Genomic DNA, 72,089 nt, shown 5'->3' with positions numbered 1-72,089 from the left:
TATGGAAAATATATTAATACTATTGTGTGCTCATGTGAGGTCTTATGTGTTCTTATTGGTGGATTAAAATAATAATTGTTATATGTGTGGCCTGTGTAGAGGTCTTATATGGTATTATTGGCTTTGTGTATATATTTGATGGTTTCTTCCAGGTAGAAATACCTATGTTGGAGTTTAAGTGGTATCATTGATGCATTACTTGCACATTTCACTCAATTGGTACATGGTCTATGTTAGATCATGGGAAAGGGATAAAATAGGATTTTCAAGAAGTTGGTCATATAAGGGCTTAAGGGTTGATTTCTCTCCATAAATCTTGGTATTTCAGGCATGTTACTCTTCTCTAATTCTTATTGTATAAAAATCATGTGTTTTAAATAAGTTATATGGATTTGAATGTGGGTTTTGATATGCTAAAGGGTTTTTGAATAATTGGTCCTTGAATTGTTTTCCCATGGTTTTCATGAGTTGTTCATGCTTTGAATTAAATGTTTTGAACTAATGGGGTGCATAGGTATGGGAAATGGAATGGGGGTAGAGGTATTCCCCCAAATTGATGTTTAAAACTTGGAATTAGTGCTGAATAATTGTGTTTCCTTAACCTACTTATGTAATTGGCCTTGAATTATGAAATTGCCACTTGGTTTGACTTACTCACTCATGATATTGTATTGTATAAATGATTAAACAATAAACATAGATTTTAAAGTCTATGTTGTCTATGTTTGATTTAATGAACAAAAAGGGTTGAGGCATTCCCCCAAGATAATGTGATTGTTATGGCATAGAGAGAAGTTTGCAAGTGTAAGGGTATAGTGATACCCATGGCATGCATTAATAGTTGATTCCTTGGTTAATAAATGGGTTATGTGAAATTAAGATTAATAGGGGTTATGTAGCTAAGCCGTGAAGGTGTGGGTCTTGGATGACTTATACTTAAAACTCTTATTTGCCGACATGAGGTTTGGTCTTGATGACTGTGTGCATAGTTCACACTATTGATATATATATATATATATGTATATTTGTATCTTGGATTCTTCCTTGATACCTCTGGTTCATAGGGCCCTTTAAGTAGGGGGAGCTGAACCCATATAGCCTGTGGATGCCTATTACTAATGGTAAGGATAAAGTTTTACTTCATGCAAAGTCTTATTCCCTTTCTTGACATGATATGCTTATATATATATATATATGATTATATGCATTATCTTTGAATGACTTTTGAATTGTGGATCCTGACATTACTTTATCCCCTATACCTAAGTTACATGCTAGTGCTCAACCCACTAACCATCTTCGAACGGTGTACCCCACACAATGCAGGCACCAAAAATACTTCTATTTTTCCTATATAGTGTTAGGTGGATCAACTCAGTTCTTCAGTTATCTACGATGAAGTGGTGAGCTTTCATTCTCTGGAAGACTTGATCATTCCATCAGTTTCCTTTCATAAACTAAAATTGAAGAGTTTACATTAACAATGTCATTGTCAAAGTTGGGGGCATGTCCCAAGTTGGTCATTTTTAGATTAGTAGAGGCTTTGTACATATTGCTGTGGATTAGGTATTGATGTGTGACATCTTTAAATGTCTTTGACCTTATTACCTTTTCTATCTTATTATAGGTTCAAATTTCAACCACTACTGGGTGTGTTATGTACTGTTTGGTATCCGGTCCTCGGTGGACTTGAGATTCCCATCATGGCTAGGCCCTAGTTTGAGTCATAACAAAGTTGGTATTAGAGCCTAGGTTTGGTGTCATTGGGTGTCTACAAAGCTGTGTCAGGTGGAGTCTCTTTTATGGATGTGTATTGCACCACACTTATGAGGGATACGCTACGAGGCATTTAGAAATATTTCCATGTTTTGTGATCTAATTTTGGGCTTTAGAGTCTAGAGTGTTGAAATATCATCTAATTTTTATTTGTTTGTTTTTTTCTGATCATGCCTCTCAGAATATCTAATGCTCATGGAAACTCCTTTATCCTACTTGAGAGGATAATGTGGATAGAACTCAACCTATTCATAGAGTTCTGACCCGATCTAGGGTTGCTGCTTCTGATTGCCCTTGTGAAGTTCCATCTATCCCCTCTGATCCTTCTCTCACTGGTGGCATCCCTACCCAGTCATCTCTAGGAGATATTACTAATGTTGAGTTTCACCTTTCTATTTACCTGTTGACCCAATTAGTGACCTCTCAGTCATGTCAGTCGATTCCCGTGGTGCTGCTATGCGTTCTTTTGAGGTTACTTGAGTTAGGCAATTTATGAGGCTCAATCCTCTGAGCTTTACTAGCTCTAAGGTTGAGGAAGATCCTCAGGGGTTCGTAGATAAAATGGAGAAGATTTTTTGTGTGGTACATGCTACTAATGTAGAGGGTGTAGAATTTTCCACATATCAACTGAAAGATGTGGCATATCAGTGTTATAAGGAGTGAGATTAGTCTAGGGGTGATGATGCTGAGTCATCCTTGTGGGATGATTTTTTGGGTGCCTTTCTCAATTTCTTCTTTTCTCAGGACTTGAGGGAGGCAGAGGTTGAGGAGTTCATGAATCTAAAAAAGGGTAGGATGACTGTGAAAGAGTATTCCCTAAAATTTCATCAGTTGTCCCGCTATGCCTCTGAGATAGTGTCTAGCATGATGGCTAAGATGAGAAAGTTTGCCTCGGGCTTATCTAGAGACTTAGTGTTAGAGTGCAAAGACGCCTTGCTAAATAGTAACATATATATTTTGAGGCTTATGGGTATATACAGTAGGTTAAAGATGGGAAGAATAAATAAATCGAGATAGGGGAGAGATAAAGTAAGAGATCTCGATATTTTGAGCAGAGTGGAGGTTAGTAGAATTATGGGAATAATGGCAGATAGTGGTCTTAGAAGAAGTAGGGGAATTTTGGTTCGTATTCCATAGCTAGTGCTCCCTATCCTAAGTCATTCAGTAATTGCTGTCTTTAGAGAAACAGTGGGTTTAAGAAATAAGGTGCCCAATCTCATTCTAGTGGGGCCAAGTCAACTCTATCATACCCCCTTGTAGATTTTATAGATAGTTACACCATGGATTTTATGATGAGAGGAGGAACAATTATTTCAGATGCAACCAACCTTGCCATATTCAAAGGAACTGCCCTCCGATGATGTTGCACTGGGGCTAATATAGTACTGATTGCTATTTCTTTAGCTCCTGCATCAAAGGGTGATACTTTTAGCTCCGACACTGGTTGAAATCATCTGTATTCTCTTGCCACCCATCAGGATTCGAAGATATCTCCTAATATTGTTACTAGTTCGATGAAACTTTTCTCTCGTGATGTATGTTGTCTGCTTGATCCCGGGTCTACCCTTTCTTATGTGACCCTTTATGTGGCTATTCATTTTGGCTTTCGTCTTAAGTGTATTCTTGATCCCTTTTCTGTGTCCACCCCGATGGGTGACTCTATTGTGGCTAAAAGAATCTATAAGGGGTTTTGTGCTAGGGAGATGGTAGTAGATCTGATTGAATTGGACATGTTAGATTTTAATGTGATTTTGGGGATGGATTGTTGCACTTATACAATACGTCTCTTAATTGTAGAACTCGAAAGGTCAATTTTCAATTTTTGAATGAATCGGTGATTGAGTGGGAAGGGAGTTCCCTAGTGCCTAAGGGAAGATTCATTTCATATCTCAGACCCAGAAGTTGATTTCCAAAGGGTTTCTTTATCATTTTGTTAGGGTTAAAGATTCTAACTCAGAGAGTCCTTCTTTGTAATCTGTCCTTATGGTTTGTGAGTTTCCTGAGGTGTTCCTGATGATCTTCTTAGAGTTCCTCCCGATAGGGAAATTGATTTTGGGATTAATCTTCTTTCAAACACTCGTCTTCTATCCTTCCTTGTAGAATGGATCTAGGTGAGTTTAAAGAATTTGTAGAATGGATCTAGGTGAGTTTAAAGAATTCAAGGAGTAGTTGGAAGATCTTCTTCATAAGGGTTTTATCTACCCTAGTATTTCTCTGTGGGGTGCTCTGGTGCTCTTTGTACGTAAGAAGGATGGATCCCTTAGGATGTATATAGATTACCACCAATTGAATAAGGAGACTATGAAGAATAAGTATACTCTTTCTAAGATTGATGACCTATTTGATCAGTTTTAGGAAGCTAAGTACTTTTATAAGATTGATCTTCGGTCAGGTTATCATCAGCTAATGATTAGGGAGGTAGATATCCCTAAGACTACTTTCCGTACTCGGTATGTCCATTATAAGTTCTTGGTCATGTCTTTTGGTTTGACTAATGCCCCGATGATATTTATGGATCGAATGAACCAGGTATTCTATTAGTTCTTGGATTTATTTTTGATAGTGTTTATTGATGGTATTTTGGTGTACTCAAAGAGTGAGACTGATTATGCCGATTACCTCCACATAGTATTACAAACTCTCAAGGATTAACGATTGTATGCTAAATTTTCTAAGTATGACTTTTGGTTGAATATTGTTACTTTTCTGGTTCATATTATTTCTAGTAAGGGGATTATGGTGGATCTACAAAGGGTTATGGTGGTTAAGAAATGGCCTAGACCCAAGACTCTAATCGATATTCAGAGTATTTTGGGTTTAATCGGGTACTATAGGAGGTTTGTGGAAAGTTTCTCCTTCATTACTGCCCCATGGACTAAGTTAACTCAGAAAAAGGTGAAGTTCTTATGGTCGGATGCTTGTGAGGGTAGTTTTGAGAAGCTAAAAGATAAGTTAACTTCTGCTCCAATTTTGACTCTGCCCGAGGGCACTAATAGCTTCATGGTTTATTTTGATGCTTCCCATATAGGACTGGGTTGTGTTATGATGAAGCAAGGTAAGGTGGTGGAGTATGCTTCTAGACAGTTAAAAGTTCATGAGAAGAATTATCTAACTCATGATTTGGAGTTGTTTGATGTGGTTTTCGCTCTAAAGATTTGGCATCACTATTTATATGGGGTTCATATTGACATTTTCTCAGGCCATAAGAGTTTACAATATGTGTTCCCGGAAGGAGTGGAATCTCAGGCAAAGAAGATGTCTTGATGTAACACCCCAAAAATTTTTCGAGTTGTTAAAGCCTTTTTAAGCTTGTCAAGAGAAGCTTAGCACTCAAAAATTTGGCTAAGTGTTGAAACTTTCTTTCTTCCATAAGCTTTCGAACTTCATTGAATTATTTTGCGACCTTTCCGACCTCCGATTTTAGACATTCTTATTGCGTTGCGATGGGGCAAGGTTATAGTGCATTACGGGTGAGTTTTAAAATCTTAAGATGAGCCTAAGGGCATGTTTGGTGTTCAATTCCAATAGCTAGAAGAGATATGTGGGCGCCACCTGGGTACCCCGCTGCTCTAAGCGAGCACCGTCTAGGTCTTAGCACCACTCTAGATGGGGCGACGCCCTTGGTACTCTGGTACTCTAGGAAGGACGCCACCCGGTGGATCGCGCTAGGCCAAATATTCAGCTTTCAGTCCATATCATTAAGGGTATTTTGATAATTCTCCAATCCCTTATCCTCTCTAACACAGGATTTAATCCTTAGGAAGCCAAACTAGAGTCACATTCATCAAAATTCTCCAAGAACATAGTTTAGGGTTTTTACAAAGGATTCAAGAGAAATCAAGATTCAGCCGTCAGTTTTAGAAACAAATTGAAGATTTGGGATCCCCAAATTGTAAGCATCAAGAATCATCCATTATTTTCTGGAATAGAGGTACTTGGGGTTTATCCTAAAAACTACATAGGCTTGAAATTATTAAATCATGATTTAAAGGTTTTGATGCATGTATATTATGGGGGTTTTAAAAACTATATTATTGATTATGCATTTTAAAAGTTTCAATGCTACTATTTCTTTGGCCTTGTGGTCTTTTCCCCCTAAATTAATTTACATATATATGTATATGTATGAATTTATGATTTAAGATTGTTGAGAGCATAAATTATGAACTCCCCCTCTTGTGTTGAATTAATGATTATGGTTTTGTGATTTGAAAGATGTTTTTGCAATAACTTGGCATTTGAACATGATTTGGAATTGTTGAGAGGGTGTTTCTTGATATCAGTATGTTCTTGTATGTATAAGAAATAATTGCATGTGTTTACATGAATTTGAGAAAAAGATTCACTGAATTGAGTTATTGAAATGCTGGTCTCAAAACTTGTGTTTTGAATACAGAAATTCATGATAGACTAATAATGGCTCAGAGATGTGACTTGCAAGTCAATGGTATGACGATACCATTTGTATTTATGCCATAAAATAGTATGTTTTCAGAGCATGTTTTCAGAGTATGTTTTTTCAGAGAAGGCATGTTTTGATAGAATTTTAAAAAGGAGGTTAAAGAGGGTTAGGTGGTTACCCGAAGAAGGCGTGAGTTCAAGCAACTCTTAGCCTGAAATTGTATTTACCGTTACGTGTAGATTATTATTGTACGATGGCGATGGCTGGATGGCTTAGTAGATTCAGAGACTCTGACCCTTGCAGCACACTTGGGTTGAGGGCTTGGCTGCTGAGTTAATTAAAGTTTCCATATAGCCGATGGAATTTTCAAAATTGTAGGGTACACTACCTAGCGCAGAAGTAATACAAAGAGTATCACAGATTTCAGATGATTTCACAAATTTTTTTAAAATTCCCATGCATTTTCTTACTATATGGTATGATTATGAACTGTTTTAAACTGCTCTCATATATGTTGATTATAAATGATTATTTTAGGATTTGCTTTGTGTACCAGTACATCTGTATTAACCCCCTCCCCCCTCCAACCTCTCAGGTTTTGAGGCACAATCTAGGGGTCCAAATAAGCAGTAGATAATTCTGAAAGCAAAAGAGATTGTGCAGTGGTGAGCCTTCTGTATTCCAGAAGACCTAATATCTTAGAGTTGTTTGTTATTCTATAGTTTTGGTATACTGGGGGCCTTGTCCCAGATTTCAGACAGTGTTGTTTTGAGATTTAGTAGAGATTTCACAGACTAAGTCAGATGCTATTTTTTAGATATTTTTGAATTACATTTGGTTTTATGATTAAATTCAGATTAACCATGTTTTTGTACTAGATCTCTATTTTCTGCATTTTATTTTATCATATGAATATTGTGCATGATTACTAGAGACAGAAGGGCGTACCATGCCTTCATGGTTCGGGATGCTCGTCACGAATAGGGCCTCGATTTGGGTCATGACAAACTTTGTATCAGAGCACAGTTAATGGTCTCAGGGTGTCCGTAAAATTGCGTTGGGTAGAGTCTTGTTTATGGGTGTGTAGCACACCACACTTATAAGCAGGAGGCTACAAGGCATTTAGGAATGTCTCTCTTTCTTTATGTTCTAGTTCGTGCAATAGAGTCAGAATGTCCCTCTTCCATACTCTAATTTGTGCTATGGCATCGTCCATATAAAAGTAAAATCAACCCAATTCTTTTCTTACTCTGATGTTCTCAGACATGTCTCATTATTGGGGCAATTCAAGTGCATAGGTTTAGAGTCTAAATTTTATGGTTCATTTTGATTGAACCATATAAGATTTTAAAATTTTGCAAAGACTTGAGAAGAGTCCGTTAGTGCTTCAGATTGTATTGGTTCTAGTGTGAACCTTGATCTTGACGAAATCATGCTTTTTAGCCTTCTGTATTGGTATATTCGATCCTTTTTAAAAATTTATGTTGAAGATCTCATGCTTAAGAGAGAATGATATGTAGTAGAGTGTTGGAACTGTATTTTCACCCGAATAGAAGTATAAGTTAAACTGTTGGTGTCATGACCTATTGGTAGCAATATTGGACCAAGAAGTTGGTGATGTAAAGCCATAAGGTTAGAATTTAGAGTGAGGATGATTTTATGTAGATAAATATTTTTGTTGAATAACTGATATTTGGGGATGATTTACCCCTTTATAGTGATAGACTAATGTGGTAGCTAATAGCATGTGTGGATTGTATGGTATTCTGTGGAAGAAATATTTAACTCATATCTTTATTTATACAGAGTAAGATGTATATTCTTAGACCATTTATTTTTGTGTGTCAAGTTTCTATCTCTTGTAATCTTGTCATCATTATGTTGTTGAAAACAATAAGTCTAGTAAAGCCGTGTAGGGCTCTTTCGATTCACTAGCATAGTTGCTTTGTCATTCATTTCGTTTTCTTGTTTTAACACAAAAAAATCAAAGTCTAGTCAAGTCGTGTGAGGCCTATTTTGATTTACTAGCAACTTGTTGTTCAACTTGTTGTTCTTGTGTTAGTTGAATATATGTATAGCCGAATCATTTTCCATGCATCGGTAATGAAGGGATATTTCCTTGTGTGTTATTTTAGTAGAAGAAAGAGAAAGAGTTATTAGTCAAGGTGAATTGTTGTTTGCTTAAAGTATGAAAATGACTAGATTAGCCAGTAGGATATAATTATAGACCCATGGTTGTTGTGGAAGTTGAAGGTACTCTAAATGTACGCTTGGATAAGTAAGTGTGATGTGAGAAGCCGTATAAGTAGATAAGATTGTATGGGCTTATAATATAAGATTAAGGTTGTTCAAGTCTATTATGTGACAATAACCCTTGACCTTCTTTTCATTGGTAATTGTAAACTAGTACTAATTATGAGAAGATGTGTAGTATATTTTTGAGGCATTTGGGTAGAGTGTCCTAATTTGATAGACTAGTATATTATGTTGCATTCTTAATTGGTGGTAGATGATTCATACTAGACTATAGGCTTGAATTTAAGTGTAGGATGTGGTTGTAAGAGTAGTGACTTAAGATTAATGATGAATGTTTATTGAGAATTGTGTGTAAGGTTGGATTGAAAATCATGTTAGAACTAGACATTAAGTTGGACAGTTGATGGCCATTAAGATAGTTGTGATGATTGCTTGGGTAATGATATCAATTTTATGGAAGTGATTTACTTGGCTTGAATAATGTATGCAAGAGATTAATTTTATTGGATTCGTAATAAAGTATGATGTTGTATGTATGATGTAGAAGTATGCCAAGGTGATATGAGGTTGCGGTATTTTTCTAAGGCTATTTCATATTGTGTGTGGCTAATGGTACCGTTGAGTTGCAAGGTGGAAAAAGACTAGTTAGATGGTATATGGTGTTCTAAATGGCCAAGTTAAGGATCTTTGATTGATAGTGTTGAGCCTTTTGATGTGATCTTGATTCTCATGGTAGAGGATTATAAGTTTGAAGTTGCTATATTGGTAGGCTATGAAAGATATAGAGTGGTTCATTAAAGGCTTGGTGATATCCATGTTAAGTATTAGAATCTAAGTTTGAGTCTTTGAAAGTTGCGCTATTAGAAATAAGAGTTGAAGCACTGGAGGGTGTGCATTTTAACTTTGGGGATACTCATGAAGATTCAAAGTTAGTAAGTGTTCAAGTATTATATGATGATTATTAGAGGCTATAGAAAGATAGAGTATATCTCAGAAGGTAGTATTAGTAGTGGGTTTTCCACTTCCAAGTATGGTCATTCCGTTTAAGTTCTACTAATTGCATGTATTGTTGTATTCCATACCCCAGAGTGCAGTAAGTGTGGTTCAGTTTAGAATCTAGTAAGGCGATGGCTTTAAGCTAAGGGGGAGATGATAGAACAAATAACCAAGTAAGGCTCTCAGATTCTAGTAGTGATGCAGTATGATATAGAACATCAGAAGGTGAGGGTGAATCTCAACCCATTCTTATCTCAGTAATTTTCAGTGATCCCAATACCTACTCATGCCTTGCATTTCAGTTCCATGATCATAGTTCATGTTCATGCTTGTGATAGAGAATCATGTACTCTTCCAGTTTTGAAATGAGGATTTTCAGTTCATTCAGTAGTCGGAATCACATTCCATATGTTATGAACTCTAAATTGAGGTCATGCAGCTCATGACTCATGTATTCACACTTTATAGTGTGCTCAGTTCCCATAACTCATGCTATATACCAAATAATTGGCGAGATTCAACTTAGAGATGGGTATACTCTCAACCCATATCACTTTGATGAATCCCTGATGTTGATTCGTTGTTCCTCAGGACTCAATTAAGTGTCAAGTTTCGTAATATATCCTCTTATACTTTAAGATCTTATGTTCTAACCTTTTTGTGAATCCTCCTTATGTAATAACAGTGGTGATGAGTGAATATTTATTATTGATAAAAGATCATTATATGCTTGTTTTAGATAAGGCCATAAGTGAGAATTAAGATTGGGGCCAAGTCTTTGATTCATATTATGGTTAGTTGGAATTTGTGTGTGTATATTCTTGGGGTAGCGCATGGGAGTTGTATTGATGGTGGTTTAAAGAATATATGAAGTACGTCCTGATTAGTGTTTACCTTGAATTTGATATGTGGTTATAGAGATAAGTTTGAATGATATGTTGGGATTTTAGTAAAGGACCACAATATACATTAGTGAATCCATAGAAAGAGTTCAGAGTTAAATCATTGAAGTGGTAAGGCATGTTATGCTTAAGGTGTGATCTCTAAACGGGGATATAGAAGATTGAATCATATGGTTTAGACTAGTATCGTGGTGTGGCATGTTGTATCTTATGATTTAGAATTAGGCTTGACCATAGTGAAGGATTTATGTTACTTTAGACATTAGTAGAAAGAGTTGTCAATGCCCATATGACATTTATAAGTTGAATCGAATGTATATGGTATTTGAAAAGGATAGTATAGTTAAGGGAGTATTCTAGAAGTGTGCTAATCTTGAAAGTAAGAAGTTGCATTGCCTAAGGCTGGGAAATTCTATCCTAGCTTATGAGTTAAATGTCTATACTCCATGTAACAGAGTAGTGCCAAGGTTATGATTCCTTAGTTATATGTCTTGTGTAAATTATACCTAAGATTGTTTGATCCCTAATTCTACTAGAACTTCTTTAGAAAGAGTGTAAAAGAGATACTCTAGTAGGGGGTAAGTGTTCAGTATTATTCAGTTTGTATAGCCAGCAATTCAATTTGACAGTCAGGCAGACAAGTACTGTGGTTTTCCACCTTTTCACCGAGTCCTGCTATCCGGACTCTCATGCGTTGGACCATACCCAAGAGATAATCTATTCCATTAATGCAAACTTGGCATGATAATTAATTATGCAGTGTGGGGACCTATTTGAGCATGAATTGAGATCATAGAGGTCCCCTAACTCAAGGACGAGTTGAAAGCTTTCCTGTCGTTCGAGTTTGAGTGAGTGTCAAAACTTGGGTCAACTTCAATTGATCATAACTCTTAGTATATAACGAATTAGAGGGACAAAGTGCCCAAGGAGGAGATACCCTATAACTCCCCAGTATGTTAATTCCTTAAATCCATACACGTTCATGCTCGGATTCTCATTACAAGCTTTGCATCAATTATCATTGCATAATCAGTCATACATTCAAGAGTTAGTTCAATTAGATACTCATGCATTAGATATGCATGCTCAGTAGTGGAAGTTCAGCTTATCAGTGCATTCAGTCATGCGTTCATGAGAACAACTTAGTCACAGATCTATGCATCAGATATGCATGTTCATTAAGAGAGTTTAGCTCATCAATAGTTTCAGTGGGTATTCTAACATCAGCTATGCATACTTAGTAGAAGAGTCAGTATATCAGTAGTTTCTGTTGTATAGATATGTTTCAGATGTTCTTATCCTTCAAGTGAGTCCAGCCGATCAGTACTCTCAGCCTAGTCAGCGACATTAGAGGACGAATGTTCCCAAGGGGGAGATAATGTAACACCCCAAAAATTTTCTAAGTTTTTAAAGTCTTTTTAAGCTTGTCAAGAGAAGCTTAGCACTCAAAAATTTGGCTAAGTGTTGAAACTTTCTTTATTCCATAAGCTTCCAAACTTCGGTGAATTATTTCGCAACCTTCCCGACCTCCAATTTTAGATTTTCTTGTTGCGTTGCAATGGGGCAAGGTCGTAGTGAATTACGGGTGAGTTTTGGAATTTTTGGACAAGCCTAAGGGCATGTTTGGTGTTCAATTCTAGTAGCTCGAGGCGATATGTGGGCGCCGCCTGGGGTACCCCGCCGCTCTAAGCAGCGCGCCGCCCAGGTCTTAGTACTGCTCTAGATGGGGCGATGCCCTAGGTACTCCGGTCCTCTAGGCAGGGCGCCACCTGGTGGATCGCACTAGGCCAAATATTCTGCTTCCAATCCATATCATTAAGGGTATTTGGGTATTTCTCCAATCCCTTATCCTCTCTAACATGGAATTTAATCCCTAGGAAGCCAAAATAGAGTCACATTCATCAAAATTCTCCAAGAACATAGTTTAGGGTTTTTACAAAGGATTCAAGAGAAATCAAGATTCAACTGTTAGTTTTAGAAACAAATTGAAGATTTGGGATCCCCAAATCGTAAGCTTCAAGAATCATCCATTATTTTCTGGAATAGAGGTACGGGGGGTTTATCCTAAAAACTACATGGGCTTGAAATTATTAAAGCATGATTTAAAGGTTTTGATGCATGTATTTTATGAGGGTTTTAAAAATTATATTATTGATTATGCATTTCGAAAGTTTAAATGCTACTATTACTTTGGCCTTGTAGTTTTTCCCCCCTAAATTAATTACATATATATGTATATGTATGAATTTGAGATTTAAGATTGTTGAGAGCATAAATTATGAACTCCCTCTCTTGTGTTGAATTAAAGATTATGGTTTTGTGATTTGAAAGATATTTTTGCAATATCTTGGCATTTGAACATGATTTAGAATTATTAAGAGTGTGTTTCTTGATATCAATATATTCTTGTGTGTATGAGAAAGAATTGCATGTGTTTACATGAGATTTGAGAAAAAGATTCACTGAATTGAGTTATTGAAATGCTGGTCTCAAAACTTGTGTTTTGAATACAAAGATTTATGATAGACTAATAATGGCTCAGAGATGTGACTTGCAAGTCAATGATATGACGATACCATATGTATTTATGCCATAACAGAGTATGTTTCAGAGCATGTTTTCAGAGTATGTTTTCAGAGCATGTTTTCGGAGTATGTTTTTCAGAGAATGCATATTTTGATAGAGTTTTAAAAAGGGGCTTAAAGAGCGTTAGGTGGTTACCCAAATAAGGCGCGAGTTTAAGCAAATCTTAGCCTGAAACTGTATTTGCTGATATGGGTAGATTATTATTGTACGTTGTCAATGATTGGGTGGCGTAGTAGATTCAGAGACTCCGACCCTTGCGGCACACTTAGCTTGGGTGCTTGGCTGTTGAGTTAATGGCAGTTTCCATATAGCCCATGAAATTTTCAGAATTGTAGGGTATACCACCTAGTGCAGAAGAAATACAAAGAGTGTCACAAATTTCAGATATTTTCACAAAGTCCTTTAAAATGCCCATGTGTTTTCTTACTATATGGTATGATTATGAACTGTTTTAAACTGCTCTCATATATGTTGATTATAAATGATTATTTTGGGATTTGCTCTGCGTGCCAGTATATCTGTATTGACCTCCTCCCCCCTCAAACCTCTTAGGTTCTGAGGCACAGTTTAAGCAGTAGATAATTTCGATAGCAGTAGAGATTATGCAGTGATGAGCCTTTTATATTTCAGAAGGCCTAATGTCTTACAGTTGTTTATTATTCTACAGTTTTGGTCTACTAAGGGCCTTGTCCCAGATTTCAGACAGTGTTGTTTTGAGATTTAGTAGAGATTTCGCAGACTGAGTGAGATGTTATTATTCAAATGTTTTTGAATTACAGTTTTTGGTATTATGATTAAATTCAGATTGACCATGTTTCCGTACTAGATCTCTATTTTTTGCATTTTCTTTTATCATATGAATATTGTGCATGATTACCAGATATAGAAGGGCGTGAGTTGAGGTACATTGTTCATCCTATTTTGACGAACATGTACCATAAATTGAAAGAAATTTATTGGTGGAATAACATGAAGAGATATGTGGCAAAATTTATGGTTTGTAAATAAGTGATGGTGGAACACTTGAGGCCTGGTAGATTATTTCAAGAAATCGAGTTGCTTGTGTGGAAATGGGAAATAATTAATATGGATTTCATTATCGGTCTTCCGCGGTATCACTATCAGTTTGATTTGATTTGGGTCATCATGGATAGGATGAATAAATACGCTTATTTCTTGCCAGTAAAGATTAATTATTTGGCTGAGGATTATGTAAGGTTGTTCATTCAGGAAATCATCAAGTCGCATGGTGCGCCCATTTTTATTATATCTAATCATGGTATATAGTTTGCATCTTACTTTTGGCATTTTTTCAGAGAGGTTTGGGAATTAAGGTGAGCCTTATCACTGCTTTCCACCCCCAAGTAGATGGACAGGCGGAGAGGACCATTCAGACATTGGAAGATATACTTTGGGTTTATGTGATCGACTTTGGTGCTAGTTGGGTTAATTATTTACCACTCATTATGTTTGTTTATACGAATAGTTATCACTCTAGTATTGGGATTGCTCTATTTGAGGCTTTGTATGGTATGAGATGGATTATCTTCCTATTGGTGGTTCGAGATTGGGGAGGTTGGGTTGTTCGGTCCTGATTTGGTTCATCAGGTTATAGAGAAGGTGAAGGTAATTCGAGATAGGCTTAAGACCGCCCAAAGTCTCCAAAAGTCCTATGCAGACGTAAGGTGAAGAGTGTTGGAATTTGAAGTTGGTGATTGGGTATTCTTGAAGGTGTCTCCCAAAAGGGAGTGATGCGGTTTGGAAAGAAAGGGAAGCTCAGTCCCCGTTATATGGGTCTGTATTTGATTTTTAAAAGTGTGGGTAATGCTTTTTATAAGTTAGAGTTACCTCTTTGTTTGGGTTCTGTTCACCCAGTTTTTACGTATCAATGTTAGGAAAGTACATATGTGATCCTTCCTTGGTGGTTCCATTGAAAAGTATTGGTGTTTTGGGCTCTTCGTCGTATGAGGAGGTACCGGTTAAGATCTTGGATCGGCAATTCCGTTGGTTGCGGACAAAGGAGATGGCTTTGGAGAAAGTTCTATGGAGAAACCAAAAGTTTGAGGAAGCTACTGGGAAGTCGAAGAGGATATGAAGTCCAAATACCCATTCTTGTTCCCCGTTCTAGATAATCATGCTTAAGGTATGTGTTAAACTTGACTTCCCTTGTTTTTTGTCTTTGTTAAAGGTAATTGTGGCTGTATTCCGTGTTAAATCGTGCTAAGGTATGCCTTGTTCCATCATCCGAGGACGAATGATCCTAAAGGGGGGAGGATGAAACACCCTTGATTTTTGGTCCTTGAAAAATTTCTGAGTTTTAAACTCATTGCCCAGGCTACGACTCTCTTTACGAGTTGCAACGTGTCAATGCGGGTCTTAGTGACCCAAATCGTAGCCTGTTTAGTATGTTGGCCTGGGGTTTCTGTTGTGACTACGAAGAGGGCTACGAGTCATAAAGACTCAAAATGAGTCATAGTGTCCTATCCATAGCCAAACTAGTGTAATGGCCAAAGTATTCTGTCTTGACTATGACTTGGACCTTATGAGTTGTAGGGTCTCTTAGCTAGTCATGGGGTGGGAGTCATAGGGTTACCAAAGAAGGGGTCCCCTCAGCTACTGTCTAGACTATGGCTCATGGTGACAAGCCGTAGTAAGTCCTTACGAGTCGTATAGTGACCGTAGTCACTGGCAATGATTTTTCAGTTTTTTAATTAAGGGAATTTTGGACATTTTCCCCTTCCCTCACTTAATACCCACGATCATAAAGCACCTGTGGGATGTTACTTTCAACACTTTGGCACTCAAATCACTCTCTCAAAGTCTTTAAATTCTCCAAGGTCAAGATAGTTAGGGTTTTCAAGAAGTTGATCATCTAAGGGATTAAAGGTTGATTTCTCTCCATAAATCTTAGTATTTCAGGCATGTTAATCTTCCCCAATTATTATTTTATTGAAAAGTATGTGTTTTAAACAAGTTTAGTTTTATGGATTTGAAGGTGGGTTTTGATATAGTTGAGGGTTTTGGAATGTTTGGTTGTTGAATTATTTTTTAAATGGTTTTCATGAGTTGTTCATGCTTTGAATTAAATGTTTTGAACTAATGGGTGCACGGGTGTGGGAATTGGAATGGGGGTCGAGGTATTCCCCCAAATAGATATTTTAAACTTGGAATTGGTTTTGAATAATTGTGTTCCCTCAACCCAATTGTATAATTGGTTTTGAATTGTTAAATTGTCATTTGGTTTGACTTATTCACTCATGATATTGCATTGTATAAATGGTTAAATAGTGAACATGGATTTTGAAGTCCGTGTTGGCTATGTTTGATTTAATGAACAAAGGGGGTCGACGCATTCCCCCAAGATAATGTGATTGTTATGGCATAGATATAAGCTTGCAAGTGTAAGGGTATGACGATACCTATGGCGTGGCTTAACAGTTGATTCCTTGGTTAATAAATGGGTTATGTGAACTTATTTTAAAGTGGGCTTAATAAGGAGTTATGTAGCTAAGTTGTGAAGGTATGGGTCTTGTATGACTTATACTGGAAACTCTTATGTTTCTGACATGGTATTTGGTCTTAATGACCGTGTGCACAGTTCACACTATTGATATATATTTGTATATTGGATTAACGTGGGGTTGAGGCATTCCCTGTTCTTCCTTGATACCTCCGGTTCGTGCGGCTAACACGTACTGGGGCTCTTTCAGTAGGGGGAGCTGAACCCATATAGCCCATGGGTGCCTATTTATGATGGTTGAGCTACATAGTCCAGGATAAAGTTTTACTTTATGCTAAGCCTTGTTCCCTTTCCCGGCATGACATGTTTATATATATATATGATTACGTGCATTGACTTTGAATGACTTTTGAATTGTGGATCCTGGCATTACTTTATCCCCTATCCCTGAGTTACATACTTATACTCAACCCACTTACCGTTTCCAAATGTTGTATCCCAACACGATATAGACACAAAAGATACTTCTATTTTTCCTGCACAACGTTAGGTGGATCGGCTCGATTTGTTGGTCATTTTCTATGAAGTGGTAAGCTTTCATTCTCCAAAAGATTTGATCATTCCATCGGTTTCCTTTTATTAATTAGAATTGAAAAGGTCACATTAACACTATCATTGTCAGAGTCGGGGGCATGTCCAGACGTTGGTTATTTTTGGATTAGTAGAGGCTTTGTGGATATTACTGTGGATTGGGTATCTATGTGTAACATCCTTAAATGTCTTCGAGCTTATTACCTTTTATATCTTGTTATATTTATGGATTTCAACCACTGGTGGGTGTGTTATGTATTGTTTGGTTAAGCAACGAGGGTGGTCTATGGTCCTCGGTGGACTTGAGATACCTATCACGGTCAGACCCTAGTTTAGGTCGTAACAGTTCAAACGGTCATTTGATACACTTGAGGTAGTGGTAGCTCTATGCCTCCCGAGTCGACCTCCTACTCCATCATATCTAGTTTTTGTCTTATTTTGTATTCGGAGATAGACCTGTATCCTTTTTATATTATCAGCTATATTTTTAGACTTTGAGTTGTATGTATATTGTTCCTACACTGTGACACCAGGTTTTGGGATAGTTTATCGCATCATTGTTATGCATGCTTCTGTTATTATTATATATATTCAATTTAATTTCACTCTAGGAGTCTTGCCATGGAATTTTTGGTGTTGTTTTCTTATTTTATATCAGTTCGAGTGATTAGCTTGTTTGTCAAGGCCTGCCGCGATAAGCGCCATCATGACCCTTAGTTTTTGGGTCGTGACAATTATGTTCTTCAGATTCTTTTTCCAACATCAAACGTGACCTTAGAGGAATAAAAAGAACTTTCTTAGTTTCTTTACTTTGCTATGCATGCCAGGTATTTAACTAATGTATTTGGATGAAAGTCCAACTATCAAAAGCTAAAAACTTAGACTGAGAGATATTTCATAAATAACTATTTTTTATACGATAATCTTAATATATTCAAACTTGTCCTATAAAGGTCCACGTTGGGAGGTTGGGAGAGGATATGAATGGATGATCCAATCATTTTTCCTTCCATTAGGAGCTCTTTCTCAGTAGAAAATGAAGTGTTTTATTATCCCTACTATTTTCTCTTTTGACAATAATGAAACCCATCTACCAAGGGGCTAAAATCATTCTAATTTTGTCACAAAATCTATCATAAATACGAAAGATAAATATTTAAATACAAGATAACAATTTCTCAAAATGATGAAATAGAAATACACATATAGTACCATAGGAGGATACCATGAAAATAAAAACAACATTAAAATATTACTTTACTATTACATAAGAGACAAACTAAGGACTTTGATAGTCCTCACAAACGTTTCAAGCTTAATTTCAATCTTTTCAATTAATTACTTCTATGTCATGATCTTATTTTTTAAATTCAAATTTACTTTTTATCTTTATAATTTACTTTTCGAAAGTCTTTTAGTGTGTCATCTTAAAGGATTTCTTATGACATATATTATGACAAAATAATTCACGTGCCCGATGACCTTTCGCTACATTGTATATACACCCCAATTTGCTCATGAAGAAGCAATATCTTGAAAGAGATTTTAAGCTATGATAATTTGATAGGCTTAAGACATGATTATATTTCATTCCTGTGAATGAGAATTTTTATTATTAAAACTATAGATCCATTTCCTGGGGTGAATGTGATCGGAATGACATCTTCGAAAGAAGTACAATAATTGAGAAGAAATATTATGAAATATAATCCAAAATAGTAAATTTGAAAATTTATTCATGTTATAGTAACTATGAAATTTACTAAATAAAAATCATATGTCATGGTAAACTTGAAATTTACTAGTACAAATAAGTTCATAAGTTGGCATGAATTATTTTGTCATTTTGAAGATGGGTGCATTGAGTATTACACAACATATATATTAAAGAATGGAAGACTCTTCAGAGAACATTATGAGTTCTCAAATAATCCTTCAAAAGGTGAAGGTAATTTTTGTCACTAATGGGCATGATATGAAAGTTCATCGGGCACGTGATTGTCATGCAACCTAATTTATTAGAAGTTTTATAAATCCATCATCAAAATAAAGAAATATAAAGTGATGGCGCACTTGACCTTTTAAAGGGATGTTGAGGTCTGTCATGTAAATATGATAAATTTCATGGCATGAGAATGAGAATCTAATAAAAATTTATGAAGCATGTACATATGATTATATTTCATTCCTTGAAGAGAATGAGACTAGTGATAAGCATTGTTGATGCTCAGACATTCTTGAAATGAATGTGTCAAAATATTATAAAAATTATGAACAAGGACATACTCATGCATGGTTGGATAAATATCACTTTTCACCTCGATGGAAGGTTTAAGAAAAATAAGAAAAAAGTTATTTTGACATAAATGATCATTGATTACGTGTAGTATTCCATAAATATTTTAATATGTTTATCATGAATTACCAAAGGATAAAAACAAGAAACAAGTCTTGCCTATACAATTTTTTAAGATTATGACCGTACTTATATTATTTTCTCCTTGAAGGAGATGTTCACCATATGAATGGCATGTGAAATATATGGTAGTACACAAAAAATTGAGAGCTCTAAAAAGATTTAAGTGTTACTATCTGGAGGAACAAAATTATTCATAATATTGTAATTTTAGTAAGACTCAAAAAAGCTTATTAAGTTTCAAAAACGTTGGCCAAAGATAAATTATATTAAGACTATAAATAATGAAAAGATGTTATATTTTCATATTACTACAATCAAAGCAAGTTATAAATATTTATGTAAAAGGTTACTCGAATTTTTTCTCCTATTTGTAATACACAAATATGAGCATGATGACAAAATCACATGCAATAATAAATTAAAAATTTACTGAAATAAATATCAGTTGACTTGATGGTTGACCATTACGGTTCAAATGTGATGAAAAATAATTGAGAATTCATGTGGCTATATATTGAAGAAAAGGTTCTTCATGAATTTTCTTGTGCTGCTTGTAGGGGTGAGCACGGTACAGTACGGTATTTTAAACTTCGATACAGTAACTTTGATTTTCGGTATCTAAATGAACAATACTATTACGATATCAAATTAGTTCGGTATGGTTCGGTATTTTTAAATTTAATTTTGGTATTTTATGGTATGGTAATTCGGTAACCATACTTTATTTGATTTCAACTTACATATATTCATATAAGAAAAACTACAACTTTAAACTTTAAAAACGTCTATCATATCATACTAACAACTATCTTTGTTAATCAATTATACAAAAAGAACATTTCAATCATGATTGAATAGTCCAAGATGCAAACTCTAAACAACATTACCTAAATTTTGAGCATAGTACTCCTAAATAATAAGCTTCCCAAAAAATTTATTTCTGAATAAAAATTACTTTTATGTTCAATTGGCTAATGGATGATATATAAATATATTTAATAATCTTAAATATAATATATGTGGGTTTTATATATTATTAAAAAATTTCGGTGCGATATACAGTATCTTGGTATTTATTGCATAAATACCAAATACCAAAATAATTTAAAACTCCTACCAAATACCATACCAAATATCATAACATCCATGCCGCGGTATAAAAATTTTTAATTTCGATATGATATTCGGTATATATTATATCATGTCCACCCCTAGTTGTTTGCTCTCATAATGAATTGATCATTGTACCAGCTAAGGTCGGGAATGTATTTTTTTAATTTTTAAAATATATAAAAAGGTGAATATGGGCCCGTTTGCCGGTCATGTAGATCGATTACTATTATATAATTTAATAGATGCATCTATGAAATAGTTACAAGTGCTTTTCTATTAACTTGCAACTTGATTTTTGCAAAGTTACTTGCTCGAATTGTTAAATTAAGAGCACAGTTCCAAACTATAAATTATGTTGATAATACTGATTGGTTTAGCAAAAATTGTATGTCTCCAATTATAGCTAAAGCATTGATTATGAAATAAATCTCTCAAAAAATTTGATATGAGATGTGTTATTTAAAATATAGCAACATTTGTATGCATCAAGCCAACAAGGCTCCCCTATCGCTATTGGTTCAGGGTCAGGAACCAAATAATTTCTATATGAAAATTTGAATATGTAGTATATGATTTAATTACCCCACCATAATGTACAAAGATGGATCTCAAAATAAGATTGAGGTAAATGTTAGATTTTCTAATATTAGGGAGAGAGATGATTGGCTACTAAAAATTATATATGAAATAATTATCTAGATCCTCATAAAAATATATATGTGAACTTGAAGTTCAAGAGATAATTCATTTGCAAAATTTTACATACTAATTATCAGATATGTTTGCTGAATTTATATGATAATTCAATTGTCAATGCTCCAATGAAAAGTTCATAAAAATAGAGTTTATAGCACGCCTGAAGTGTGATAGACCAATCGCTCCCAAAGGTAAAATTCCTTGAAGAAGAAAAGGAACAAATGATCAACATTGTCATGACAATGAGTAAAGTGCTTTGAAAGAGTACCGACATAACACTTCATAAAATCTTGGCAAACGTTTAGGTACCTGAATAGTAACGAATATGAAATAAATACTCATAAGTCATGTCTTGTTGGAACTGATATCAAATAACCCGATGATGATATCTTTGATATAATATAGCACTCAATATTATAAATACTATTGAGGATCTTGAATACAAATATGTCAAAGAGTGTGGACAGATAAACTATTGGTTAAACAAAAGTACGTAATTTAAGTAGTTTGTTTCACTTGAAAAGTGAATATTTGGACTTATAATCCAAAGACAAAAGGTTTAATGCTAGTGGGGTACAAATGAGTTATTATGCGAAAATTAAAATTCATAAGATATAAAGTATGACTTGTGCCTTGGGGCATAAAGGCTTCACAAATTTTCTGACATTATTGTAGTAGAAGTGTTCTCCTATGGTGGATGAAATTAGATTTGTTTCAGTTTGGCAATACTAAAAAGTTTGAATACGTATAATGAATTATTGTCATGTCTAGCTAGATGACAAATTTTATATGAAAATCCTTGAAGGATTTAAAAGGTTATAAAACAATTTCATTGAATACCCCGATGATTATAAGATTGCTTAACTTGGAAACAAATTATTTTTGATCTCATAAAAATGGGTAGTAAGTATTATATTTTAGTGTAGTAGACTTATGAATTACGGAGCATCATTTACAAGAGTAAAGTGATGTTTTAATCGGTGCGAGTTAATACGCATTTTACTTTTTTTCTTAGCTGAGGATTTGTCCCATAGGATTTTGCTGGAAAGTTTTTTAATGAGGCAGCTAACAATGTGTATTACTTGATGTGTACTCAGAGTATGAGAAAAATGAAATATTTGTCTATCAATGAACATATATTGAAAAGGTATTTATCTGATCCACATGAAATTTAATCTCATGCAAGCTATTTACCTACATATGGAGATACAACTACATATGGCATCCAACAAAGCAAACAATAGCTTTATTTCTTTAGATCTTTCAGAAACAATAGTCATTCATGAAGCAAGATGGGAGTATGCTTGGTTGAGAACAATAATTCAACATATTTAATAAATATGTGATTTTCTTTGAAAAGGTATATTCCAACTATAATGTGTGAATATAATATTACAAATATAGCTTAGTTGGAGGGAGGATACAATAAAGAAGATGGAACAATATGTATTTCACCAAAGTTCTTTGTTACTCATGATCTTGAGAGAAAGGTGAAACAAATGTTCAACAAATTTGATCAGCTAACAAATTGACGAATCTGGTCACTAAGGCATTGTCAATATCAATATTTGAGAAGTTAAGATAAAAGATGAAATGTGTTGTCTACGAATATCAAATAAAGTTTCGATTAGGAGAGTAAAATATCTATTGTACTCTTTTCCCTTAATCATGGTTAGTCTTAATTGGATTTTCTTGATAAGGTTTTTAATGAGGCAACTCTAAAGGCGTATTACAAGATGTGTGATCTCTTTTTTCTTCATTCTTTTCACTAAATTTTCTAAGTAAGATTTTAACGAGACACATTATCTATTAATGTATATCCAAAAGAGAGTGTTATATAATATGGATGTCATGTGATATATATATGTGTGTGAATGTCATTAATGAGAGATAATAGTTGGTAGCCAAATTGAACTTGAACATCAAACGTTACTTATTCAAATTAGATTTGAATACTGAGTTACTTGTTCAAATTGAATTTGAACACCAAAGTTAGTTTGTCAAATTGTCAACTCGATGTCAAGCTTAACAAGCTTAGGGAGCAAGTTTGGTGGTTTATATATAGCTACCCTTTTATATATTTTTATATATAATAGGTGTTTGGCCATGAAAACTAAAATTATTTGGAGTTGGAATTGGAATTGGAATTGAAATTGAAGTTGGAGTTGGAGTTATGTTTGGTCATGTCTTTTTGGAATTTTTTTTAGACTTTTGGAAAGACAATTTTAAATATAATTTTATACCCTTAATTTTTAAAACTATCAAAATCACCCAACTTAATTTACCTAAAAGATACAACCAAATGTGAGAGGATATAATAATCTTGTCTTTGTTGTTGGTGTTGCATAAAGAGTCGCAAGAATGGACAGATTAAGGTTTCGTTGTATCATGAGGAGATTTTGAGGAAGAAGAAAAAAATTAAAGTTGCCTGCAATTTTAAGGTCTTTTATTGATGGAAGTAGGAAGAAGTGGGTAATGTGGTACTTAGACATTTAACTTCGGTTGTTGGATGAAACTAATAGGGTGTTTTTGTAAAAATAAAAAACATGAGGTCATTTGTAACAATAAATAAAGTTGAAACTGAAGTTGGAAAAAAGTCAAAGCAAGTAAAATTTGCTTTCGCTTTTTAAAAAATAATTTGAAATTCTCATGATCAAACACTCCAATTTTCACTAAAGTGAAATAATTTTTCAAAAAAAAAATGAAAAATTCTTATGGCCAAACGTGTCAATAGATTCAAGTAGTAAACAAAAGTACTTCTAAAATTCTATAAAGTTACCTCCTCTTTTATTTAAGTTTGATGTTGATATTTTATCTTTATTTTATACTTCCTCCGTGTAAAAAAGAATGACTTACTTTCCTTTTTAGTTCGTTTAAAAAAGAATGACCCTTTTTTCTTTTTGACAATACTTTAATTTCAACTTTTCACATGACATGTTTAGGACCACAAGATTAAAGGGTATTTTGGTACATTTGATACAACTTTAATTTAAGGCCACAAAATTTAAAAGTCTTCTTTATTTTCTTAAACTTTGTGTCAAGTCAAAATAGGTCATTCTTTTTTAAACAGAGAGATTAACAATAAAGATGTAATTCTTATTGTAAGAGACAAAAGAAGAATAGAATTTTAACTAAAATGAAATAAAGGATAAATACAGCTAATTGCACTTCTAAAATTAAAATACTTCACTGTTAGATCAGCTTGCGATCATTCAAAAACTTATCTTTACAATATTTTGCACGGGTGTATCATGTTAATTAACAATGAGTTTATATAAAAGAACAAATTATTGTATATTATGTTATATTACATGTAACTTTTAAGAGTAATAAAAATAATTAGTAATTTGGTGCAGATAATAGTTTAAAGCTTTGAGAAACAATGTTTTGAGATTGATAAAGCAAACTATGTCCTCAAGTTCGAACTTCAAACTCAACATCAGGGCATATGCATGCTTGATCTTTCACAGAGTAAACCCAACCTGTTGGAGTTTGATTTTAAAATTCTAAATTTCTGACACTCAAAGTAATTGTGAATACATGTTTTGTAAGTGTGTATCACGTTAATCTATATCCATATTTATAATATTCTAAAAGTGAAAAGCCACTTAGTTAAAAGTTAGATTACTATATTGCCCTTCAAATATTGGTTGACTTAATTACTCCTTATCCTAAATCTAAACTCTTATATATTTTGCCTGAACTACAACCTCCTAAATTCTAATAACCACTACCCCTTAATCAAGTAAATGGTCCTAACAAAAGTCATCCCAGCATAACTCAATAATAAATTCCAATTAGCTCGTTATCTCATGTAAAAGCAATTAAGCATCAACAATAAATCTCAATTAACTCATCCCATGTAAAGATACATTAATCTATTTGCACTAATGACCAACCGTTTCTTTTTCCAGAGTAATGCTTATATTCCAACAAGCGTGGAAAGAAAATAAGTAATAGTGAGTAGTGATTTTATTATTATTATTCTTAAATTCTAATAATTGAAAAATTGTAGTTACAAAAATTAATGTCTCTGAACAGTTACAAGTATTATTGCTTCAGTTTTTATCCGTTTTTAAACCCATAATTTGTCATCATTCATCAAATGTCACTAACTCTAAAATGTAAATTACATTTTGTTCATTCATCCCCTAATCTCAAGCATATGTTTAAACCACACCATTGACTTGAATCAACTCCGTAAATATGTAACAACTAGAGAATGTGTTCACGCTTCGCGCAGTAAAAAAATATTCATTGATTATAAATTTATTTTTATTAATATAATTGAGAGAAAAGAGACACCAAATCTTTTCATACGCATTTAAATAAAAATGTATTCTCAATATGGGTGAAATCACAAAACATACGAAAATAAGCACGTGTATTTTATTTTATTTTATATGATTAGATAGTAAATCTAAAAGAAAATTTTATCTTATTTTCTTCTAATAAAATAAAATAGAAAAGTAGCAATAAAAAATAAATGTATATTTGAGTTTTAATTTTATTCTTCAAATTAATTTTTACACATCATTATTTTTTCTATTCACGTTCTTTAAATCTCCTTCTCAATCGTTAATCCTCTAATTAAAGAATTTTCAATTTTAGTGAAGTCAATATTTTCTCTCCAATCTCCGATTATCTTGTTTCCTTTTTCTCCATCTCTCTGCTATTGCTACTTCTTTTTGTTTTGCTACTTTTTCCATTTCCTTTTTCTATTTTATTTTCTTGTTCCTGTTCATATTAGTAGTCCAAAAAATTCAAAACATAGCTCTTCTTTATATGTCCATCGATCCCCATCTTGAAATTATTTATTTCTATATACTTCAGTATTTTCATCATTCATCTTATAAAATCATCTATTTTGGCACATGTAGAAAATTATTAAAATAAAATAATGCCCTTTAAAAAATGAAAAAAAAAAAGGAAGAACTTTCAACAATGTAATTGGTATGAAGTAAATTATGTCTAATCAAATATTTTAATGACACCAAATCTATATCTATACATCTGTCTAGCAAGATACAACACAAAAATATACTAAAAAGACTAAAAAAAAACTATTGAATTTTCAAAAGGCTCTACATCAAAGAAAAAGAGAAACGCTTGTATTTTACTGTTAATATATAAAAGAAAAATCTCATAATTCATAACGGTGCTCATCAAATAAAATGCAGAAATGTTATACTAATTGAAGCTTACATGTATGAAAAAAAAACATGGATGAAGAACCTGCGAAAAGATATGATAAACTAATATAAAAATTAAATATCCTAACCTGCAAAAAATATTCACATCGAAAAAATGTTAGTTGCGTGAATAAGAATATCTTATACTCCTAAAAAATAACACTTTTTGACTGTGGAGCATGTGTGTTTATAAAAAATACACACATTGAAATTAAAAGAGAGAACATAGTGACCTAGAAAGGAAAAAAAAAAGTGATTTGCACATGATTACCATCTTTTCTTAGAAGCATGAACCAAGAAGTTGGTTATCCGTTTGGGTTGAAAGACTCAATATATAAAGCAGAAAAGTATAATTGATAAAATAGAAATGAATGAAGAAATGTAAGTAAATCTGAAGATGGATGGTTACAAGTAACGGATATCAGTATAACTTTAAAGAGGTGCAATTATGTGTATAGTTAATAAGGTGACTCTTGATTTGTTGAGGTGTTTCAGTTGGAAGTAAACACGAATTTTAAGATTTTAGATTTAATGCTTGTTAATTGAATTAATTAGCATTGTCTAGTGTTATTATTATATAGAGAAATGGATGAAAAAATATCAAAAAAAATAGGAATGGGGGCTTTTGAGGCATGCCAAATCCTCTTATATAGAGAGAAAGAGAGAAAGAGAGATTACCAAAGGCTTTTATTTTAGTTTATTACGTCACTAGTGAATATATCCGCGCTTCGCGCGATCTTAAAAATAAAGTAATGAATTCTTAAAAGACTTTAATCGATTTCAAGAATTAGTAATTTGAATTAAATAAAAAGGCTACTGTGATTACAACAATGATAATGTATACTTAATCATTTTATAACAAACAATTTTTTTTTGGTAAAAGAAATATATGTTACTAATAAAGAAAAATTATGTATGATAAAGCTTGTGATTCCGTCTATATTAATAAAAATGTGTTGTCGTTACCATTAGAGAATTATTAAGTTTTTTTTTCTTAGTAAATTTTTATATAATTTTATCCAATAAAATCTTTGTTATACTTTTTAGTAATAATATAAATTAAAGAAAAATTTATTAATCTTAATTAGTCTTTACACGTGTGTAATATAATTCATATATAATCGAGGATATGAATAATACAACTTAGAAACTAAATGATGATTTATATTCGAATATACTTAGAATACAGACGCTGCATGATGTAATTCTCACAATATTTTCATTTATAGGAAATACTAATTCTCTTTGGAGAGAATACATTAAGCTAATTTTTTTCACAATAACCATCCTTATATGGTCAGTACTCAATTGGTCTATTGAGCAATTCCAAACCTGGAAAATCATGTGTAACATAAGAGGAGGTTAATAAAAAAATCATGTGGGTGAACGATGATAATTGAGGATTAAAGAAGAGAATCACGTGAGGAGATGTAATACCCCGCATTTTTGAACTAGAAATCAAACTATTGTTCCTACGTATGTAAGCTCTAATAGAAGTTATTCAAAGTGATAATAAGTGTCATGATCTTTATCTTCGTGTTTGAAGTGCTTTAGAGATAAAAAAATCTTCATAGGAATCACTTAGAGCGAAGTTGAGCTAAGAACCTTTGATTCGGCTAAGTCTTTGTATTCGATTTTACAAGGGGTATACTTTGAATATGTATAACTTTTGATACAAGTATAAGTTTACATCTTAAGACCCACCAAATTGTAGATAATTGAGTCATCTTTCCAATGATACTAATTTTACCTTAATCCGATATCCGAGCGAAAAGTTATAGCCATTTTTGTGAGAGACAGTGAGGGAACGTGATAATCCCACGCCATGGGGATTAAAGTTCCAGACTAGAGCGAGCATCACGGGCTCTAATCCCCCGGACTAAGGAAGCGCCTCTTGGTCCATTCCTATGTTGTTTTCAACTCCTTAAGGGTCAAGAGGCACTTTGGTCCTTCCCCTCAACCCCAAATGTCCAAAGGACAATTTATATCACCCAAAAGGGCAATATTTGCCCATCTTAGCATCGCAGGATCTACTCCCCCGGACTAAGGGAGCACCGCCTGGTCCATTCCCGTGCTGTTTTCAACTTTTTAAGTGTCACGGGGCACTTTGATCCTTTCTCCTCAACCCTAAACATCCAAAGAACGATTTATATCACCCAAAGGGCAATATTTGCCCATCTTCTTCAACATCAACTCACCAAAAACCCTTCCTTTCCCCAAGAATGAAATCCAAAATCCTTTTCTCCAAGAATTCAAGGAATTCAAGCTTTCTTCTCCAAATCAAAAATCTTAAGGTACGTAGGGCTATCTTAAAATCATTGGACATAAGTTTTATGGTTTTTATTAAGTTTAAAGATATAAAATCATGTTTACAAAGAGGGTTTTTGATATGGTTTTGAATAGTATGTATTATGAACTTATTTGATGAAAATGAACGTTTGTATTGAACCTCTTTTTATAGAATTAAACTATAATCATGTATGTATATGTGTTTTCAGTTTCGCAAAGATTAAATCAAAAGCATGAATGATGAAACCCCTCTCTTGTTATGGTACTTCTTGATTTCACATATTGTGGTTCGTTCAATTATATATTTTGAAGCATGAGATATGTGTTTTACTATTATTTTGAACTTGATATTGATTATGAATTGAAGAGATGGTGTTTTATTATTTATAAATATTCAATATGATAATTGAAATAGTTGCATGAATTTGTATAAAGGAATTGACCATTATGTGTTGAAATATTGAAAAGGGAGAATTTTTGCATAACATTGCACATGTTTTGAAATAAGGACCCCCTTGCATTGTTTAAATATTTTTAGTGGTCAAATGATTGAGTTGATTGAAAAATCTAAAGTAGAACATTATAAATGGTTTGAATGAGAAGGGCTGTGGAATGATACGATACGAATGACTTGCAAGTCGGGGTATGACGATACCCCATTATGAATTGCCCTTAACAGAATAAGAAGAAAGTGATTTATAAGTATGATACATATTTTCTTATAAGAGATTTAAAACTGGGCTTAAAGAGGGTTAAATGGTTACCCGAAGAAAGCACGAGTTGAAAGACTTTATGCTGAAATCGTGATTTGCCGACATGGGGTTATGATACCATGCTTTGTGGTCTTGTGTACCTTAATTTATGTCATTCCAATTTGGAACTATGGTTAAGAGGCCTGCTTTGTGGTCTTGTGCACTACTATGACATGTTGATTTGATTGGTGATGATGGCACCATGCTGTGTGGTCTTGCGTGTCTCCCCTTACTGATACTCTAATCCTTGTGGCAAACTTGGATTAGAGGCTTGGCTGCCGAATCAAAAGAGGATTTCATATAGCCCATGGAATTACAATCAGAAGAATAACAAAAAGTAGAGTCATGATTTCAAGAAGGTGTTTTGAAATTTATTAAATTATGCCTATGTGTTTTCGAAGATTTTAAGATGACATGTTTTTATGAAATGCTCTCACCTATGTTGTATATAAATGTATTTTGTTTTTAGATTGTTCTACGTACCAGTACATCCATATTGACCCCTATTTTTTCGGATCTGATACGCAGTCTCAGGGTCTCGCTAAGCAATAGATTGGTGTGTCTGAGATTTGTAGTTGGTGAGCCTCCTTTATTCCAGATGGCCCAGTTTATAAGACATTGTTATATTATTTTGATTCATGGTCCGACTAGGGGCCTTGTCCCAATTTCGCAGACTGGTGTCATGTGTTTTGGATATTATGAACTAAATTTCCTATTGTTCAGTTGAATTAAGAGATTGACCATGTTTTCATTTTATTAACTTTTTCATACTTTTTATAATATATGAATGGTGTATATGATTGCCAGATAGAAAAAGGGCATTCGGCCCTTCATGGTTTGGAATTATCATTGCGGTTAGGGCCTCAGCTTGGGTCATGACAAATTGGTATCAGAGAAAAATTCATGGTCCCAAGGTGTCTGCGAAATTATATCAGTTAGAGTCTTTTTTATAGGTGTGTAGCGCGTCATATTTTTAAGGAGGAAGCTACTAGGCATTTAGGAATGTTTCACGTTTATTCATGTTCTAGTTTATACCATTGTGTTTTCCATTTGGAAGTTATCTAAATTCCTTTTTTACTCTGAGTTTATTAGGTATGTCTCGTTGCCGAGTCGATTCAAGAGCCGAAGCTCAGAGTCTAAATGATGTAGTCCTTTCTAATTGAGTTCTAAATGATTATAAAATTGTACAAGGACTTGAGAGGAGTCCATAAGTGCTTTATGGTGTATTGATTTAAGTTTTTACCCCTATCTACATCATTCGTACGTTTGAGCCTGAGTATGGAGTGTATTCAGTCCTCTTTTATTAAACACTTATTGTGGATGTCATGCTTAAGGGTAATGATGTGTGGCAGAGTGTTGGAATATTATTTCCACCCGAGTAGTAGTATGTGCTAAGGTGTCATACCCTATTGGTTGTAAGATGATCCCAAAGTTAGTGATATGATGTCACAAGCTTAGAAGTCAGAATAAGGTTAATTTTTGCGTAAAGAAATTAGTTTAGTTGTATAACCGTTGATTGAGGGATGGGTTGCCATTTTATAGTGATGGACTAATCTGGCAACAATATTTTTCGATTGTATGGTAGTTTGTGGAGGAAGTTTGTGGCTATGATATTTATCAATTCAAAATAGGGAAGGAGCCTAGAGTAGAAAGTGATGATGGTTATAGAAATCCCTTATAGGTTGTGAATAGAAACTGTTAGATTAGCTAATAAGTATAATCTCATTGATGTATATGGAATTTCGAAGGTAGTTGTGATGTATGCATAGGTAAGTAACTATGCTGTGAGAAAGTAAAATATGTAGATAAGATCATAATGGGTTATAATATAAGACTAAGGTTGACTATGTCTATTATATGAATATACCCCCTTGACTTTCTTTTCTTTAGTAGTTGTAAGCTAGTACGACATGTGAGGAGGTGAGTAATAGATTTTGAGGGGTAGTAGTAATGTCATGGAGGGGTTGTAGTTGTGGGTAGTAGTTAAGTGAAATGAAGTATTTGGGTTGATTTCTCAATTTGATGGACTAGTATAGTATGTGGACTAGTATAAGTATCAATCCATGTCTCAATCATTGACTTCATAAATTCCAAACTTATATTATACAACTCATGATATGTGCACCTATGCTTTTTACTGGGGTATGTCCTAACAACTCATGATGTGTTGTGTTTATGCCGAACGACTCTCTACTCATGATCTAGATACTTGATATATAAAGCACTTCATGTCTATTGTGTCGTATCTTCACCTCATGTACCTCCTTGAGTAGTGCAATAAGTATAGTTTATGGTCTAATAGTGTTACTTTCGTTCATGATGTTTATGCTCGGGTCACTCAATGACCCTCCGTATGCTAGTATAAATTATGGTAATGTTTTAGGTAGGGGAGTAGATGTTCTTGAATGTGAGAATTTTGGATATGATTTCATTAGCTATAATTTTAGGAGAAGGGGGAAGAAGGAGATGAACTTTCGTTATGTGAAATAGTTAGGAAGGAGATAAATGGCAAAAATCTTTGGAAGAATGATTGAATTTTCTGATCTTAGTAGGGGAATCCATGAGGTAGGTGTAGTAATGATAGTGTTGAATTTTGTGATGATTATGATTCATAGAACTCATGTGCAAGATCATCCCTATGTAAAGTCTCGTTACCTCACGCTTTGTGCTTACATACTTCACTAGGGGTTATCATGAAGCTCGTTTGATGCCTTTTCATATTTCGTTCAGGAAAAATGTTCAATGTAAGATTATGTTCTTTATTCTACACTTTTAGAGCTTCTAAAAGTCCCTACCCATCATTCGAGGATGAATGATCCCTGGGGGAAGATAATGTAACAACTCGTATTTTTGAACTAAAAATTAAACTATTACTTCTACGTGTGTAAGCTCTAATAAGTGATAATAAGTGTCAGGATCTTTATCCTCATGTTAGAAGTGCTTTAGAGGTGAAAAATCTTCATAGGAATCACTTGGAGCGAAGTTGAGCTAAAAACCTTTTATTCGGCTAAATCTTTGTATTCAATTTTACAAGAGTCTACTTTGTCCATGTATACCTTTTGATACAAGTAAAATTTTGCATCTCAAGACCCACCAAATTGTAGATAATTGAGCCAGCTTTCTAACGATATTAATTTCGCCTTTAATCCGATACCTGAGAGAAAATTTATAGCCATTTTTGTAAGACGCAGTAAGGACTCGCGATAAGCCCGTGCCCCGGGTCTTAGACCGCCGGACTAGAGCGGGCGTCGCGGGTTCTACTCTCCGGGACTAAGGGCACATTGCCTGGTCCATTACCATGTTGTTTTCAACTCCTTAAGGGTCAGGGGCACTTTGGTCCTTTTCCTTTAACCCCAAACATCCAAAGGACGATTTATATCACCTAAAAGGGAAATATTTTCCTATCTTCTTCAACATCAACTCACAAAAAATCCTTCCTTTCCGCAAGAACAAAATCCAAAATCCTTTCTCCAAGAATCCAAGGAATTCAAGCTTTCTTCTCCAAATCAAGAAGCTTAAGGTATGTGGGGCTACCCTAAAATCACTGGGCATAAGATTTCTAATTTTTGTTAAGTTTAAAGATATACAATCATGTTTACAAAGATGGTTTTTGATATGGTTTTGAATAGTATGTATTATGAACTTATTTGATGAAAGTTAACGTTTGTCTTGAACCCTTTTTTTATAGAATTGAACTATAATCATGCAGCCATATGCGTTTTTAGTTTTGCAAAGATTGAATCGAGAGCATGAATGATGAAACCCTCTCTTGTTATGATACCTCTTGATTTCACATATTGTGGTTTATTCAATTGCATGTTTTGAAGTATGAGATAAGTGTTTTACTATTATTTTGGACTTGATATTAATTATGAATTGAAGAGAAGGTGTTCTTCTTATTTATATATGTTCAATGTGATAATTGAAAGAGTTGCATGGATTTGTATAAAGAAATTGACCATCATGTGTTGAAATATTGAAAAGGGAGAATCTTTGCATAAGTTTGCACATGTTTTAAAATAAGGACTCCTTTGCATTGTTTAAATGTTTTTGGTGGTCAAATGATTGAGTTGATTGAAAAATATAAAGAAGAATATTATAAATGGTTTGAATAAGAAGGGTTGTGTAATGATATGATACGAATGACTTGCAAGTCAGGGTATGATGATACCCCGTTGCGAATTGCCCTTAACAGAATAAAAAAAGAGTTATCTGTAAGTATGATGCATGTTCCCTTATAAGAGATTTAAAACTGGTCTTAAAGAGGGTTAGATGGTAATCCGAAGAAAGAAATCATGATTTGCCGATACAGGGTTACGGTACCATGCTTTGTGGTCTTTTATGCCTTGATTTATGTCATCTCAATTTGGGACTATGGTTAGGAGTCCTAATTTGTCGTCTTGTGCACTACCATGACACGTTGATTTGATGGGAGATCATGACATCATGCTGTGTGGTCTTGTGTGTCTCCCCTTACTGATACTCCAATCCTTGCGACAAACTTGGATTAGAAGCTTAACCACCGAGTCAAGGATGGATTCCATATAGCTCATAGAATTACAGATTGTAGGGTGTAACATCTAGCTCAAAAGAATATCAAAGAGTAGATTCATGATTTTAAGAAGGTGTTTTAAAATTTATCAAATTATGCCCATGTATTTTTGAAGGTTTTAAGATGACATGTTTTTATGAAATGCTGTCACCTATGTTGTATATAAATGCATTTTGTTTTTGGATTATTCTACGTACCAGTACATCTGTATTGACACCTATTTATCAGGATCTGAGGCACAGTCTTGAGGTCCCGCTAAGCAATAGATTAGTGTGTTTGAGATTTGTAGTTGGTGAGCCTCCTCTATTCCGAAAGGCCTGGTTTATAAGACATTGTTATTTTATTTTGATTCATGGTCCGACTGGGGGCCTTGTCCCAGTTTTATCTAAATGTTGTCTCCTTATTGTTAAAGATTTCGCAGACTGGTGTCATGTGTTTTGAATGTTACGAACTAAATTTTCTATTATTTAGTTGAATTAAGAGATTTACCATGTTTCCATTTTATTATCTTTTCCGCATTTCTTTATAGTATATAAATGGTGTATATGATTGCCAGATAGAAAAAGGGCATTCGGGCCTTCATGGTTCAGAATGCTCATTACGGCCAAGGCCTCAGCTCAAATTATGACAAGAGAGTAGGGGGAGAAAATATATAAATGTTTAATGAGTAAATAGAATGGAACTTAAAAGACGGTAGAGGAGGAAAGTAGTGTCAATAAAATGTTTAAGAAAAGAAGGTGAGAGAAAAATAACAACGTTTTAATTCTATTTTACGATTTGAAAGAGTAATCTATATATATATAAATAAAGGAGACATATAGCCTTGCTGATGTGGAATGTCTGAATGAGCACCATTCCTAGTTATCTATTTTTTTCTTTTTTTTTAAGTATTTTTTCCTTCATTCTACTCTATACAACCCATAAAAGAGAAAAAAACATAAGCTTCTTACATTCCTATAACTGTCCTCATAAAGGAAGCGTTACACTATTCCACAATTTCTCAGGCTATTAATTGAAACAAATGCATATCTATTCTCCCAAAAACTTAAATTCCTTTTGTCCCTTATTTGGCTTCTTCTTCTCCTTTTTCCTTTTCCATTTGTGTTTTCAGTCTAATTGTATTCTCTTTTATTCAATTGTTCTAGTTAGGCCATTATATTAGACTCGTGAGATTTTAGGTATGGGTAGTACACTCATTGTTTTCCTGATTTTAAGTATTATTGATGATTGTATTGTTAATATTTTAGATTTCTGATTGTAATATTTGCATTCAAATTTATTTAATTCATTTACTTAATTGAAGCACTCATTGGCGAAGGAAAAGGACTGTAAGTTTGGATTTAATTTTCTCGCTTGTCAAGTTGATTTACTTGAAAGGTTGTTGATTTTTGCATCCGGTTTTGCAGGGTCTAAGGAAAAGGATTTTAGGTTTGGATTTAATTTTCTCATCTGTCAAGTTTGTTTACTTGAAATGTTGTTGATTATTGCATCCGATTTTGCAGGGTTTATACAACATGAGTCCCATTCAGGATTTGAATCAGCATTCCTGGCACCTCCTTGAACCTGACCTCCGTACTTCACTATCTTTACTCTTCACTTTTTGTGTCTTTGTGTGTGTTTTCACTGGGCATGTTCATTGGTTGTGTTGTTGTTGTTTTGTGCGTGTATGTGTAATTATGTGTGTTTTTTGTTGATTTGTGACAATAATTCAAGTGAGATTGCAGATTGTAATGGATGTGCGGGATAGTTTAGAGATAACACACAGAGAAAAGTATTTGAATATCCTTAAATGTTATTTTTGTGCGGGTGTTTTATATCAAATTACAAAGCCACAGTTCTCGAATAATCTGAAACATAAGCTGAGGAACATTGTGATTGAGATACTAAGTATAGGCTTCACATAGTGAAGTATTAAGGCCATTTGTACAGGATCTATTGAAGGTAGCAATGCATGTTCTTACAACAAATTATGAAGAAAATGGCTTAATTTGCATTCGTATTATCTTTGATTTGCTTCGGAACTTTAGACCTTCTTTAGAAAACAAAGTTCAACCCTTTTTGGACTTTCTTTGTAAAATATATCAAAATCTTTGGGCTACTGTAAGTTATTTCTTTGAGAATGAGGCAATTGCAGTGCCTCCACCGCTTGTGCCCTCGTCTTCTGTGTCATCTTTGGGCGAGTCAAATGTGAAGCCAATGGAGGTGTCAGATCAAATGAGTACTTCCAATGGGTATTTTTGTGCCGATTAGTTATATTTAAGCACTTTCTAAATATTGCTGATCATTTATATTGATTTTTTTTCCTCATATTTTTTACTTTTTTCTTATTTTTAATTAGAATGTTCATAAAATAATTGTATATTTGTTAGGAGTTACACCTTATTAATGCTATGATAAATATTGCACATTAATGTATCATTATGGTAGAAAAACAAATGGCTATTGGTAAATGTAACCGTAGAATTTGAATGGCTCTTATGATTCGCAATAAATAAGGAAAATAAAATAATTAGGTAAATCATGAAGTGTTATGCTGATAAAAAGAAATTTACCTAAGAGAATTCATAATGCAGAAGACAAAAAATAAAGGAATGTTAGGATACGATGCTTTATTTGCTTCTTCGTTAATTAAAAAAATTAATAAAAATTGCAACTAATTATTTTATTGAATTGAAAACCTGAAGGTTTTGATTTGGAATCGCTAGTTTCACGGAGAATTTTAAAATGTTACTTTTCATGTTTCATTAGTTATTAAACAACCACATTATAGTACGTATAATTGTATAGTTACTGACTTGTGAGTATTTGTCGAATTTAGTGTCGTTGAATATTTTATTTTATAAATGAGAAGAAATAACCAAACTAAAAAAAATGATAAATAAAATCCTCGATCAAAGAAATATGACACACTCCCTTTATATATATATATATATATATATATATATATGTAATGAAAATTTCATAAGTCTTTATATGGACTGAAAACAATAGTAAGTGGGTGGTTTTATTAATACGAGAAATCATTGGTTAAACAAGTGAGTGGTATTTTTTCAGATTTTGTTTTCAAAGTTTCGAAACATTCTTTTTACATGTGATGAAAGTAAAGTATATGATATGAAGAGATGGAGGTGGAACAAAGATTTAAATTATGAATTTAATGTTTTTTAGTATCAAGCTGTTATACTTTTAGTATCAAACCGTTATATTTTAAAATATATAGGTTCACTTTTAGTATTTATTATAATTTTAATGACTTTTACGCATATATAAATTATGTTTTTAGAGAATATACTAAATAGATAAATCTAGTAGCTGACGTCTCATTTTAGAGTGAGAAAATTCTATCAAGATATTATTATATTATTGTTTTACAGATTTTTAGTTGCAATAGTTGATGTATTTGTTTAATTAATATTTTACAGTTATTTCTCATTGTGAGATACTTTTTAGATACTTACAAAAAACATATGGTATAGATTAATAAAATGGGACAAATTGTTATTGAAAAATATATTTTTAACTTATTAATGAAGAACATATTATCCCTCATTTAATAGATGTTAAATTTGTTAAGCTTTATTTTCTTTCATCATTTGCAATCAATGCATAATATAATTAAAACAAGTGGGATAATATAATATTACGATTAGATAATAGAGTGAATATAAAATTAATTTTTAATACCGTGCAAAGCGTGGGCAAATTTCCTAGATAATGAGTAATAAAGAGGTAAGATTAAAATGACAATGTTTCAAGCAATTTTTATTTAACGATACTAACCTTCTCTTTCATGTTTAATATTTAATTAAAACCTTTTTTTAAAAAAAAAAATTACGCGCGCGAGAGAGAGCATAGATTAAGTACTTTCAACCTTAGATTAAATAATGTGTGCTTTTTTACGCGTGACTAACAGATATCATCAAATTAAAAAATTATAACTACTTGTAAATTAACCTTCAATTAGCTATTTATTGTTCAAACAACTAATATACAAATGCAAAATTGTATGTTCTATACTCAAAGTGTCTTGTTAATTGTTATTATTCCGTTTAATTTGATGAAAGTTGTTAGCCATGGATCAAAATACATTCTCTACATTGAAATAACATAATAACTCAGGGACTTAAAGCGTCATCACCCCTATAAATTGTGAAGAAAATATCCCCTAAAAAAAAATGAGAAAATAGACAATTTACACACACACACACACACACACACATATATATATATATATGTCTTTTCTTATAACTACTAGTTTAGGTGTACGCGTCTTGTGCGTGTATATCATTTTAACGAGTTCAAACGTTAAAGCAAATATTTTATTTGTTTGAATAATAAACATGAATACAATCATTAAATTCAACATCTTTTGAATATGTAAAGATGAAGAACATATTTAATTAATTATATAGTATTAGTAGATATCTAAGATACACATAAGGTAGGTAAAATAAATTAATAACCCCTTAAATTGCCTTAATGTTTTCAGTAAGTCGATAATTAGTGTTTGTTAATCCATAAAGTTGCACATCTTGATTTGATTCCATCGTAAAAGTGTAAAATTTGTCTTCCAAATTTCATGCCACTTTCCCTCTTCTTGATCAAATAATCGGTTATCATTCCCATCGCTCCAAATATAGCCATGCTCTTTCCCACATAGACTATGAATTGGACTTTCCAATATCTTTAAATTGAAATTGTAGAATAGAAGATTATAATGGTGAGTTACTTCCCCAATACATATAACTTTTATGTTGCAGCAATGCTTATTAAAGCAAATATCATATCCTTAGAAGGATCTCTCTCTCAAGTCATATTGTTGCGCGAGTTTTTGTGATTTTCTCTATATGCATAGAATTTGTCGTTGAAAGAACAGTATGGTGGAAACGTAAAAGTTGGCAAAAGGTATGTTAAAGTCTATTTAAAAGTTGGCATAAAAGTTGGCAAAAGGTATGTTAAAGTCTATTTAAAATGGGATAAGAATTGTTGTTTGTCAGTTTTGGGGTTGTCCTATTCTAATTAGGAATGGTTATTTTTTTAGACGATGAAAAAGACATTCTATTTTTGTAAGGAATTTTTTTCGTAATATAGTCAATACTCCCTCCGTTTCACAATAAGTGAATTGTTAGAGCAATTTTAGAGTAAATTCCCTAAATGATCACCCATATTTGGAAAATTGCCTACAAATATCATTTTTGTTTTATTTAGGACAAGAATATCATTCAACTTTTCTTATTTTCCTTAAAAATATACTTAACACCTCAAAATCTTTCTCTATCCTACTTGAAATGACATGTCATTAATTTTTTTTTTTTTTATAAATGTATAACTTATCAAACTTATTAAACTAAAGATTTATCCTTATTCTTTTTAAAAAAAAAAATTACACATGATATATTAATCATTGAAGATTAATTTAATTTCACCAAAAGTTTGGGTTATTTTATTTGATATGTACTCTTCAAAATTTCTTTTATTTACTTATTTATTTCACCACGTAATAATAGTTTTTAAATACAAGTACTTATACAAATTGGTACAATAATTTTTTTTTGTAGTTTATTTTATATACTAAAAATTCTTAAAATGTAAAAGAAATAAAACGATGAATTTCATATTTTAGACATTAATAGCCTGTTTGGAATTGCTTATTTTCCAAAATAAGCACTTCTTTTAAAAAGAAGGGTGTTTGGTAAACTTGCAAAAGTGCTTTTAAAAATAAGCAAAAATAATTTTTCTGCTTCTCAAAATAAGCAGAAACAGTTTATCTACTTCTGGGAAGAAGCAAAAAATTTCTGCTTCTCAAAATAAGCAGAAGCAGAAAATTATTTTTTTATGACAAAAATATCCCTATCATACACATAAATATATATATATATATATACCTTATTAGTTAATTAACATATCTTACAAGTTTGATTAATGTTTGATTTTTAAAATTTTATATTTTATATTTACGTCATAATTCTTTATGATTTATATATTATTATTTTATTTTCACTCATTTTCTTTAAATAAATTTGAAAATATCATTGATGGTGATGACTAAAGAATATATGAATTATTTTATTATTATTAATATTAACAATTGACAGATGAATTACATTACAAGATTGTATTTTGCTATCACATATAAAATTTTTCTTGAATATTTAATTTTAAATAAATAATTCATGAAAAGTGACATATTTGTTAAAATATCGTGTGTATATATATATGATTATGATGACTGCTTATTCGTAGTAAATTTTGACACCATAAAAATATATTAAAAAATACTTTAACTATTGTGCTAACGAAGACATTATCATAGAGATCGAAGATGCAGGCCAGTCTTTTGGTATACCTTTAGAAATGCAAGATAGATGTTCTACAAGTATGGAGACATTGTGTAATAAAATTAGGGATGAAATTGTTAAAAATTTTTGTGATGTATGAAGGTCTAATTATTTTTGCCGTTAATTTTTTCATATATAGTGATTTAATTTATGAAATAAATTCTGTATTTATTTTTGTTTGATGTTTTAAGTAATATTTAAATTATTTAAATAATATATCACCATTTAATTTTTGTAATGTATTTATGTATATAAATATTAATTGAAAATTTTAGAGTACGTACTTTTTAATTAAATTAAAAAAATTAATTAAAAATATTATAATAGATATATAAAATAATTTTCTCTGTAATTTTATTTTTGTAATAAAAGTCTATTGATAGATGTCCTTTGTGGTCATTTGTCTTAAAAAAACACTTCTTGAAAAAAATTATCCAAACACAATTTGATTATCAAAAGCACTTTTCGAATGAATTTACCAAACACAAACTGTTTTTTTTTAAAAGCACTTTCTGAAAAGCCATTTTATAAAAGTGCTTCTCAAATAAGTTAAATAGATCTATTTATCTAAAAAAGAAAGAAACTTTAGCGACATGGCATTTCAAGTAGGAGAGAAAAGGTTTTTGATGTGTTAAATATATTTTAAGGAAAATAGAAAGAGTTGGGTGATATTCTTGTCCTAAATGAAACAAAAGTGATATTTGTAGGCAATTTCTCAAACATGGGTGACCATCTAGTGAATTTACTCAGCAATTTTAGTGTTTCAAAATAAGTAAATGGTTCACAATTCAAGGTATTTGTTTTCAAATTTATCCTTCATTAAATGTGCATTGGGAGTGATGTATCATGTGTATTTGTTTTTTGAAGAAGGTAAAAATGGAAAAACATGATAAATTTATGTCTTTGCTTTTTTTTCTTAACATGTGTGCCAAAATCCAATAATTAACTTATTGTGGAACGGAGGGAGTATTACGTTAAAACATATTTTACGATTTTGGAGATTTTTGGGTTGTCTGCTTCTAATTAGGAATGATTAATTTTTTTAGATGGTGGAAAAAACATCCAATTTTGTAAGGAATTTTTTTTTTTTTAATATAGTCAATATTTAATATCACTAAAATAATAGAAATAAGGTGAAAAGACGATTTTTCTAAAGCGAAGACTTTTAATAAAGGATAAAAAGTTCAAAAAATATTTCTAAGGCTCTTCACACTTTTAATATATTATATATTATATATTATAGATTATAAATTATAGATTATAGATTATAGATATAGAATATAAATAGATTATAGATAAAGATATACGTAGATGAATTAAAATTTAATTTCTTGAAAAGATTTCCTTAATCTAAGGATAAATTAAAGGCAAAACGAAAGGAAACAAAATAAGGAATGTACTGGGCAATAATTAAAAAAAAACTCAAATTAAGCGAATGCACAAGCACAAAATTTTGACCATAAATAGACGTAGATGGTGAAATTCATATGGGGGATTTTGTAGATTATTTCTTTCCTTTCTTATTTCTTCCTCTCATTCCTCATTCCTTTTTCTTTTCTTTTTTTGTTTATACCAGTTTCATCTCTTCTTTCTAGTCAAAATCACTCATCACCTCAATCATAACTTCTTCAAATTGCCATTTATTATTACTTTTGCTTCATCTTTCATTAGTATTCTATTAATTTCTTCATCCTATTATTGCATAAAATCAATAAAATTTTCATTCTACTGCAAAATTTGTACAAAATTTTCATAACTCTTCTTTTCATTTTTATAATTTTTTTACCATCTAAATACTTCCATAAATATAATTAGACTATAAATTTATCATGCACACATTATAATGTTATAGTGTTCAATAAAAAAGGAAGAGGAGGAACAGAAAAATAAAAATAAAAATAAATGTGAAATACAATCTTAAATATGTACTCTTTCCCTACACTATTAAACTTATCTCTAACACTCTTGTCATACTTTTTATTTCATCGTCATATAATGTTACAATTTTCAAAAAAAAAAGAGGAGAGGAAAAGAGAAAGAAAAACAAAGGAAAAGTCTAATACAATCTTAAATACATACTTTTCGCTACCCTATAAAATTCATATCTAATTTTCTTGCCATATCTTTTCATTTCATTCTCATCCTCATCATTTAAGTTGACGCAATGAAGGCAGATTTTCGAAAAAAATGTTGAATTTTCTGAATAGCTGAGATTTTTTTCTTATATTGCTAATTCTTTGAAAGTGGGATTCACTAAAAGATGAGATGAAATTTTATATGTTTAACGCATTAACAAAGCTGATTTGACAGAAGAGGATCTAGGGTTGAGACCCCAATACTACCGGAGTAATAATTATAGGTTGAAGTTGGCTGCAATTTATTTATGTCCTTAATATGAAGTAATGGTGTTTAATGTCAGAGGTTGATCTAGAATTTTAAACTTGTGGGTTCCTTGGACAAAATAAAAATCCCCCAAAAAAGTGAGTGATGGGGTTAGAACTCACACCCAAGAGGGCAACAATGTTTCAACATGGACTTACTTTGCCACTAAACTAATAACGTAACTTATAATTTTTATATATTTACTAGATTTCTCAATATAAGATTCGTAAAATTAGTGAGTTCTAGAAACCCCCGCTGTACCTTCTAGATCCGCCAATGTATAATGTTATAAGGGAATATGGGTATAGTGATAGTCACACGAGAGAGCCGAAAGTAACTGATAATAGTGGAGTAATAATGAATGACAAAATAAAGTGTATTTCATTTATTTATTTTTGTAGTTTTTTGGACATTGGGAAATGTCAAAAAAGGGAGAAAAAAGATAAATGGCAATGCTGGCTATAGAGGCATGACATATCAACAATCTTATGTTTCTATTTCATTATTATACTGGATGTCGAGGTCCGTGTCAACACGGGTCCAATATATGTTATTTTTTAGTCTTATATGTGACATAAATAAAATTTAGATAATCAAACATATTTTTAATATGTTTTAAATATTTTAAGTTGTTAACCATCGTGATTTATAATACCTCTTATGTAATTTTTAAAAATACATGTTACTCTCCTTGTACAAACTTTTGTGGCATTGATAGTTAATTATATTTTTAGAATAATTTAAGTTTTTAATTATTGAGATTTATAATACCTTTTTTTAATTCCAATTTAAGTGGCGCTGATATAATTTTCAGAGTCAACCAAATATTTTATATTCTTACAAAAATATAAGTTGTTGATTATTGTGATTTATAGTATTTTTTAATTATTTTTTTTAAATATGTAACAAAATATTTTTTTTAGATACTTTAAGTTTTTAACTATTATAATTTATAATACTTTATAAGTAATTTTCTAATAATACATGTTACTCTCCGTCCAAACTTTTGTGGCATTAATATTCAATTATATTCTTAACTTATTCCAGTTTAAGTGGCACTGATATAATTTTGAGAGTCAAACAAATATTTTCTATCTTTTAAATTTTTAAGTTGTTAATTATCGTGATCTATAGTATATTTTATATTTTTTTGGAAATATATAACAGATTAATATTTATTAGATATTTTAAGCTGTTAAATATTGTAATTCAACATATATTTTATATAATTTTTAAATAATATATTTTACTCTCCTCGTCCAAAATTTTGTGACACTGCTAGTCAATATATTTTAAAATAATTTAAATTGTTAATTACTGTGATTTATAATATTTTTTCTTCTATTCCAAATTAAGTGACAATGATATAATTTTGACAGTCAGTCAAATATTTATAGCTTTTAAATTTTTTAAGTTATTAATTATTGTAATTTACATGAATTTTTTCATTTTTTTTTTGAAATATCTAACAAATTAAAAAATAAGACAAACAAATTAAAATGAATGGAAAAAATGAAGGCAAGGAAATGGACCAACAAAGTTGTGCCAAAAGAGACAGATTAACTTTTAAATTTGTAAGTTGTCTATTATTGTGATGTATAATATTTTTTACGTATTTTTTTTAAAAATATATGACAGAATAATCTTTTTTAGATATTTTAAGCTGTTAACTATTGTAATTTATAATACTTTTTATTAATATTCAAATAATATATGTTATTTTCGTTGTCCAAAATTTGTTGGCATTGATAATCAATTATATTTCTTAAACAGTTTAATTTTTTAATTAATTTGATTTATAATATTTTTTCTTATATTTCAATTTAGGTGGCATAATGCTTAGATGACTATAATAATAATTAGGAATGATATAGTAAAATCATGATTGAAGCAACGAAGTAGAAGTGATATAACAAAATTATTATAAAAAAATACTTGTGGAAAGAAAATTAAGTGAAGCTCATATAAGGCGTCAAGTCAATTCAACATTAAATATTATTAATTTTTTAATACTTAGCTGATTTTGTAATAATTTTTTAATATTATTTTTTAATACTTACATGACTTATAATAATTAATTAGGGGTGATATAGTAAAATTACGGTTGAAGCAACTGAAGCAGGCATGTCATAAATGTCTATTTTTTAATTAAATATTATTAATTTTCTAATACGTAGATGACATATAATAATTAATTAGGGGTGATACAGTAAAATTATGAAGCAAGCAGCTAAATGGTCGGCAAGTAGGACGAAAGAAAGCTGCTCACTCTCTCTCCCATTCACTCTTATTATATAAAGTTGTCTTTTAAATATTTTAAGTTGTTCATAACTATTATTTATAGTAATTTTTTATATCATTTTCAAATAATTATCCCAATTTATGCAACACCGCAAAAATTTTGAAAAGCAATCTTTTTTTTTTTATCATGCCTTTTAAATAATTTAAAATTAATTATTGTAATGTATAGTATTTTCTTACATAAATTTTAAATAAATATAAATAATTCTAGAAAAAACACTCAAATAATCATAAATGAAACTTTGAGAAGTGTAGTAGTCTTTTTTAAAAAACGACCCTAAGCTCCTCATCCACTCTTATTCATTTTCCAAACTGACCATAAGCTCACCAACAAAATATAAGTGGGACTTTGAGGAGGTTATTTATCATTTTTGAAAGTTTACCCTAAGCTCCTCTCATTCTTATTTTATATGTCTTTGAAATATTTTAAGCTGTTAATTATTATTATTTGTAGTATTTTTTTTATATCATTTTAAAATAATCATCCCAATTTAAGCAACACTGCAAAAATTTTGAGAAGCAATCAATTTTTTTATCATGCTTTTTAAATATTTTAACAATAATTATTATAATATATAGCATTTATTTACATAAATTTTAAATAAATATAAGTAATTCTAAAAAAATCCTTAAATAATAATAAATAAAACTTTGAGGAGCTTAATTGTCATTTCGAAAAAACATCCTAAGCTCCTCGCTCACTCTTATTATATAGAGCAATATTGATTGATTCTTTCCGGAAAGTGGGTTTGTAATATTGGGCTATTTTCCCCACATTCCACGTTAACCTTCTACTTAATATACACTTAGCATAACAAGCAACAAATAAGCAGTTTAGAACTAACATCAACAAGTCAACAAAATATCACTAAGTTACGTTCAGTCAAGCCAATGTCAAGACATGTAAATAATTATCAAGCATAAAATATATTTTTCGGTTAACTCATGAAACCATCAAACTCACCTGACCCTCGTACATACACGCTATGGGTAAAACATCCACCCTCTAGCCATAACCTGTGGGGTACAATTTTTATCCATGTACTAAGTATCAAAGACAAGTGTTTGCCAATTTTGTTTCACCAATAACCTGTGAAAACATTCCAAATATCGAAACACTCCATCTTTAGCAATGAGTTAGGTCAAAATTATACAACGACATAAAAAATCATTTGCATTGACCACACCAAACAACACGCACTAACAAGCCACACTACAAGTAGTTAACATGCACATATAGCACAAATAGGATTAAATTACAATACTATCACCTACCTCAAACCAAGCTTGCACAATTCCTCTAAGGCGGAGCATTGCTCTTTCATGCAATTTCTGCTTGCTCTTAGTCTGGAACATGCATATAAATACATAATAAATGAAATGACCTACCATGTTGAAAATTATAACACCCAACTCCTAAGGTCAAGTTCATGATCATTCCCTTCCCGTTTTAGATTTGTCCTATTGTAATTTATCTAAAACTACCAATTCTTTGGATAAACAAAAGGCAATGATAAATTAACCGTTAATAATCAAAACCCATTAACTTATTACTTAATTTGCTCCCTTGCACTAGAAAATAATCAAAATTCCCCTAAAACCCTTTCCGAATTTTATAAATTAGCAATTCTAAGATTTAACTATCAATTTCTGGTTAACAGGAAAGAAATTCTTACCTTAATGATGTCAAATGATGAAAATATGATGAAAATCACCAAAAATAGCTCCTTTTTTTTAAACCTAAAATGATTTTAGAAAAATAAATCATTTTTAGAAATAATTTATTAAAATTACAATTTTTGCCACTATAGTGGCATTGCTATATCAGCAGGTGTTGCTATAGCGGGCGTTAATCAAGTCTGATCGTTGTTATATCGAAAATTTCTCTGCTATAGTGACACCCCGCTATAGTGGCTTCGACGGAACAAAATATCTAGTTTCGGCCAAACATCTTATTTTTTAACACACCTTAAATCAGGGATATTTCAAATAATGTCTATTACGCTAATATCAATTTCGAGAATTCTACTCATCCAAATTCAATTTCATAATTTTTTTTATTGATTTCTTACTGTCTTAGATAACTAAAACACCACCAAACTTACCTAAATTATTTTTAAATTTTTCTAGACCATACCTCGCTTTAATTTTTCACTCGAAACAAGCCTAACTTGAAGTTTATAACTTCAAAATTAGGAAGAATTTTAACATGAGATTTTTAATGGAAGATTTATACATAACGATAGAAATGGTCATTACAACAGATATCAATTTATCCACCATTCATTCGTGAATGGTCAAATGTGAAAAATTAGGCTATAATGAGGAGAGAAGTGAGTACCTGTATCCTTAAAAAATTAAGGGTACTTGTCATGCATGTCCTTATCAATTCTCAAGTGGCTTCCTAGACTGGATGATGCTTTCATTAAACCTTAATTGAATAAATTTCCTTTGTCCTCAATTTTTGAATATCTCGATCTAGAATCACTATTGGTTCCTCCTCATAAGTCAAGTCTTCAAGGGTGAGCAGCATGTTTTGGGCTACCATAAATCTTTCTTGGATGACAGAATCTTTATTTCTAAACTTATGTTTTTCATTTCATTTGGGGTTGCATCCCCTTCTTAACAATCTTTAATAGTTTTAGTATGAACGACTTTCGTGTCCTAAGGATGATTTTGGTTAAGTATAATGTTCCACATTTTAGTTGCACTTATGTTTTGATTTAGAATTAAATATCGTTATTGATAAATTAGCTTCATTGTCTCTTTAAGTATTGATTTTAAGGTGGTATTTTAGGGTATATGGTTCTCCCAACAAGTAAGTAGTGTGGGTGTCACTCATGATGGGTTTAGGTCATGAAAAATTTGATATTAGAGTTGTAATCTATCTGACGAGCAAAAAGTGAGCTAATTTTGTCAATTGATCCACTATCACCCAAATAGAGTAATACTTTCCCAAAGTCTTAAGAGGACCCACTACAAAATCTATAGCAATGTGCTTCCATTTCTACATAGGTATAGGCATCCTCCAAAGCAACCTCGCAGGATATTGGTGTTCATATTTCCCCTACTGATAATTTTGACACTTGAACATATAATCTACTATGTCCCTTTTTATTCCGGTCCACTAATAAAGTTGCTTCAAATCATGGTACATCTCGGTCATACCCGGATGAATTAAATAACCCAAATCATGGGCCTTTAAGAGTACATCACGAATAAAATCACTAACCCTAGGAACACATATCCTTCCCTTAAACCACAACACCCTACTTACGTCAAAGGTGGTATCTTCTACCTCCCCATGTTCCATTTTATCCTAGAGTGCATTCAACCTCTTGTCCTCAAATTTCTTGGCCTTAATTTGCTCTACAAATATCAACTTCACCTCAATACTATCCAACACTCCACCCTTATCTGAGACCCCAAACTGCATACCCTTAGAGTTAGGGTAGGGAGTTATATGTTGGATAGAATATGATGTCTAACTTTCTGATCAAGGTATGACTGGAAGGTACCACTCGTATGATGTAGGAATGAGTGAGGGGTCCAAACCGTACCCATCTGTGGGATTCTTACAGTTTAAGTTGGGGGTATTTTAGATGTTTCCCCTAATAAATCCTCTTGACCCCATGACATAAAACACCTTTGGAGGCTTCCTTAATATATTATTCACAATCAAACACTCACAAATCTCTCTTAAGCTCTTGGTTCAAGAGAAGCTAGGGTTTTATTCAAGTTAATCAATTAAGGCTCTAAAGGGGTGGTTCTTCTTTGTCTTCCTTGTTGTCTAAGGCATGTTACTCCCCCTCATTATTATTTCAACTAAAATCATGTTTTAATGGATGGTTTTATGGTGTTATTATGATAATGTTTAGGTTTTGAATATGTTGGGGGGTTTTGGTTATTTTTGGTTGGATAATGTTTTACCATATTTTCTTATGGTTTTCATGGTATAATTGTAGTTTGAAACATGTGATTACATGTAAATGGGAAATTGATACTTGGTTTGATTTTGAAAACTATAGACCTTCAACATATTTGTTAAAATACCTATGAGAATGCTTTTGTCACATAGTTTGACTATTATTGAAAACTTTACATTGAATAATATGGTAATGGAACTTAAATTGGTTTGGTTGGTTTTAAAATGGTTTGGAAAGGCCTTGATGGCCATGGTTTTGGTTTAATTAGAGATATTGTTGGGTACATAGGAATCCTGTAGGGCTTGGCAAATAAAACACCTTGGGTTTTGGTCCTTGGAAATTTCCTGCATTTTGAACCTTCTGGACATCATATGACTTTGGGTACTTGTCGTATGATAAGGTATAATTTAGGTTCCTCATCTCATATGTTCATCAGTATAGTTTGGTTGGTTTCTATCCAAGGTACGAATGGATTATACTAGTCATATATTAGGGTACTAGTGGTATGATGTCAATCATATGATGCTCTATATCTAGCCTAGGTGATTTTATTTTGCCTAAGGTGTGGTTCTAGGGTTCTTGTTGTATGGTTGGATACGAGTTGTCCTCGGTGGTCATATGTTGGACAGTGTTGGGGTCTAAGGTGAGGACTAGGGTACCAGTAATGAGTACCACTCGTATAATATGGTACGATTTGGGGGGATGGTCATACCCTCCTGCGAAAATTCAGTTTAAGTTGGGGGTATTCTGAATATTTCCCCTCTTAACCTCTTATGACCCCACGACTTATAGAATTATTGGGACTTTATTTCCCCTACTATTTTAATATTAAACACTCAAAAACTCTCTCTGAACTCTCTCAAGCTCTTGGGTTAAGTAAAGGCTAGGGTCTCTTCCAAGGTGGTCAATTAAGGCTCTAAAGGGTGATTTATCTCCATATTCTTCATAATATAAGGCAAGTTACTCCTCCCTCATTGTTATTTCCACTAAAGACATGATTTAATGTGTGGCTTTCATGGCATAATTGTGGTATGGTTTTGGGATTTGAAATATATGTTGGGACTTTGGTTATAAATGGTTGGTTATGGTTTTCCCATGTCTCAATTATGGTTTTCATGATTATAATGGTGGTTTGAATCTCTGGTTGCATGGGAATGGTTAATTAGTACTTGGTTTTGGTTTTGGAAACTATATACCCCCATTGTGTTTGTTGAAAAGACTAGGAGAATACTTCTATTACATAGTTGGACTTTTAATAAAATTATTGCATGGTATAACTTGGTAATGGAACTTAAATTGAATTGGATGGTTTTAAATGGTTAAATGACAAGGTTTTGGTGGTCATGGTTTGGTTTAATTGAAAGCCTTGTGGGGTACAAGGGAATCCACCAAGCAAGCTAAGTAATGTAATGCTTATGGGGTACGTGGGAAACCCCCAAGTAAACTTAATAATAATGGAATCTTCGGGTACATTGAAATCCTTTAAGAGTTTGTCTAAGGACATTGCTTTCACGTTATAGTCGGTATGAAGATACCACTACTTATAGACTTGGTTAATAATAAATGAAATGGTGGTTTGGTTGTGTGTTAATGGTTTTAATTGGGCAATAATGACGGGTTATGATAGCTAATCGTGAAGGTGTGAGTCCAATAGACGGACACTAGAAACTCATGGTTGCCAATATAAGGATTGGTCATGGCGACCATATACTTATGGGGTATACAGGGATTCCCTAAGTTACACTTATATATATGTATCATGGAGGGTAAAGGGTACACGAGAATCTACTTCCCTTGTGGTATCTTCAGTTCGTACGACTACACGCATCGAGGCCCGTTCAGAGGATAACACTGGACACATATAGCTCATGGGTAGTTCTAGGATGATTAAGCTACACATACCCAAGTTAATGGTTTTATAAGAATGCTAAACCTAGTTCCCTTTCCCGACATGAACTTTTATATATATATATATGTATATATATATGTATAAATGTATATACATATGGTTGTTTATTTGGTTTTAAAGGTTGGCATTATTTTATCCTTATCCTGAGTGCATATTAGCGTTCACCCGCCAACCCATCTTCGGGCACTATATACCCATGCAATGCAGGAACCAGCCGTTCTACTCCTTATACTTAGCGATCGAATTCAGGATCAACTTGTGTTAGATTGAAGTGGTGAGCTTCCATACTCCGGAAGGCTCTATTTCATGTTATGGTTTTCTTTATACACTTTGATCATTTCATAGACTTTGATTTTGGGTATGGTCGGAGGCATGTCCCAATAGGATATTGGTTTACTTTTAGATAAAGGCTTTTTGGGACTACTATAGGTTGGTATGGGCGGTGTCGGTATTGGTGTCAACCTTGACATTGGTATTGGTATTATGGCTGATACTAATTGACTGTATTTGATTTATGATTGTTCCATATTATTATGTTATGGATTTGTTTATGTTATGGTTTTTGGTTCAGTATTAGATGGTTTGACTTGTGTGGGTTGTTCATGGTCATGGACTTATCCCAGATTCTTAAGCGGTACATAACTCTATCTTGTTATATATTCAAAATTCATGCGACTCAGGGTATGTATTTAGAGGCTGTGTTGGGTATCAGGGGTGGTCCTCAGTCCTTGTTGGACTTGGGATGCCCATTAAGACAAGGCCCTAATTCGAGTCATGTCAAGTTGGTATTAGAGCCCTAGGTTCATGTTCAATTGGGAGTCCACAAAGCCATGTCGAGTGGAGTCTCTTTTAAGGGTGTGTAGTGCACCACACTCATAAGAGAGAGGCTATAAGGCATTTACGAATGCTTCTCTTTCTTGTGTTATGATTTCAAGCTATAAAGTCTAAGGTCCTAAAATCCTCTCTAATTTTGGTTTGTTTACTTTTTTGATTATGCCTCAATGATTTGATACGCACAAAAACTCCTCTGTCCCAACTGGGGATGATGTTGATGGGACATGCTCAACTCGTGGGATCCATACTCGGTCTAGGTGTCCAGTCCCTAATTTTCTAGAGTTTCACTGGTTTTCTCTAGTCCTCCCCAGGATCCTTAGATCGATGTGACTAATGTAGAGTTTCGCCAGTTGATTCATATGGTTGCTTAGTTTGTAGCTTCTCAGGCTAAGCGTGGTGCACCTGCTACTTCATATTTTGAGGTCACAAGGGTTGGCTAGTTTATGAGGTTGAGTCCTCTAACTTTTACTGTTGTTAAGTTAAAAGAGGATTCTCAGGGTTTACTGGATAAGATGAAAAATATTTTTAGGGTTATACATGCCACGAATGTGGAAGAGGTAGAGTTTGCTGCCTACCAACTAAACAACATGGCAAACCAATAGTACGAGGAATGGGATAGGGCAAGGGGTGATGTCGAGGAGTCATCTTTGTGGGAGACTTTCTCTAATGCATTTATGGGATGCTTCTTTTGTTAGGAGTTGAGGGAAGCAAAATTGGAGGAATTTGTTAATCTAAAACAAGGGAAGATGATTTTCAAGGAGTATACCTTAAAGTTTCACCAATTATCTTTGTATGCTTTGGAGATGGTGTCAGATATAAGATCTAAATGAAAAAGTTTGCCTCAGGACTTTCTCGTGAGTTGATCCTTGAAAGTAAGATTGCCTTACTGATCAAAGACATGGACATCTCTAGGTTGGTTATTTATATGCAACCAGTAGAAGAGAAAAAGAAAAAGTAGGCTGAGATAGGGGAAAGACAAGGTAAGAAGTTTAGGTTTTCTAAGCAGGGTAGTGGCCAATAGTAAAGTGGTAAGGCGGTAGTAAGTGGCCAAAGAAGAAGTGAAGGAGTTTTGGTTCTTTCTTCATAGCTAGTGCTCCTTACTCAAAGCTGTTGGGTGACAGACATCAGTAGGGTGGTGATAAATTCAGAGCACAGGGTGCTTAATCTCAAGATAGTAGGACACTGTCAGATTTATTGTGTCCTTTTTGTAGGTTCTATGGTCAGTTGCATTGGGGTTTTTGTGATAAGGAGAGGGACAAATACTTCAAATATAGTCAACCATTCCTATGCTTAGAAACTGTCTGATTGGTAAGGTTGATTCTGGGGTGAATAAGGTTCCAGTTGCTTTATCATTATCTCTGACACCAAAGGGTTCACCATCTAGGTTTACACTAGTCAGAACCATCTATATGCACCCACTACCTGACAAGAGTCCGAGGTATCGCCTGATGTCATGACTTGTATGTTTAAACTTTTCTCCCATGATATGTATTTTTTTCTTAATCCAGGGTCCACTCTTTTTTATGTAACCCTATTTACGATTGTGTATTTTGGTTTTGGTCCTGAGGTTATTTTGGACCCTTTTTCTTTTTCTACCTCAGTAGGTGACTCTATGATTGCTAAAAGAGTCTATAGGGGTATGGTATTTGTTGGTCGTAAGGAAACCTTGGTGGATTTTTTTGAACTGGATATGGTGGATTTTGATATCATTTTAGGGATGGATTGGTTGTATTCGTGCTATGAGTCCTTAGATTATCGAACTCATAAAGTTGTCTTTAGGTTCCCTGGTGAGCCGATTATTAAATAGGAGGGTGGTTCCCTAGCTCCTAAAGGGAAGTTTACATCATATCTTAGAGCTCGGAGATTGATCTCTAAGGGCTGTCTCTATCACTTGGTCTAGGTTGAAGATTCTAACTAGGAGGGTCCTTCTTTGCATTCTATTCCAGTGGTGAATGAATTTCCTCAAGTCTTTACTGATGACCTTCTTGGCGTTCTTTCAGATAGGGAAATTGAGTTTGGGATTTATCTTGTTCAGAATACTCGTTTGATTTCTATTTCACCTTATAGAATGGTTCCGACTGAGTTGAAAGAGCTACTAAAGCATATTTTGGATAAGGGTTTTATCCATTCTTGTATGTCCCCATGGGGTACAATGGTGTTATTCATATGTAAGAAGGTTTGTTCCCTTCGAATATGTATTGACTATCGTCAGTTAAATAAGGTAATAGTTAAGAACAAGTATCCTCTTCCAAGGATAGATGACTTGTTTGATCAGTTGCAACGTCCTAAGTTCTTTTCTAATATTGATCTTCAATCTAGGTATCATCAGCTTAATATTAGTGAGGTAGATATCTTTAAGACTACTTTCCGTACCCAGTATGGGCACTTTGAGTTTTTGGTTTTGTCTTTTGGTTTGACCAATGCTCTGACAACATTTATGGATTTGATGAATAGGGTTTTTTATTATTTTCTGGATCTGTTTTTTGTTATGTTCATAGATGACATCCTGGTGTATTCAAAGAGTGAGTTAGATCATATCAATCACCTCTGTGTTGTGTTGCAGACCTTGAAGTAGCAACAGTTGTATGCCAAATTCTCAAAATGTGAATTCTGGTTAAACGCTGTAACTTTTTTGGGTCATATTCTTTCTAATGAGGGGATCATGATGGATCCACAAAAGGTTGCAGTAGTTAAAAATGGCCTAGACGTACGACTCTAATCAATATTCGAAGCTTCTTGGGTTTAGCTGATTATTATAGTAGGTTTGTAGAGAGTTTTTCAAATATAGTTGTCCCATTGACTAATTTGACCCAAAAGAAGGTAAAGTTCTCTTGGTCAGATGCTTGTGAGGGAAGTTTTAAGAAGCTGAATGATAAGCTAACTTTGGCTCCAATGTTGACTTTGCCGGAAGGCACTGAATGGTTTATGGTTTACTATGATGCATCCCGGGTAGGACTTAGTTGTGTTCTAATGCAACATGGAAAGGTGATATCCTATGCTTCTAGGCATATAAAGTTGCATAAGAAGCACTGTCTTACTTATAACTTGGAGCTGTTAGCTGTGGTTTTTTCATTAAAAATCTGGTGACACTATTTGTATGGGGTGCATGTGGATATCTTCTTAGATCATAAAAGCCTGCAGTATGTGTTCACTTAGAAAAAAATTAATCTCAGGCAGAAGAGGTGGCTTGAGCTTCTCAAGGACTATGACATGAGTCTTCACTACCATCTAGGTAAAGCTAATGTAATTGTTGATGTTCTTAGCAGGTTTTTCATGGGGAGCCTAGCTCATGTGGATAAGGAAAAGAAGGAGTTGGTGAAGGATATTCACGTTTGGCTATTCTTGGAGTTCATCTCTTGGACTCTGAGGAAGGTGGCGTGTTTATTTAGAAGGTGGCACAGTTATCTCTTGGTGTTGATATCAAGGAGAAGCAGATGTTAGATCCTGTCCAGTTAAGGATCAAGGGTGATGTTGGTGGGCAAAATGTGATGGCTTTAAGATTAGTGGTGATGGTACCTTGCGATACCAAAGAAGGATGTGTGTTCTTGACTTTGATAGTTTGCGAGAAAGAATATTGGCTGAGGTGCATAAATCATGATATGTTGTTCATCCAGGTTCGACGAAAATGTATCATGACCTTAAGGAGATGTATTAGTGGAATGGTATAAAGAGGAATATGGCTAATTTTGTGCCTAAGCACATGGTGTGTCAATAAGTAAAAGTTGAGCACATAAGGCCCAGAGGGTTGTATTAAGAGATTGAATTACCTGAATGGAAATGGGAAGTGATCAACATGGATTTCATTACCGATTTTCCTCAGTCTTGCAATCAGTTTGATTCGGTTTAGGTCATAGTGGATGGATGACAAAGTCAACTCACTTTTTGCCTGTGAGGACTAACTTTTTGACTGAGGATTATGTGAGGTTGTACCTCCAAGAGATTGTGAAGCTGCATGGGGTACCTATTTCTATTATCTCTGATCATGGTATGTAGTTTTTATCTCACTTTTGGCGGTTATTTCAGAAAGGGTTGGGGACTAAGGTTAGTTTGAGTACTGCTTTCCACCCGTAGATGGATGGACAAGTAGAGAGAACTATTTAGATGCTGGAGAATATGCTTCATACGTGTGTGATAGACTATGGTGGTAGTTGGGTTGAGATTCTACCTCTTGTAGAGTTTGCTTACAATAATAGTTACCATTCTAGTATTGGGATGGCCCCTTTGGAGGCGTTGTATGATAGGAGGTGTAGATCTCCTATTAGATTGTTCGAGCTTGATGAGGTGAATATGTTTGGCCTAGACTTCGTATACCAGGCTATGGAGAAAGTGAGGTGATTCAGGATAGGCTTAAAGCTGGCCAAAGTCACCAAAAGTCCTATGTGAATGTAAGGCAGACGGACTTAGAGTTTGAGGTTGGGGGTAGGGTGTTCCTAATGGTGTCTTTGATGAAGGGAGTGATGCAGTTTGGGAAGAGGTAGAAGCTTAGTCCCTAGTATGTTGGTCTGTATGTGATCTTGAAGAAGGTTGGCAATATTGCTTATGAATTGGAGTTCCTTTCTAGTTTGAGATCCATTCACTGGTGTTCCATGTCTATACATTAAGGAAATGTGTAGGTGATCCTTCATCGATTGTTCTTTTGGAGGGGTTGGGTATTTTGGATTCTTTATCTTATGAAGAAATCCTGGTTGAGATCTTTGATTGTTAGGTTCATCAGTTGCGGACCAAGGATGTGGCCATGATAAAGGTTCTAAGGAGGAACCACAAGTTGGAAAAGGCTACTTGGGAAGAGAAAAAGGACATGAAGTCCAAGTATCCGCATTTGTTTTCCAATCCGGATATTCGCGCTTCAGGTATGCTTTCTTCATCACATCTTTGTTTTCTAACTTGGTTAAAAGAAGGATTAATTTCTGCATCTTTGTTTTCTAACTTAGTTCAAGGTCGGAATGGAGGTAATGAGGTATAAATCATGCTTATACTGCCTTGTCCATCATTTGGGGATGAATGATGCAAGTGGGGGAGAATTTAAACACCCTAGGTTTTGGTCCTTGGAAATTTCCTACGTTTTGAACCTTCTGGACATCATACAACTTTGGGTACTTGTCATATGATAGGGTACAGTTTAGGGTCCTCATCTCATATGTTCACCAGTATGGTTTAGTTGGTATCTGTCTAGGGTACGAATGGGTTATACTAGTTGTTTGTTAGGGTACTTGTAGTATGATGTCACTCGTATGCTGCTCTATGTCTAGCCTAGGGGATTTTATTCTTCCTAAGTACGGTTCTAAGGTACCTGTCATATGGTTGGATATAAGTTGTCCTTGGTGGCCGTATGTTGGATAGTGTTGGGGTCCAAGGTGACACCTAGTATGGGATGGTATGGTTTTTGGGTGGGGATGGTCGTACCCTCCTGCAGGAATTTTCTACAATTTAAGTTGGGGGTATTCTGGAAATTTACCCTCTTAACCTCTTATTACCCCACGACTTAAAACATTATTGGGGCTTCATTTATCCTATTAATCATATCTAAAACACTCAAAAACTCTCTCAAGCTCTTGGGTTAATTAAAGACTAGGGTTTCCTCCAAGGTGATCAATTAAGGCTCTAAAGGGTGATTTCTCTCTGTCTTCTTCCTAATCTAAGGCATGTTACTCCTCCCTCATTGTTAGTTCAACTAAAGACATGATTTAATGTATGGTTTTCATGGCATAATTGTGATCTAGTTTTAGGCTTTGAAATATATGTTGGAGGTTTTGGTTTTAAATGGTTGGTTATGGTTTTCCCATGTCTTAGTTATGGTTTTCATGATTATAATAGTGATTTGAACCTTTGGTTGCATGGGAATGGTTAATTGATACTTGGTTTTGGTTTTGGAAACTATATGCCCCCGATGTATTTGTTGAAAAGCCTACGAGAATGCTTTTATTACATAGTTGGACTTTTAATGAAACATTGCATGGTATAACTTAGTAATGGAACTTAAACTGGATTGGATAGTGTTAAATGGTTAAATGGCAAGGTTTTAGTGGTCATGCTTTGGTTTAATTGAAAGCCGTGTGGGGTATTAGGGAATCTTCCAAGCAAGCTAAGTAATGTAATGCTTATGGGGTACATGGGAATCCCCCAAGTAAATTTAATAATAATCGAATCTTTGGGTACATGGGAATCCTTTAAGAGTTTGGCTAAGGACATTTCTTGCAAGCTATAGTCGGTATGATGATACCATTACTTAGAGCCTTGGTTAATAAGAAATATAATCATGGTTTGGTTGTGTATTAATGGTTTTAATTGGGCAATAATGTCGGATTGTGATAGTTAACCGTGAAGGTGTAAGTCTAATAGACGAACACTGAAAACTTATGTTTGCTGACATGAGGATTGATCATGGCGACCATATACTTTTGGGGTACACGAGAATCCCCTAAGTTACACTTGTATATTTGTATCATGGAGGGTGAAGGGTACACGAGAATCCCCTTCCCCTGTGGTATCTTTGGTTCCTACGGCTACACGCATCGGGGCCCGTTCAAGTGGTAACACTGGATACATATAGACCGTTGGTTGTTCTAGGATCGTTTAGCTACATATTCCCAGGATAATGGTTTTAAATACATGCTAAACCCAGTTTCATTTTTTGACATGGATTATATATATATATATATATATATATATATATATATATGTATGGATGTGTATACATATGGTCGTTTACTTGGTTTTAAAGGTTGGAATTATTTTATCCTTATCCTAAATATATGCTAGTGTTCCCCTGCTAACTCATCTTCGGGCATTGCATCCCCACGCGATGCAGGAACCAATCATTCTACTCTCCTTCTCAATGATCGAATTCAGGATCAACTTGTGTTGGATGGAAGTGGTGAGCTTCCATACTCCGGAAGGCTCTATTTCATGTTATTGTTTTCTTTACACACATTTCATAGACTTTGGTTTTAGCTATGGTAGGGGGCATTTTCTGACCGGATATTGTTTTACTTTTGGATAGAGGCTTGTGAGACAACTATTGGTTTGTATAGGCAGTATCGGTATTGGTGTCAGCCTTAGTATTTGTTATTATGGCTAATATCAATTGACTGTATTTGATTTGTGATTGTTCCATCTTATTATGTTATGAAATGGTTATGGATTGGTTTATGTTATGGTTATTGGTTCGTTATTGGCTGGTTTGACTTGTTTAGGTTGGTCATGGTCATGGACCTATCCCTAAGTCTATAGTGGTACATAACTTTATCTTATTATATGTTCGGAATTCATCCAAATCAGGGTATGTGTTTGGAGGTTGGGTTAGGTATTGGGGGTGGTCACCGGTCCATGTTGGACTTGGGATGCCCACTACGATAAGACCATGGTTCGGGTCGGGTCAAGTTAGTATTAGAGCCCTAGGGTCATGGTCAATTGGGAGTTCACAAAGCCATGTCGAGTAGCGTCTTTTTTAAGGGTGTGTATCATACACACTCATAAGAGTGAGGCTACAAGGTATTTAGGAATGTTTGTCTTTATTGTTTTCTGATTTCAAGCTGTAAAGTCTAAGGTCCTGAAATCCTCTCTAATTCTAGTTTGTTCTCTTTTCAAATCATGCCTGGGGACAATGTTGATGCGACACACTCTATTCATGGGATCCATACTCAGTCTAGAGGTCCAGTCTCTGATTTTTCTGGAGTTCCATCGGTTTCCTCTATTCCTCCTCAGGCTCCTCAGACCGACTTGATGAAAGCGGAGCTTCGTAATTCGATTCATATGATTTCTCTATTGGTAGCTTCTCAGGCTGAGTGTGGCACATCTGCTACTCCACCTTTTGAGGCCACTAGGGTTGTCCAGTTCATGAGGTTGAGTCCTCCAACTTTCACTGGTGTTAAGGTGGAGGAGGATCTTCGGGGTTTTCTGAATAAGATGGAAATTTTTTTTAGGGTTATGCATGCCACGAATATGGAAGGGGTAGAGTTTGTTGCCTACCAGCTGAAAGATGTGGCATACCAATGGTACGAGGAATGGTATAGGGAAAGGGGTGATGTCAAGGAGTCATATTTGTGGGAGACTGTCATGACTCGAACTGAGGCCCTAGCTGCGACGGGCATCCAAAACCATGAAGGCCCGAGAGACCTCTTAACATGTAATCATAAGCATAATCCATGCATAAACCAACGTACGAAATATATAATGAAATACAGTGGAAACCTATAATACAACAGTGTCAACAAAATATGACAATACAATACTTCAAATACCGTCTATGAAGCCTCTACCGAATACTAGTTATCTAGGCCGGGACAAGCCCCCGGCAGGAGTATAAACTGATTTAGATAAACATATGAATAACATATTTCCAGAAATTGGATGGCCCACCAACTCTGTCATTATCCAATATGAACAACTGATATGATGGACTACAAGACTGAACCTTAGAATCTGAAATATAGGGGGTCTATACTCAAAAGTACTGGTACATAGAACAATCCAAAAACAAAGTATATTTTTATACAACATAAGTGAAAACATTTCATAAAAACATGTCAGTACAAAATATTTGAAAACACATGGGCACAATTTGATAAGCTTCAAACATTTTCTTATAATCATGACTCGATTCTTTATTTGTACTTCTGAGATAGATAGTACGCCCTACATTTCTAGTACCCACGGTCTATATGGGTCCTCTATTAACTTGTCAACCAAGCCCCTAAATCCAAGTTTAGCGCAAGGATTGGGATCCTAAACACTATTCTAGTATACCAGTTCCTCGAGGTAAAGTATATATTGGCCATAGACAATCATATCACCCGAATTAGCAAAACTCGATTTCCAGAAATGAGCCCTTATACTCAAATGCCTTCTTTGGGTAATCATCTAACTCTTTTTAGGCCCAATTTTAGTTCTTTAAACATCATGCTTCGTGCTTTTAAAAACATTCAATACTTATTCTATTAAGGGCATATCATCACCGGGTATCGTCATAGCCAGACTTACAAGTCATTTGTATCATATCAATTCACATCCCTTCTCATTCAAAACATGTAAATGACCACCAAAACGTTTATCAAATCACACAAAAGATCTTATTATCAAAATAATATAAAACTTATTCAAAAACACTCTTTACAAATCTTGAACACATGGTGTCCATTCCATTTATTCAACACATGCATAACGGTTAAGAGACATTTAAAACTCAAGAACTTATCATCATTCATAAACCAGCCCCCGACATTGGTTATACATAAATCTCATGATAAAAAGGGGGCTCTTAATTCATGCTCTCAAAAATATCTACAATTCATATCATGCAAAGTCCATAAATTTCATCATGGGGAGTGGAATTTCACAAGTTATATTCAGAAATCATATTTCGAATTCAAATCACAGATGCACAAGATTATAAATCAAACTTACGAAAAAACCCTATAACAATTACGCAACTTCATCGAGGTTTTACAATACATGCTCTAAAAATAATTTACCAAAACTCATAGCATATACGTGCACATATATCTTTAAAGCTTGTAGAAGTCATAAAATCTATGCCCATGCATTTTACGATAGCCCCACGTACCTTTTGAAGGAGACAAATTAAAGAAAACATAGAGAAACGAGATCCCCAAAGCTTGAATTCCTTAACCCTAGGTAGTTTTCCTTTCTTGTGCTTAAGGAAGAGAGTTAGGGATTTTTAAAGAGGAAATAATGTGAATAAGGGTTGTAATTCTTCTATAAGTGTTTTGGGATTGATATGGGACGTGAAAGGCCTTTATTGCCCTTAAAATAACCCAACAATGGAGCACTTTTGGCATGTGCAATAACCCAAGAGATGCCCAGTAGATCACCCTAGCCAAGGTGGACATCGCATGGTCGATCGCCCAGACCTTAAGTTGGCGTTGCATGGCAAATTACACACCCTTTCCAGTGGCCCTCTGCAATTTTTCAGGCAATGTACGACCCTTTGCATGGCCATAACTGTTTGCTCGGGTATTGGATTAAGGAGAAATTGGTATCGTTGGAAAGCTGATTCAATTATGTACAACTTGGTTGGTCTTAAGCTGCAAAATTATACGTATATAAAAAGTTATAGATATTAAAAGTAGACCCTTATAGAATCGAATAACAAACTTTGGACGAATCAAAGTCTCTTAGCTCAACTTTGTTCTAAGTGATTCCTATGAACATTTTTTTACCTCGAAAGCACTTTACATACTAGGATAAAGATAATGACACATGAATTCAAAAGTAAATCATGGGATTATAGTTTGCACACGTAAGAATGACGCTTCAAAGTCTAGCCCAAAAATGTGGGGTGTTACATTATCTCCCTCTTGGGATTATTTGTCCCCGAATGATGGGTAGGAACTTATTGAATCTCTAAATGTATGAAGTAAGGAACGTAACCTTGCATTGAACATTTTCTTTTCCTCAATGGAATATGCAAAGGCATCAAAAGAGCTTCATGATAACCCTCTAGTGAATCGTATAAGCATGAAGCGTGAGATGATAAAGGTTGACATAGAGATGACCTTGCACATAATTTCTAGGGATCATGATCATCATAACATAAGGCATGAGTTTATTTGGTGATCATAGGACTGATTTACATCGGTACTAATCATGAAATAAGGTTTTGCGGAAGATACAAATAGAGGTACTTTCCATCTTACATAGTATGGCGAATACACTTTAAGCTTAACAACACTCCTTAACTATGCATTCTACCACGAACCACCCACTTCATCATTTTCAACTTAGAATTCTCCCATCACACATCAAACCACAAGAGTTTGAGTTCCACTGCATAGTGATTTTATATTGAAGTCTAACTCAGAGTAACAAAGTGCTAACATAAGCTACGGGACCCTATACTCTACATCCCATTAAGAAAATTATTTCACCTTATAACTACCATCAAACACACTTAAGTTTTAAATCAAGAATCACCAGCCACATAACACGTTGGTTTGCATTTTCATCAATCACAACATTCAAGCTTATCATTACTACACCTACTTCATGGATATCCCCACTAAGATCGGCAATTTTAATAACTCTCACAAGGATTTTTGCCCCATATATCCTTCCTAACTATTTCACACAACAAAAGTTTATCTCCTTCTTTCCCTCTTTTCACCTATAACCTTAGCTCGAGAATCACATCAATATTTTTATGTTTAAGAACATCTACTCCCCTACCTAAGACATTACTATGCTTCCACAACCACCATCATAATATCATATGGTGGGTCATTGAGGGACCTGAGCTTTAAACATCATGAAAGAGAGTAAAACTATTTAATTATAACTTATATTTATTACTCTACTCAAAGGGTAACATAAGGTGAAGATACGATACATCATGAAGTGCTTCGTATGTCAAGTGTATGGATCACAAGTAGAGATTCGTTCTGGCATAAAGACAATATAGCATGAGTTCTTCGGACAAACCACAGTCAGAAACATGAGCTCTTACATCATGAGTCGTATAACATCAGGTCGAAATTCATGAAGTCAACGATTGAGACAAGGATTGATACTTGAAGCTATCTCTTCTCATTTCAGAGCTGAGATAGTCATAAGTTTGCACAACTTTATCATTTTGGCTAATCCCGACATAAAATGAATCAGTAACATATAAAAACATAGTTCCTTAGAACCAAACATTATTTGGGACACACATTTATGGATCATGAACAACATAACATAGATCTTGGATACTTGGAATATTGGATCATTGAGGTACATTATTGCTTCTAGTTTGGAGGTCAGATCCGACACATAGGTGCATAGAGAACTCGAACCATAGGCATAGGCATGACTTGAATACATAAGACATTAGCAAAATGACCTCTTAAATTAAAGTAGGAGGAACTTGCTTGAATAGGAACAGATTTATCATGACTCTCCCTGGAAACTTGCCACCAGGAGAAAATTCAATAACTACCTTAGTTCGTCATCTCCCCCTTAGATCAAAGTAACAATCCTAGACTTGTGAACATATCGCCTTTTCAAATCTATAACTACAACTCTTAATGCAATGGAGGGTCAGTATACATATGAACATAAACTCCCCTAAAAATTTTTAATAAAACACACTAATTTCTTTCTAAGACATCTCCCTTCAGGGACACTAATCATAATTTCCTCCAACCCCTAATGTCATCAAATTATAACTAACATTATCATGGGCATGGACATCTATGCTTCTAAACACTTAACACTCCATCTTTAACCCCTTATAATACTAGCATTACACCTCTAATCACATAACTCACAAGTTAACAAAATTTGTAAAATTGTACCAAAGGCGTATATTGCCTACCTATATTTCCTCAATTTAACTTTAAAGAAAGTTATGCAACAACTCCCCAGACTTCTCTATACTACAAAATTCAAGAACACAAACTAGGTACGAAAGACACTTATACACATAAAATCTTATCTAAAAATATGTTGCCTGGGAGGCTCAACTTTTTCTTAAATACCTACGCCCTTATCTATTTAATGACTCAACCACAATTCACCATTTTAACACTATTCCTCATGTACATAATTATTGTAATTATCCCTTTTTTTATAAATAGCCAACCTAGACTATTGTGCACATCAAATCAAGCCTACTACTCACTCCTACAAAACATGCATCATTAATTATAAGCTACTATTCTCACCACCACAATCCACATCTAAAGTTCAAGCCTATTGTCTAACAACGCCTATCATATGAAGCATGTTATAATAGAAATATTAACCTAAGTCTCTTATTTCACTTAACTGTGGCCCATAAGTTCATCCTTTCCATGAGATTATGACTACATCTTAAAATCTACCACATACCTTCTCACATGTAGTACTAGTTTACAACTACTAGAGAAAAGAAAATCAAGGGGGTAAAGTCACATAACAAGGATAGTCGATCTTAATCTTATAATATAACCCATTACGATCTTATCAACATATTCTACTTTCTTACATCATATTTTACTTACCCATATATACATTTCCACTATCTTCAAATTCCATAAACACCAATGCGTCTCTACCCATAACTTATTGACTAATCTACCCCTTTTCATTTACCACTTATAAATAATTTCTACAATCACCATAACTATCCATTATGAGTTTTTCTCTATTTAGAATAAATAATATTCATAGCCAATCACTTCCTTCACAAACTATGATACAATCTAAAAATCTTTCTACAATATTAGTCTATCACTGTAAAATGGCAACCCATCCCTTAATCAAATGTTATACAACTAAAAGTAGCTTCTTTATGCAAAAGTTACCCTCACTCTGACTTCTAAACTTGTGACTTTATATTACCAACTTTTGGACCATCTTATTACAAATAGGTATGACACCTTATCATATACTACTACTCAGGTAGAAATACTATTCTATGGTTCTGCTACATATCTCTACCCTTAAGCAAGACATCTGCAACAAGGATTCTCAAAGGAATTGAATACACTTCATATCTTAGGCTAAAAAACATGATTGCATTAAGATAGATGTACCCACTCGAATTAATACACTTGATGCACTAATGGATTCCTCTCAAGTCCTTATGTAATTTGAAAACTTTATGGATAACTCAGTTAGAAAGGACCACATCATTGGAAATCTAATCTCTTGAACTTGTATTGCCTAAAAAATGAGGCATGACCCATAAAATTAGAGCAAGGAAGGAATTTTAATGACTTTAGTATGGATGACGCTATAGCATGAACTAGAGTATGAAAGAATAAGAAACAACTCCTAAATGCCCGATCACCTCCTAATTATATGTGGTGTACAACACATCCATAAGAAAAACTCTACTAGACACAACTTTGTAGATACCTTGGGATCATGAAACAAGCTCTGATACCAAGTTTTTCATGACCCAAACTAAAGCCCTGGCCGCGATAGGCATCCCAAACCATGAAGGTCTGAGATACTCCTTAGCATGTAATCATAAGCATAATCCATGCATAAATCAAAGTACGGAAGATATAATGAAATATAATAGAAACATACAATACAACTAAGTTAATAAAATATGAAAATATAGTACTTCAAATACCGTCTACGAAGACTTTACCAAATACTAGTTATCTAGGTTGGGAAAAGGCCCCCGGCTGGATTGTAAACTAATTTAGATAAACATATGAATACATGCCTTCTGAAAAATAGATGGCTCACCAAATCTGTCATTATTTCATATGATTAACTAATATGATGGACCACGAGACTGAACCTCAGAACCTAAAATATAGGGGGTCAATACTCGAAAGTACTGGTATGTAGAACAATCCAAAATCAAAGTATATTTTTATACAACATAAGCAAGAACATTTCATAAAAATATGTCAGCATAAAACATTTGAAAACACATGGTTATAATTTGATGAGCTTCAAATATTTTTTTATGATCATGACTCTACTCTTTATTTATATTTCTAAGATAGATGATACACCCTACATTTCTAGTACCCACGAGCTATATGGGTTCGCCATTAACTCATCATCCAAGCCACCAAATCCAAATTTACCGCAAGGATTGGGATCCTAAACACTATTATAGTATACCAGTGCCTCAAGGGAAAGTATACGTTGGCCATATCTAATTATATCACCCGAATTGGAAAAACTCAATTTTCAATAATGATCCCTTACACTTAAATGCCTTCTTCGGGTAACCATCTAACTCTCTTTAGGTCAAATTTTAATTCTTTAAACATCATGCTTCATACTTTTAAAAATACTCATTACTTATTCTGTTAAGGGCATATCATCACCGGGTATCATTATACCCAGACTTGTAAGTCATCTATATCATATCAATTCCATAACCCTTCTCATTCAAAATATGTAAATGACCACCAAAAGGTTTATCAAATCACACAAGAATTCTTATTATCAAAATCATATGAAACTTATTCAAACACACTCTCTTTACAAATCTTGAACATATGGTGGCCATTCCATTTATTCAACATATGCATAATGGTTAAGAGATATTTAAAACTCAAGAATTTATCTTCATTCATAAACCAGCCACCGACATTGATTATACATAAGTCTCATTATAAAAAAGGGGGCTCTTAATTCATGCTCTCAAAAATAATTCACAATTCATATCATGCAAATCACATGGGGAGTGGAATTTTACAAGTTACATTCATAAATAATCTTTCGAATTCAAATCATATATGCACAAGATTATAAATCAAACTTATGGAAAAACCCATAATAATTATGTAGTTTCATCAAATTAGTTTCACAATGCATGCTTTGAAAATAATTTACCAAAACTCATAGAATATACGTGCATGTATATCTTTAAAGTTTATAGAAATCATTAAATCTATGCCCATGCAGTTTAGGATATCCGTACATACCTTTTGATGGAGAGGAATCGAAGAGAACATAGAGAAATGGGACCCCCAAAGCTTGAATTCCTTAACCTAGGTACTTTTCCCCTCTTGTGCTTAAGGAAGATGAACTAGGGATATTTGAAGAGGAAATAATATGAATAAGGTTGTAATTCATCTATAAGTGTTTAGGGAAAAACATGGGACGTGAAAGGACTTTATTTCCCTTAAAATAACACAAAAATGGAGCACTTTATGCATGTGTAATGACCTAGGCGATGCCCAGTAGATCGCCTAAGCCAAGGTAGGCGTCGCACAGCCAATCACCCAGCATTTAAAAGAGAGTCGCATGGACAATCTCCCAGCTCTTAAGTGGGCATCTCATGGCCAATCAATCACTCTTTCCAGTGGCCCTCTGTGATTTCTCAAGCAATGCACGACCCTTTACATGACCATAACTTCTTGCTCGGGTATCATATTAAGGCAAAATTGGTATCGTTAGAAATTTAATTCAATTATATACAACTTGGTGGGTTTTAAGTTGAAAAATTCTATGTATATAAAAAGGTTATACACATTCAAAGTAGACCCTTACAGAATCATATAACAAACTTTGGATGAATCAAAGTCTCTTAGCTCAACTTTGTTATAAGTGATTTCTATAAAAAAAATTTTACCTCAAAATCACTTCACATACTAGGATAAATATCATAACACATGAATTCAAAAGTAAATCATGGGATTATAGTTTGCACACGTAAGAACGATGGTTTAAAGTCTGGCTTGAAAGTTTGGGGTATTACAGAGAATTTCTCTAATGTATTTATGGACTGCACCTTTTCTCAAGATTTAAGGGAAGTAAAAGTAGAGGAATTTGTTAATCTAAAATAGGGGAAGATAATGGTGAATGAGTATGCCTTAAAGTTTCACTAGTCATCTCGGTATGCTCCAGAGATGGTTTCAAATATGAAGTCTAGGATGAGAAACTTTACCTCAAGACTATCTCGTGAGTTGATCCTTAAAAGTAAGACTGCCTTGTTAATCAAAGACATAGAAATCTCTAGGTTGGTTATTCATATGCAACAAGTAGAGGAGGAAAATAAAAATATAAGGTAAGAAGTTTAAGTTCTCTGAGCAAGGTGGTAGCTAATATAAAAATGGTAGGGATAGTGGTAAGTGTCCAAAGAAAAAGTTGGGGATTTTTGGTTCTTTATCCACAGCTAGTTCTCTTTACCTAAATCCATCAAGTGATAGGCGTTAGTAGGGTGACGATAACTTTATGGCATAAGGTATCCCATATGTGGCTAGTGAGGCACAACTGGCTTTATTATGTTCTCCTTGTAGGTTTTGTAGTTGGTTGCATCAGGGATTTTATAAGGAAGAGAGGGATAAGTGCTTCAAATATAGTCAACCAGGCCATATGCTTAGAAATTATCCCGTTGGTAAGGCTACTTTAGGGGAGAATAAGGTTCTAGTTGCTTTATCATTAGCTCCGACACCAAAAGGTTCACCATCTAATTTCGACACTGGTTGGAATCATCTATATATACCCACTTCCTGATAGGAGTCCAAGGCATCGCCTAAAGTCGTGATTAGTATATTACAAATTTTCTCTTGTGATGTGTAGTGTTTACTTGATTTGGGGTCCACTCTCTCTTATGTGACCCTATTTATGGATGTGTATTTTAGTTTTGGTATCGAGGTTATTTTAGACCCTTTTTCTATTTCTACCCTGATAGGTGACTCTGTGAATACTAAAAGAATCTATAGGGGATGTGTGGTATCTGTTGTTAGTAATAAAATATTGGTGGATTTGTTTGAACTAGATATGGTAGATTTTAATGTCATTCTAGTGATGGATTGGTTGCATTCGTGCTATATATTTTTAGATTGTCAGACCCGTAAGATTGTCTCTAGGTTATCTGGTGAGCCAGTTATTGAATGAGAGGGTGGTTCCCTAGCTCCTAAGGGGAAGTTTATATCATATCTTTGAGCTTAGAGATTAATCTCCAAGGGGTGTCTCTATCACTTAGTTTGGGTTAAAGATTCTAACTTGGAGGGTCCTTCTTTGCATTCTGTTCCAGTAGTGAATGAATTCCTAAGGTCTTTCCTGATGACCGTCCTAGCATTTCTCCAGATAGGGCAATTGAGTTTGGGATTGATTTTGTTTCGGACACTCGTCCAATTTCTATTTCCCCTTATAAAATGGCTCCAGCTGAGTTAAAGAAGCTTAAAGAGAAACTAAAGGATCTTTTGGATAATGGTTTTATCCATCCTAGTGTGTCTCCGTGGGATGAACCGATATTATTTGTGATTAAGAAGGATGGTTCCCTTCGAATGTGTATTAACTATTGGCTATTGAATAAGGTAATGAGTAAGAACAAATATCCTCTTCCAAGGATAAATAACTTGTTTAATCAGTTTCAAGGTACCAAGTTCTTTTCTAAAATTGATCTTCGATCTGGGTATCATCATCTTAAGATTAGGGAGGTGGATATCTCTAAGACTGCTTTTCGTATCCGACATAGGACTTTGAGTTTTTGGTTATGTCTTTTGGTTTGACCAATGCTCCGATAAAATTTATGGATTTGATGAATAGGGTCTTTTATTAGTTTTTGGATCTATTTGTCATTGTGTTCATAGATGACATCCTGGTGCATTCTAAGAGTGAGGTGAATTATGCCAATCACCTTTGTGTTGTGTTGCAGACCTTAAAGAAATAATAATTATATGCCAAATTCTCAAAATGTGAATTCTAATTGAATGCTGTAACTTTTTTAGTTCATATTAGGGGATTATAGTGGATCCACAAAAGGTTGTAGTGGTTAATAAATGGACTAGACCCATGACTCCAATTGATATTCGGATCTTCTTTGGTTTAGCGGGTTATTATGGGGGGTTTGTAGAGGATTTTTTGACTATAGTTGCCCCCATTAACTAAGTTCACCCAGATAAAGCTAAAGTTCTCTTGGTTGGATGCTTGTGAGAGAAGTTTTGAGAAGTTGAAAGATAAGCTAACTTCGACTTTGGTGTTGACTTTGCCAAAAGGTACTAAAGGGTTTATGGCTTACTGTGATACATCTCGAGTAGGACTTAGTTGTGTTCTGATATAGCATGGAAAGGTAATAGCCTATTTTTCTAGTAAGTTAAAGGTGTATGAGAGGAACTATCCTACTCATGACTTGGAACTGTTAGCTATTGTGTTTGCATTAAAAATATGGCACATTATTTGCTTACTTTCGGATAAAATCTTTATTGGACTACTACGGATTGGTATGGAAGGTGTTAGCATTGGTGTCAGCCTTGTTATTCATGTTAGTATTATGGTTGATACAGGTTGACTGTATTTGATTTATGATTATTCCATTTTATTATGTTATGGAATAGTTATGGATTGGTTTATGTTATGGTTGTTGGTTCGGTATTGGATGGTTTGACTTATTTGGGTTGGTCATAGTCATGGACCTATGCTAGAGTCTTAAGTGGTACATAACTCTATCTTGTTAAATGTTCAAAATTTATTTGTCTCATGGTATGGGTTTGGAGGTTGGGTTGTGCATCGGGGGTGATCCCCGATTTTTATTGGACTTAGGATGCTCATTACGACAAGGCCCTGGTTTGGGCCATATTAGTTAATGACATTTCTTGCAAGATATGGTTGGTATAATGATACCAATTCATAATGCCTTGTTAATTAACTCTAGGGATTGGTGGTTTGGTTATGTGCTAAATATTTTAATTGGGCAATAATGACGGGTTGTAATAGCTAACTGTGAATGTGTGATTCTAATGAACGAACACTGAAAACTCATATTTGTCGACATGAGAGGTGGTCATGGTGACTGTATGTTTGTGGGGTACACAGGAATCCCCCAAGTTTATACTTGTATATATGTATCATAGAGGGAAAAAGGAACACAGGAATCCCCGACCCCTATGATATCTCTAGTTCGTGCAGCTACACACACTGGTGCCCATTCAGGGGGTAACACTGGACCCATATAGCCTATGGATGGATTATAACAGTAAAGCTATACACCCAGGTTAAGGTTTTAAATACATGCTAAACCCGATTACCTTTTTTGGCATGGTATATATGTATGTATGTGGTTGTATATGGTTATTTACTTTAGTTTTGAATAATGGAATTATTTTATCCTTATTCCTGAGTACATGCTAGCATTCACCTGCTAACCATCTTCAGGTATTGTATCCTCACGCAATGCAGGAATAGGCCATACTACTCCTTCTGCTCAGTGACTTGGATTCGGGAAGAGCATATGTGTCAGACTAAAGTGGTAAACTTTCATACTCCAAAAGACTGCATTTCATGCTATGTTCTTCTTCACAGTATTTTATTTTCTTAGACTTTGTTTTTGGCTATGGTTGGGGACATGTCCCTACCAGATATTCTTGATGTTTGGATAAAGTCTTTATGTGACTACTATAGGATGGATGGTATTGGTATTAGTGTCAGCCTTGGTATTGTTATTGGTATTATCATTGAGGCTGACACCGGTTGGGTATTTGGCTGGAAATTTGGTTGGTTATGGTTATGAACTTCTTTAAATATCTTTCAAATGATTTTGATATATCTTGTTATATGTTTGAAATTCATCCAACATAAGTTGTAGGGCGGTTATGGTTGGGTCTTGGGGGTGGTCTTCGGTCTTAGTTGGGCTTGAGGAATTCGACACGACTAAGCCCTAGTTCGGGTCGTGTCAATTGGCCTTACCATGATGATACTAAATATTTATATCATAATCCTTCAATAACTCCATCCATATTTATTGCCTTAGATTCAAATCCCATTGACTAAACATATGTTACAGGCTACAGTAGTCTGTGAAGACCTCATATTTGGCACCATAATGATAGTGTGTCCAAATCTTTAATGCAAACACCACCATTGACAACTCTAAGTCATGTGTTGTGTAGTTTCTTTCATGAGGCTTCAACTACCTCAAAGAATAGTAATGACATTCCTATCCTGCATCAACACAGCACCCAAGCCCAAAAGTGAAGCAAGACAAAAAATTATAAGGTCCTTACCTTTAATAGATGACA

The sequence above is a fragment of the Capsicum annuum genome, chromosome 6, assembly GCF_002878395.1.
Source record: "Capsicum annuum cultivar UCD-10X-F1 chromosome 6, UCD10Xv1.1, whole genome shotgun sequence".
NCBI lineage: Eukaryota > Viridiplantae > Streptophyta > Magnoliopsida > Solanales > Solanaceae > Capsicum > Capsicum annuum.
The sequence above is the reverse complement of the archived record's forward strand: the minus strand, read 5'-3'. Positions refer to the sequence as shown.